Raw genomic sequence first — 72,089 nt, 5'->3', positions numbered from 1 at the left:
TGTCCTTGTAGAAGTGCGCATATATTAGCCAGGAAAGGGCTTCAACAGGCAGAGGAGTGCCGGACTTCCAGCAGATCCCACCAATGGAGAGTGAGTGATGGCGATAGCCAGGATTATGGACAAAGAAGTAAACCCTGGTGGAATGGAAACTGATGGAGTGATAGTGATTACAGAAGGCACCCTGACCGGCGGGGGATCAGGGAATCCCGCCCCTGATGTCTTGCAATGTGCAGAGCCTCTCAATTACTTGCATTTGCAAATGCATAGAAAATGCATTTAAGGATGGAATCAGTGACTGTAATCTGGTTTGTCAAGGGCGAGCCATTAGTTAATTAATTTAAATGGATGGGCTGCGAACCAGTGCCTCAATTAATTACATTGCATTTCTTAATCCAACCTGCAACCTGCTCTGTGTCGTGTATTGTGTAAGTAGTTATCGATCCAGTGATAGCTAGACTTCTACATAGATTAATTTGGTAATTGATTTTTTCAGAGTGCCACAAGAAGCAAAGCAAGCAGCTGATGTTACTAGTCGCATCCAGTACATCTGGTCTTTGTAATTATTAAACTAAAACTGTACCTACCGAATAACCTCAGTAATAATTCCAAAAGGATATTTGCTCAATGATTTGTTTAGCAAATTGATATATTTTGAAGAAAAATGTTGTTCCTGATCTTTATTGGTATTAAAACCATGCATTTTCAACAACATAATACTTGATTTCTTTCAATATAATTGAATTCAAATGACTTAGTTTAGTATATGGTGATATCTTCTGTTGCTCGTTATGCTCTCTCCTTAATTGCTCTGTTATAATTACGTTTGCTCAAGAGTCGCCAGGTATCCTTTCGATACCGCCACAAGGTTCAAACCGAATACTGATCAAAGACTCGATACACCAGTTAGTAAGTTTGAAATCAATGCACATTTATTCACACACAGTCAATTATACTCATGCACAAACTCTACTCACTAAACTATCACTACTACTAAAAGCCTATACTTAGCTTTGGGTGCCCACTCAGTCAGAGGAACAATGGCCGTTGTCGATTCTGAGGCTGCTGGCATCGAACTGGTATAGAATAGTAGCTAGGAGCGTCTATCTCATAGCGTTGCGTTGACCTTAGACTTACTTGGCTGGTGCTTGGCGGGTTTCTCGTCGCTGAGAGCCAAGGCCAAGATGAAGGTGAAGAAGAAAAGAGCGATCTGTTTTGGGGACTCCTCTTTATACCCCAAAGGGGCTTCGCACCCTTTTGGGCGGTTCTTGAACTTGGCCCCAATTAATTGGACCATGTCCTAATCATCTATATTGATTTCTCCAATAAAGGGTTGTTGCTTGATCACTGGGCAGGTCCTAGGTGACCGTTGGCCTGTCTTTGTTTTAGTCTCCACTGGCGCCGAGGAGTCTGCTCTGGTACCGATTGCTTAAATGTTTCTCTTTTGTCCCCGGAGATAGCTCATTACTATGCTAATGACTTGTCGTATCGGTCTTGTCTGGGAGCTGCAAACTCCAATCCACAGGCAACCTTGTACCTGCTTGTTTCTTAGCACTGTCCAATTTTCCCTTTACTCTTTTGCAAGTGTCCATTTTGAAATCGGGCGTGGCCACCCCAGGTGGCTACACATCCCTGGACTGGGTGTTTGGGAATGAAATAACAGGCTTTTATTGTGTGGGGGGTCCGGGTCGGGCGAGTGGCCGATCGGGGGCACTATTTCCGCGGTCCAGGTCCACGGGCTGAGTCCGCCATAAAGCACGGTGTGGCTGCTGGAGTCTGCCGCCGTGAGCATGCGCGACCTCTGAGCCGGAAGTGTGGGGGACGGTATCAGCAGCTGGAGCTGCGAGGTCCACAACAGTTTGCCTGCTAGCCCCCTACAAGACCGTGAATCGGTGGCCTTTTGACGCCAGTTTTCCTGGTGTAAAAGACCAAAGTTTTTCACGACGGCGTGGGGACATAGTCTCAAAACAGAGAATCCAGCCCTTGTCTAATCTTGTCTAACCTCCAGTACTGGATGGACAGAAATTTTTCCCAACTAAGTATTGGAAAGATCAAAGACATCGAGCCTGAACTTGCGGAGTGACAATCAGAATTTGATTGCCACACAGCTACTAGTTTCTTACATAGAAATCTTCTTGTAACATCTGCACGATATTCTGACTCAAGCCGGCCAAGAACTGTGTGTTGCAGTGTGCTCCTGAGGACTTTAGTTGTGCTGCTGAATCAGATGTAATGCGGCCAATGCCAACCCTCCCCCCCCCGTCCTCTTTTATTAACAGCACTGGCTTCCATAAATCAGGTAAGTTTAATGGTCCTGCCACTTGCAAGCCAAGGAGAAAAGGAGAAGATAGGTTTGTCAGGTAAGTGGCTAGAATTTGGTGGAGGTGTTGTGAGGTCTAGGTAATCGGGGCGAGTTAAGGACTTTTATGTTTATGGTGAGGGGGTGGGGAAGAAAGAGTTCTATGGGGGAACGAGTCCTGTGAGGGGGTGATACACGGGGTTTGGGGGTAATTTGTCTTGGGGAATGCAGTCCAGCTGTGTGGGGCTCTAAAATAGTTAGCCTCCGCCTGTTGGAATTATACCTGGCACAAAGGAAGAGGGTTGTGGCAGGTGGTGGTTAAAAAACACAGCTCCAGGACATCACTGCAGGAGTTCCTCAGGATAGTGCCCGAGACCCAACCATCTTCAGCTGCTTCATCAATGACCTCCCTTCCATTGTAAAGCCAGAAGTGGGGATATTCGTTGATGACTGCATAAGGTTGAGCACCATTTGCCACGCCTCAGATACTGAAGCAGTTTGTGCCCAAATCTAGCAAGACCTGGACAATATCCATTCCTGGGCTGACAAGTGGCAAGTAATATTTGTGCCGGGCAAGTGCCAGGCAATGACCATCTCCAATAAGTGAGAATCTAACTATTACCCCTTGACATTCATGACCAGAAGCTTAACTGGACTGGCCATATAAATACTGTGGCTACAAGTGCAGGTCAAAGGCTAGGAATCCTGTGTTGAGTAACTCACCTCCTGACTCCCCAAAGCCTGTCCATCATCTACAAGGCACAAGTCAGGAGTGTGATGGAATGCTCTCCACTTGCCTGGGTGAGTGCAGCTCCAACATTCCTCAAGAAACTTGACACCACTGAGAACAAAACAGCCCATTTGATTGGTACCCCTTTCACAAACATTCCCTCCCTGCACTACGGAGCCACAGTAGCAGCAAGTGTACCATCTGCAAGATGCACTGCAGGAACTCACCAAGCCTCCTGAAACAGCATCTTCCAAATCCACGACCACTACCATCCGGAAAGATAAGAGCAGCAGATAACCAAGAGCATCAGCACTGGGACGTTCCCCTCCAAGTCATTCATCATCCTGACTTGGAAAGATATTGGACTGGATTCTCCGGTCCACCAGCCATGTGTTCCTCGGTGGTGCTGCCTTTCGGCAGCAGGGTTCTCCATTCCCGCCACCAGCCAATGGGATTCCCATTGTGGCCACCCCATGCAGCTGGGAAACCTGCGAGCGTGGGTGTGCTGTCAGTACAACGAGAATCCTACCGATGGAGTATCCTGCCCATTGCCTTTCATTCACTGTCGTTGGGCCCAAATCCTGGAATTTCCTCCCAAACAGCACTGTGGGTACCTATACCTCAGGGACAAGTTCAAGAAGGCAACTCACCACTACCTTCTCAAGGGTAATTAGGGATGGGCAATTTATGCTTGCCTAGCCAGCAATGCCCACATCCTGTAAATTAATTAAAAAAATACAGAAGCTAGAATTGGTTTTAATTTTTTCTAATTTTTTTCTGGCTAATTGTTGACAAACCCGGAACTTTGCGGGATTGGTGATTTAAATCACATTTTCAGATGGTTCCCAATGCAGGGCAATTTCCCATTGGACGTTTCCACTTCCTGGACAATTGTTGTGCAATCCTTACCTGGGAATTTCTGTGGAGGAGGGAGATCTCCTCTCACACATCTCTTTGTGGTCACCCCCCTGTTACAGAACCCTGGAGCTCAGAAGTTACGTCTTCAGTACGCAGCACAAACTCCATTCCCTTGCTACTAAGTCAATCTCTCTCCCTGGCAACCACCTGAGGATAAAGCAGACCTTTTGCAATCTTAATGTTACATTTGACGGGAGAGAGCTTCTGGCCATATATCCGCACCATTGCAAAGGCTGCCTGCTTCCATCTCCATAATATTGCCCACCACTGGCTCGCCTCAGCTCATTTGCTGCTGAAAACCCTCATCAAAGCCTTTTTTTCTCTCAAAGACTACAACCTTCTGACATACCTGTGCTCTTCCAATTCTGACTTGTTTCACATCCCCAGTTTTAATCACTCCACCATTGATCTTCATGCCTTCAGTGGTCTTGGCCCAAGCTTTGGAATTTTGTCCCTAAACGTCTCTGCCTGTATACCTCTCTTTCCTCCTTGGAACTACCTTTTTAACCAAGCTTTTGGTCACCCGTACATCTATCATCTTCTGCAGCACAGTGTCAAAATGTATTTGATAATACTCCAGTGAAGCACCTTTAGACCTCTTTTAAAACATCAATGACACTATATATTTAACTGCAAGTTGGTATTGTAAATATTTAGATATGACCCTTTAGAATGTTTCTTCAGGGATTCCTTTGGTTTTCAATCGTCAGTTACACTGGAAGATTGGGACAACTTTCCAGAAATTCTTGCCTACCTCTGAAGAAAAAACAAAGTCTAGCTTGCTTATCAGATGACATAGAAGCATCGAAAACAGGGTGAGGCCATTCAGCCCTTCCAGCCTGCTCCGCCATTCATTATAATCATGGCTGATCATCCAACTATAATAATAGCTTACTGTCACAAGTAGGCTTCAATGAAGTTACTGTGAAAAGCCCCTAGTCGCTGCATTCCGGTGCCTGTTCGGGGAGGCTGGTACGGGAATTGAACCGCGCTGCTGGCATTGTTCTGCATTGCAAGCCAGCTATTTAGCCCACTGTGCTGGTACACATGGCTGCCACTGTTCGTTGGTGGTGGAGGATTTGAATGTTTGTGGAAGGGGAAGAAATCAAGTGGGCTGCTTTGTCCTGGATGGTGCCGAGCTTCTTGAGTGTTGTTGGGTTGGAGCTGCACTCATCCAGGCAAGTGGAGAGTATTCCATTATACTCCTGACTTGTGCTTTGTAGATGGTGGACAGGCTTTGGGGGGGTCAGGAAGTGAGTTACTCACCGTAGGTTCCAAACTTTAACCTGCCCTGGTAGCCACAGTATTAATATGGCTAGTCCAGTTCAGTTTCTGATCAATGTTAACCCCCAGAATGTTGATTGTGGGGGAGATTCAGTGATGGTAATGCCATTGATGCCAAGGGCCGATGGTTAGATCCTCTCTTGGAGGAGATGGTCATTGCCTGGCATTTGTGTGGCAGGAATGTAACTTGCCACTTGTCAGCCCAAGCTGACAATTCCTTTACAGGATATGGGCATCACTGGTAAGTCTAGCATTTATTGCCCTAGAGAAGGCAGTGATCAACCAACATTTTGAAAACATCCAAGTGGCTGCTGTACCATTTCAGAGGGCAGCTCAGTGCCAACCATATGTGGGTCTGAAGTCACATATAGGCCTGAGCAACTAAGTATGGCAATTTTCTTTCCCTGAATGTTATTAGTGAATCAGATGGATTTTTACAACAATATGGTAGTTTCATGATGATGGTTATCAATAACATTTTCCCCATCTGCGCTGTAATGTTCTATGTTCTATACACCATATTTTATTTAACTAATTGAATTTCAGTTCCTCACTGCAGTGGTGGGATTTAAACTCATGTTTCTGGATCATTAGTCTAGGCCTGCAGATTACTAGTCCAAGAGCATACAGCTGTGCCATCATACATACCATTAAATTATGTAGTAAAGCTCACTGCCTCCTACTCAAGGGCAATTAGGGATGAGCCATAAATGCTGATTTAGCCAGCGATGCCCACATCCCATGATTAAATTTTTAAAGATTGTAACGGAACAAAATTTGGACAGGTTCCACAATGAGCGGGCAATCCTATCAGCCAGATTCGTTCTCAGGGGTGAAGGTTAAAATGTATCTGCTGCTTGGGAGCGAGTGGAGATGGCATCTTGCAAGTGCACGAGCCTGGAGGCTTTGTTAACGGCACCTCTGCCGTTCCCGCCGGCTCGATACTCCACAAGCCCAGTGGTAGTGGCAGCCCTGAGAGTGTGGGGGCAATGGAGGCAGCACATGAGACTGGAGGGGGCGTTGGTGTGGTCACCGATCTGTGACAATCACTGGTTCGCTCCGGGGGGGCTGGACAGGGGCTTTAGGAGGTGGCAGAGGGCAGGGATTGAGAGGTTTGTGGATCTCTTCATTGAGGGAGGTTTCCCGAGCCTGGAGGAGTTAGAGGTGGAGTTTGAGTTGCCGGGTGGGATTGGATTTCGTTACCTGCAGGTACGGGACTTTGTCCGGAGGCAGGCCCCGAGCTTCCCTTGCCTCCCTCTAAGGGGACTACAGGATAAGGTGATGTTTAAAACAGGGGCTGGGGAGGGGAGGGTCTCGGAAATATATAAGGAACTGATGGAGTGGGAAGGGGCCCCAATCGGGAAGGTGAAGGGGAGTGGGAGGAAAAGTTGGGAGGGAAGTTGGAAGTTGGGCTATGGGAGAAGGCCCTGAGGAGAGTCAATGCTTCCTCGTTGTGTGCCAGACTCAGCCTGAACCGGTTCAAAGTGGTCCCGGATGAGTAGGTGGAGGACAGGTGTGGGTGATGTGGGGGAAGTTTGGCGTATCATGTACACATGTTTTGGGCGCGTCCAAAGCTGAGGGGATTCTGGCAGGGATTTGCAGATGTCATGTCAGAGATCCTGGAAGGGAGGGTGACTCCGAGTCCCGAGATGGCAATATTTGGAAGATCCAGGAGCCCATGGGGGGGAGAGAGGCCGACGTTTTGGCCTTTGCCTCGCTGGTGGTCCGGAGACAGAGTTTGCTGGGATGGAGGGACTCGGAGCCTTCAAAGTCAGGGGTGTGGGTCAGTGACATAGCAGGGTTTCTCAGGCTAGAGAAGATTAAGTTTGCCTTAAGGGGTTCAGTACAGGGATCCGCTCGGAGGTGGCAGCTGTTCATCGACTTCTTAAGGCAAACTGACTGTCAGCAGGGGGGGGGGGGGGGGGGGGGTGGGGGGGGGGGGGGAGGCTTGCCAGTGTAGAACAAGGGCAGGGAATCTAATATATGGGTAGTTAGGGCGGGGACAAGTTGGGTATGTTATTATGGGGGTTTTACGTGCGTCGGACCGCTCTGTTGTTCAGAATGTTAAAATTAAAAATGCCTCAATAAAACGTTTTCTTTAACAAAAAATGTATCTGCTGCTTATTCTTGTCTTGGGTAGATAAAATAAGCTTGTGCAAGGAAATGAAAGCACCGGTGTGTTTTTGATTTACTGTCCCCTTTACTTCTGTTAGTACGGTTTATCAGAAGTGAATTGGCCAGAAAGAATGTTCTGGTTTTGCAACCGATCTCCTCCCAGATTCATTCTGGAAAAATAGCAAAAATGAGGCTTGTTTGGTCGACATCCTCCTGCTGATGTGCAGAGTTGGCTGGCCTTCCTCCTGAGCTGGCTGATTGACCTGACACAAGTGTTTCGTACAGTGTTTCATCCAACTTAATTTGGTCCATCAAGTCAGTTATCATTAAATTGGTGGCGCACTCACTCTGATTAATCATGATTACCTTCAGCGTTGTTGTTCCTTCATGGGCAACATGGCACATGTTTCACAGTATTAATTGGAAAACAGCCCTGATTCAGCCAAGTGGAAAGTGTTGTTTTTTGTTTACCATCGCCTTTTTATTGATTTTTAAGAAAGAAAATCATAATTGCTGCAACCTCAGTGGCAACAGGACAAAACAAAATTGAGCTGAAAACAGGAAGAAAAAAGGGGCCAAAATAATAATCTAGACTATACATCATTGTATATGGAATGCACTTAATATAAGGTTGACAGACATTATAAAAGTACTTCATGGAAAATCATTAATTTTCCTTTAGAAATATTGTACTTCAGTACGAGAAAATGCAGTGAGGAAATCTCATGATGTCTAAACAAAGTGATTTTGTGTTTATATATGCATACATAGAAAGAGAAGACTGTAATGCTTTTGCCAGGGGCTGGTTTAGCACAGTGGGCTAAACAGCTGGCTTGTAATGTAGAACAAGGCCAACAGCGCGGGTTCAATTCCCATACCAGCCTCCCCGAACAGGCGCCGGAATGTGGCGACTAGGATCTTTTCACAGTAACTTCATTGAAGTCTACGTGTAACACTAAGCTATTATTATTAAGAGGCATTGCATCATAGAATCCCTCCAGTGCAGAAGGAGGCCATTTGGCCCATCGGGTCAGCACCGACCCTCTGAAAGAGTACTTCATCCAAGCTCACTCCCCGCCCTATCCATTAACCCCTAAATCTAACTGAGACATCTTTTTGGACACAAAGGGGCAATTTATCATGGCCAAACCACCTAATCTGCACATCTTTGGACTGTGGGAGGAAACTGGAACACCTGGAGGAACCCCACTCAGATACGGGGAGAACATGCAGATTACACACAAACAGTGACCCAAGGTTAGAATTGAACCGGGTCCCTGGTGCCATGAGGCAGCAGTGCTAATCACTGTGCCACGGTGCTGCCCATTGTTGTGTTCGAGACTATTTGGAACCGAGGAACTTCATGGACTTTACTACAGTGAACCAGGGTGAACCATTCTGCATTTAGATCAAGAGCACAGTGGCTGGTAATGACACTCCGAGGAAGGGCAGAATTAAAACAAAAGTGACGGGAACACACTAAGTACATAGACATCAGACAATGACAAAATATAGCACAAAGCGGTTAGGAAAAAAATACTACAGCGAAGAGAAACTACAAAATTAAAATGTCAAGAAATATGATTCATATTCATACAGACACATAAAATGAAATAAAAATCAGAATAAAGTTAGGCCCACTAAAGGATACACAGGATAATCGGACCAGGTATTGGTGGAAAAATAGCAATATATTAAATAATTACATCACAGGGATATTGACCGTGGGGATTACTAAGGTATGAAGACATTTACGGTGAAAAGATGAAAAGATCACTGATAAATTAATCAAACTTAGAGAGGATATGATCCTTGATCCAGATGGAATTCACCATGCATATTTAAAGAAAAGAAGGGGGCGGTGGCATAGTGGTATTATCGTCTCTGGATCCCATGAAGTCTCATGGTTTCAGGTTAAACATGGGCACATGTTTAACTGCTGCTGATTACCTGCTGCTGATTACCACGTACCAGCCACCATCAGCTGATGAATCAGTACTCCTCCATGCCGAACACCACTTGGAGGAAGCTCTGAGGGTGGCGAGGGTGCAGAATATGCTCTGGTTGGGGGACTTCAATGTCCATCATCCAGAGTGGCTTGGTAGTACCACCACAGGCTGAGCTGGTTGGGTTCTAAAGGACTTGGCTGCTAGACTGGGACTGAAGCAGGTGGTGAGGGAACCAATGAGGGAAAAACATACTTGGCCTCATCCTTACCAATCTGCCTAGCTATGAAGAAAGGTTGAGTAGATTAGGATTGTTTTCGTTGGAAAGACGGAGGTTGAGGGGGGACCTGATTGAGGTCTACAAAATTATGAGAGGTATGGACAGGGTGGATAGCAACAAGCTTTTCCCAAGAGTGGGGGTGTCAGTTACAAGGGGTCACGATTTCAAGGTGAGAGGGGGAAAGTTTAAGGGAGATGTGCGTGGAAAGTTTTTTACGCAGAGGGTGATGGGTGCCTGGAATGCTTTACCAGCAGAGGTGGTAGAGGCGGGCACAATAGCATCATTTAAGATGCATCTGGACAGGTATATGAACGGGCGGGAACAGAGGGAAGTAGACCTTGGAAAATAGGAGACAGGTTTAGATAAAGGATCTGGATCGGCGTAGGCTGGGAGGGCCGAAGGGCCTGTTCCTGTGCTGTAATTTTCTTTGTTCTTTGTTCATAAGAGTATTGGTAGAAGTGACCACTGCATAGTCCTTGTGAAGACAAAGTTCCGTCTTCACATTGAGGATACCCTCCATCATGTTGTGTGGCACTACCACTGTGCTAAATGGGATAGATTTTGAACAGATCTAGCAACTCAAGACTGAGCATCCATGAGATGCTGTGGGCCATCAGCAGCAGCAGAATTGTATTCAACCACAAGGTGCAAACTCATGGCCTGACATATCGCCCATTCTACCATTGCCACCAAGCCAGTGGATTAACTGGGTCAATGAAGAGTGCAGGAGAGCATGCCAGGAGCAACATCAGGCATATTTAAAAGTGAGTTGCCAACCTGGTGAAGCTACAAAGCAGGGCTACTTGTGTGCCAAACAGCATAAACAGCAAGTAATCGACAGAGTTAAGCGATTCCACAACAAACGCATCAGATCTAAGCTCTGCAGTCCCGCCACATCCAGCTGTGAATGGTGGTGGACAATTAAACAACTCACTGGAGGATAAGGCTCCACAAATATGCCCATCCTCAATGATGGAGTAGCTCAACATATAAGTACAAAAAACAAGGCTGAAGCATTCGCAACACTCTTCAGCCAGATGTGTTGAGTGAATGATCCATCTCAGAGTCCTCCTGAGGTCCCCAGCATCACAGATGTCAGCCTTCAGCCAATAAGATTTACTCCACGTGGTATCAAGAAACGGCTGAAGGCACTAAATACTGTAAAGACTGTGGGCCCTGACAATATTCCAGCAATAGCACTGAAGAAGTACTTGCAGCACTTGCTACACCCTCTCCCTCTCAACTCTTTCCAGACCCCTCACAATTTTGAATTCATCTATCAATTCTCCTCTCTCAAAAGAAAACATCCCATCTTCTCCAATCTTACTTCATAACTGAAGTTCCTCATCCCTGAAACCATTCTTGTGAATCTTTTCCGCACTTTCTCCAATGCTTTCATATACGATCATACAAATGAGAAGATGGAGGAGGGCATTTAGGCCTTGAGCCTGGCCCACCATTTGATAAGATCAGGGCTGATCTCATTGTAGCCTCAAATCCACTTTCCTCCTCATCCCGATACCTGTTGACTTCCTTGTTAGTCAATAATTTAACTACCTCAAAATATTCAATGACTGAAAATGTGAAAAAAAGGTGGAGAAAATATTCAATGACTCTGCCTCCACCACTTTCTGGGAAGGAGAGAGTTTCACAGACCCACAACCTTACCAATCAAAATATTTCTCTTCATTTTCGCCTTAAATGGAAGACCTCTTATTTTTAAACTGTGTCTCCTCGTTCTAATCTCGCCCAAAAGATTTCAGCATTCACCCTGTCAAGTCCTCTCTAGACCTTTGAATCTCTTCTCGTTCTTCTAAACTCCAAAGGATACAGACTCAACCTTTCCTAATGAGATGCACACCCTCCGCCCCATCCCAGGGCAATGAATCAGTTTATTGAATCTATCTGAACTGCTTCTAATGCAATTATGTCATTTGTTGGAATACCGGACAAAACCCAATTATTGGCAATTCGCAAAACTGTGAGGAAATGTTACTGTGCCACAAGAGTGATAACGCTGACCCATAGATATATTTTATGTTAAAACAAACGTTAATTTAAACACAGAATGAACTACATTGGCAACAAAGAAATAGCTTTCCAGTTAACAGTTACAGCAGTTCTTATTTAAAGAGAAACCCATAACTTACTTGCAAATCTGCGACTACATTCTAATTAAGCAAACAACTACCATTCATGAACAAAGTTAACAACTAGATTTCTTCTTGCTTTTCTTTCCATGGAATCTTTGAGCAGAGAACCTTTTAGGACGAACCTGAAACACCTCAGATGAGAGTTCGAGGAATAACTGACTTTTCAGAGAGACACAGTTCCTCCCCTTAACTACATCATCTGTACCCAAAGCATAAGGCATTCTTTTGTCTCTTCTTACAAGATGCCCCTTGACTTGTTTAGCAAGGACCAAACACAATACCCCACATAAATTATCTATAGCCCAGGGATCCTTCAAATGTAACAATATTCCATTACCTAGCTATCTGTAAACAATTAAATGGTTCTCAAGATCTATTAGCAGACAATTCACTTACAAATCAATGATTATGTCACTGTTATGACACCTTAATCATCGCTCCAGCAGTCCTACTGTCTGTAGGCATCTTAACCTAGATTTTAATAACATGATGGCAAACAAAATAAAATATGAATTTCTTACATTCATCACACATTTCTTAAAAAAGGAGATGCGATGGCTCAATACAACATCCTGGAGACTTCCAGTAGTAATAAAGGGGTTTAATTAACAAAAGGCACAGAACACTCAAGGATGGGTCATTGCTCTCTGACTCCAGGGTCTACATTGCCCAGGCCCCTGCTCCCTTACTTACTGGGTATTGGCCAGGGTTTGCGCGCTCCTGCTGATTGACCCTGAGTTGGTCACATGGGCTGCCAGGCTGTGGTGAATGTATTGCTGCAACATGTGCTTATCTGTATTACGCTGTTGCCCATGTGGGCTCCACCTATGGACCATTGTATGGTATTACCTGTAATGTAGCATGCTGGGGCCTGTGTGGGCTCTGTCCCGGCTCCTCCCCTTGAGGGGAGGTATAAAGAGCAGTCGCCCCGTAGGCGGCTCCCACTAACTGACCAGTCGCAGGCAGACACTGTTCTAGTTGATTAAAGCCACAGTTTACTTCTACTCCTGGTTTCGTGTTTGATGGTCACATCAATAATCAACTACAACGGCACTATGGAATCGGCCCTCAAACCTGACCGACTGGAACTCGATCCACAGGCGACGGAGGCGAAAGAGATTTTTTCGCACTGGCTCCCCTGTTTCAAGGCCTACCTCGCCGCCTCCTCCTCGCCTTCCATCTCCGAAGAACAGAAGCTGAGTCTCCTTCACGCACGGGTGAGCCATCGAACCTCTGTTCAACTCGAGGAAGCCTCCACCTACCAGACGCCCTCACGATGCTAGAGCGCCTCTACGTAAGGCCCGTGAACGAGGTATACGCGTGGCATCTCCTCACCACTCGCCGCCAGCATCCCGGGAATTGTTTGGAAGAGTACCAACGCGACCTCAAAGTCTTTGCACGAAGCTGCAATTACCAGGCTGTTATAGCCACTCAACATATGGACCTCGCCATCTGGGACCCCTACGTGGCTGGAGTCAGGTCCAACTACGTGAGACAGCACCTACTCGAAAAAGGTGGCCTAGACCTGGAAGAGACGGGAAAATTAGCCTCCTCTCTGGAAGTAGAGTTCCAAAGCCTTAACGTGTTCTTGTCCGATCACGTGACCCCCTCATGGACCTCCGACCAAAGAATACCCCAGGCCTGCACCACGCGGCTGCCCTCCCATCATGGGGGGCTACCCTGTTATTTCTGCGGCCAGCCTCAACACCCCAGGCAACGCTGCCCGGCCCGGAACGCGAACTGCAGTGACTGCGGGAGAAAAGAACATTTTGCTAAAGTTTGCCTGGCCAGGTCCAAAAACTCAAAATCGCAGGCCCAACCCACGGACTCACAGGCCCGCAGATCCCGCAGTGTGGCAGCGTGTCTGCTGGCTCCGCCCCCCCCGGACATGTCATCGGCCTCATGTTGTCCGTGGGGGCAGCCATCTCCAAGCCCGCACAACCCGTGCGACTCACGGGGACCACCATCTTGGCCATCCTCACCCACGCGGCCCGCCACGTGCGATTCATGGTGGCTGCCATCTTGGACGCCATCTTCCTCACCGCCGACATGTGCGACCGACGGGGGCCGCCATCTTGGCCACCATCTGAAACGCCGCCTGACACGTGCGACCAGCGGGGGCAGCCATCTTGGGTCCGCCCCAGCACCTTCGACCATGCCGGCTACCCGCACCTCCGGAGCTCTATGATGACCGTCTGGGTAAATGGACACGAAACGGCCTGCCTCTTCGACTCCGGGAGCACCAAGAGCTTCATTCATCTGGACATGGTAAGACGCTGCTCACTCCCAATCTTCCCGGATCTTTCCTCGCCTCCGGGTCGCACTCGGTGCAGATCCGGGGGTGCACTACCGCAACCCTCGCGATACAGGGTGCCGAGTATGCCAATTTTAAATTATATGTACTTCCCGACCTCTGCGCTCCTCTTCTATTGGGACTGGATTTCCAATGTAACCTCAGGAGCCTCACCCTGAAGTTCGGTGGGCCCCTACCCCCACTCAACGTCTGTAGCCTCGCGACCCTATCAGGTCCGAGGTCCAGCGACTCTTGCGGGAGGGAATCATCGAGGCCAGTAATAGCCCCTGGAGAGCTCAGGTGGTGGTCGTCAGGACCGGGGAAAAGAACCGGATGGTTGTAGATTACAGCAAATCATAAACCGGTACACGCACCTTGATGCGTACCCCCTTCCCCGGATCGCAGACATGTTTAATCAAATTGCGCACTACCGGGTGTTCTCCACGGAAGATCTGAAGTCTGCATACTACCAGCTCCCAATCCGCCTGGAGGACCACCACTACACGGCTTTTGAGGCAGATTTCAGATCCTCTTCCACTTCCTCTGGGTCCCCTTTGGCGTCGCGAATGGGGTTTCGGTTGTCCAAAGAACGATGGACCAAATGGTGGACCAGTAAGGGCTGCGGGCCACATTTCCGTACTTGGATAACGACAGCGGCCATGATCAGCTGATCAGCAGGACCACGATGCCAACCTCCAGAGATTTCTCCAAACTGCCTGAACCCTTAACCTCACTTATAACAAGGAGAAATGTGTTTTCCACACAACCAGACTAGCCACCCTCGGCTACATCGTGGAAAACGGGATCCTAGGACCCGACCCCGACCTTATGCGCCCCCTTCTGCAACTCTCCCTTCCCCACTGCACCAAGGCCCTGAAAAGGTGCCTCGGGTTCTTTTCATATTACGTCCATTGGGTCCCCAACTATGCGGACAAAGCCCGCCCTCTAATCAAGACCACCATCTTCCCACTGGCGGCTGAGGCCCGCCAGGCCTTCAGCTGCATCAAGGCAGATATTGCCAAAGCCGTGATGCACGCGGTGGACGAGTCTGTCCCCTTCCAGGTGGAGAGCGACGCATCAGAGGTCGCCCTCGCTGCTACCCTCAATCAGGCAGGCAGGCCCGTAGCGTTTTTTTCACGAACCCTCACCACCTCCGAAATCCGACACTCCTCAGTCAAAAAGGAGGCCCAAGCCATCGTGGAAGCCGTGCGGCACTAGAGGCACTACCTTGCTGGTAGGAGGTTTACCCTCGTCGCCGACCAACGATCGGTAGCCTTCATGTTTGATAATACGCAGCGGGGCAAAATTAAGAATGATAGGATCTTGAGGTGGAGGATCGAACTCTTCCCCTATAATTACGATACAGTATATTGTCCTGGGAAGCTCAACGAGCCCCCAGATGCCCTGTCCTGCGGCACATGCGCCAGCGCGCAAGATGACCGACTCTGGGCTATCCATGATGACCTCTGCCACCCGGGGGTCACCCGGCTTCTCCACTACATCAAGGCCCGCAACCTGCCCGACTCCACTGAGGAGGTCAGGGCCATGACCAGGGACTGCCCGATCTGCGGGGAGTGCAAGCCGCACTTCTATCGACCGGATAAGGCCCACCTGGTAAAGGCATCCTGGCCCTTTGAGCGGCTCAGTATCGATTTCAAAGGGCCCTTCCCCTCCAACAACCGCAACACATATTTCCTCAATATCACCGACGAGTTCTCCTGCTTCCCCTTTGCAATCCCTTGCCCTGACGTGACCGCGGCCACCGTCATTAAAGCCCTACATAGTGTCTTCGCCCTGTTTGGTTTCCCCACATACGTCCACAGTGACCGGGGCTCGTCGTTCATGAGCGACGAACTGCGTCAGTTCCTGCTCAGCAAAGGCATCGCCTCGAGCAGGACTACTAGATAACCCTGGGGAAACGGGCAGATGGAGAGGGAGAACGCTACGGTCTGGAAGACCGTCCTCCTGGCCCTACGGTCTAGGAATCTCCCGGTCTCCCACTGGCAGGAGGTTCTCCGTGACACACTCCACTCTATTAGGTCCCTACCTTGCATGGCCACAAACGAGACCCCTCATGACCACCTATTTGTTTTCCTCAGGAAATCCACCTCAGGGGCCTCGCTTCCGCCCTGGCTGAAGACACCGGAGCCCGCCCTGCTCTGCAAGCACATCAGCAGCCAGAAGTCCGACCCCCTGGTCGAGAGGGTCCAGCTCCTACACTCCAACCCCCAGTACGCATACATCGAACACCTCGACTGCCGACAGGATACAGTCTCCCTCCGGGACCTGGCACCCACAGGTTCCACTACCACCTCCAACCCAACTTAACCTGCCCAACCTATGCTGACCAACGCCCCCACCCATACATGGCACCCGCACCCCCTCCCGCCCCCCATTCCCCCTTCACTGACCCACAGGAATGAAGCTCCAGAAGACACGCTCCCGGAGTCCACGTCTGTACCCACACCGGCGAATTCACTACCGATGCCAGCACGGATGAGTTCGGCGCCCGGGCCAGCGGCGACACCAGAGCTTCGGCATTCACAGCGCACAATCCATGCGCTGGACACGCTGAACTTATGAACCCGTCACCCTCGCTGGACTTCATTTTTTTAACAGGGGGTGAATGTGGTGAATGTATTGCTGTAACAATTCACCATGTGCTTATCTGTATTATGCTGTTGCCCATGTGGGCTCCACCTATGGACCATTGTATAATATTACCTATAATGTAGCATGCTGGAGCCTGTGTGGGCTCTGCCCCGGCTCCTCCCCTTGAGGGAAGGTATAAAGAGCAGCCGCCCCGTAGGCGGCTCCCACTAACTGACCAGTCGCAGGCAGACACTGTTCTAGTTGATTAAAGCCACAGTTTACTTCTACTCCTGGTTTCGTGTGAATTGATGGTTGCATCACAGGCCCACCCCTTTAAAGGGGCCGTGCTACCACAAGAGACCAAAACTGTACACGGTGCTCTAAATGTTTGCTCATCACTGCCCTGTACAATTGTCACAAAACATCTCTACTTTTATATTCCATTTCTCTTGCAATATACAACAATGTTGCATTTGCCCTTAGCTCATTTGATAGGGCAGCTGGTTTCTGATGCAGAGTGAGGCCAACGGCACAGGTTCAATTCCAGTACTGGCTGATGCTATTCATGTAGGCCCGCCTTCTCAACCTTGCCCCTCGACTGAGGTGTCGTGGTCCTCAGGTTAAATCAGCACTAGTCAGCTCTCCCTGTCAAATGGGAAAACACCCTATGGCCACCTGGGACTATGGCAACTTTACTTTACTTTAATCACTTGCTGCACCTGCAGATTAACATTTTGTGATTCTTGTACCAGAATACCCAGATCCCTCTGTCATAGGGTTTTACAGCACAGAAATAGGCCCTTGAGCCCATTCTGTCTGCGCTGGCCATCAAGCATTCTAATCCCATTTTCCCGGACCTGGTCCGTAGCTTCAGAGTTCTGCAATCTCACTCTATTTAAATAATAAATGCTTGTCCATGCAAACAAAGTGGACAAATTCACAAAGTTGCCAAATTGTTGCCCACTAACTGAACCAATCTGCGCCCTTTGCAGACTCCATGGGCGCGATTGAAGGGCCTTGTCGTGCTTGACTTGGTGTCAGGTCGAGGCCGTTGACTCCAGCAAGAGGCTTCTCCCTAGATTCATGATGCTCGCAACATCTTGCGGGATTCAAACGAACCTTGCGAGACGTCTCAATCTGGATCTTGCCCCCGCTGGGAAACGGACTCAGGCTGGAAGGATTTTTTAAAACACTTTTTCTGAAATGTTCTCAAAAGACAAGGGTGGCATAAACTTTCTCTTCAGCTGTGTCTTGTTAGTGTTACTCTGAAAACTGCCCCAGCTTTGAGATAAAAAGATTTCAATGTAGAGAATCAGTTTTAGTGACATGGTCAATAGCCTTTGATACACAATGGAAGGCAGATGGTGGCCTTTCACACTCAACTTATGCATAATTCATCTTGTCAGCTTTCCTTTACTACATTGGAAATCTTGAGACATAGAGCCTCGAAGTCCATTGACTCTGTCATTTGGGAGGAAACCTTGAACAATGGCAGTTGTGAATTCCAGAAAAAAGTGCTGTCTAGACATGCCCATTCAAGGGGGTTTCCCCACCCAGCATGATTCAATTCAGAATTTTCCACAAACTTGATAGTCTGGGTTAAAGTTGCAGTGGTCACCTGCTCCCCTTGGCTACCATCTTAACAGTTCCATTAACAATGTCCATTTTTAAATTGAATACGGGCACTGTCCATGTTTAAATTTATGAATATGACATGCCTTTCAGTAGGCATGCCACAATGATACCAAAACTGATGGATTATACCCATTGGGAATTGTTGAACAGGTTGGGATTCATTTCCTTGGAATAAAAGATTGAGGGGCGATCTGATAGAAGTCTTTAAGATTATGAAAGGCTATGACATGGTAGATGTAGAGTCATTTCCACTTGCAGGTGAGAACAGACTAGGGGCCATAAATATAAGATAGTCACTAAAAAATCCATTAGGGAGTTCAAGAGAAATCTCAGTCCCCGATTGAGTAATTAGAATATGGAGCTTTCTACCACAAGGCTGAGGCAGCGGGTATGAATGAACTTGGAAGATAGCTAGCACGTGAGAGGGAAATTAATAGAAGGATATGTTGACAGGATTAGAGGAAGGGTGGCAGGATAGAAAAAAAGGACATTATGGATCTATGGTGTTGCTAGCGGACATCAATGGCACCCATGTCACATTGAAGCTACCCTCAGGGGTAACCTCAGATCATGTCCTCAGCTATGCGAACAGGAAGGGATTTCACATTATTAATGTGTTTATAGTTTGTGGCATCTCTTAGAGAATCCTTTACATCCCTGTCTGGTAAATAGGGGCTGCCATGAATCCTTCAACTTGAGCCATTTAACCCTCTCTGATGTCTTCAAGAGAGAAAAGCAGATCAATGGCTGGTTACTGTAACTGTTGCCATTGCTGGTGATCCCAATCCAACGAGCCACTACTGAAGTTAAGGAATGGTCTGCTCTTTCTGGGAGTTGGGTATGCATAACTTGTCTCCCACTTTTCCTACGTTTCAACAGTGATGACACTTCAAAAGTACTTTTCTGAAAAAATATTTTTATTCAGGACATTTTCCATTTTACAATATGCACAACATTCATTCAACATTATACAATTTCCATAGCAAACAAATAACCCACTATTTAACCCTGTGTGCCCCATTTTATTTTTGCAAACCACCCTCCCCACACCTACCCCCCTCCTATTTGCTGATGACTGCCAATTCTTGAAGGAGATAAACTGCCTCCACCTCAAATAGAACCCCTCCTCCAACCCCCTAACGGTGTACTTAATTTTCTCCAGATGCAGAAACTCCGACAGATCTTCCACCCATGCTGTTGTGCTTGGTGGTTCTACAGCCCGTTGCCCTCGCAAAATCCTCTTCCGGACTATCAGGGAGGTAAAGGCCAATACAGCAGCCTTTCTCCCCTCTTGTACTTCCGGCACATACGATACCCCAAATATCGTCACCCACGGGCTCAGAGCCGCCCTCACCCATAGAATCTCTGACATTATCTCAAAAAATGACTCCAAGAATTTCCCCGACCTCAAACAGAGCCAGAACATGTGTGTGTGTGTGTGTTTGTGTGCACTTACCCCCCTGAACACCACTCATACCTATCCTCCACCTCTGGAAAAAAACCCACGCGTGCATGTTTTGGTCATATATGGGGTCAAGCACTACTTTAAACTGAGCCAGGCTCAGTCTCGCACATGAGAAGTTTTATCTTCTGTAAGGCCTCACTCCTTACCACCCCCCACCCCCCCCCCCCTTCAAATGCACTGCCCAGCTCTTCCTCCCACTTCCTCTTTATCTCCTCCAGCAAGGTCCTCTCCCTCTCCATTAATTGCCCATAGAGATCGGAAATGCTCCCCACCCCTATCTCATCCTTAGACACAACCTTGTCCATCAATGAGTGGGGTGGTAACTGAGGAAATGGAGCCAGCTCCCTCTGCACAATGTTCCTAACTTGTAAATACCTAAACCCACTTCCCCCTGGGAGCTAAAACTTTTCCATCAGTTCTCCAACCCCGCAAATCTACCTTCCACAAACAAATTCCTAAACCTCTCTACCCAATCCTGTTCCCAAACGCCGTACCTCAAGTCCAACCCTGCTGGGATAAAGCCGGGGTTCCCAAATATCACCACCCACAATGACATCGCCTCTAACTTGAAATGTTGTCTAAACTGGTTCCAGACTCCTAATGAGGCTATCACCACCGGGGTCCTAGAGTACCTGGTCGGTGAGAATGGAAGAGGAGACTTTGCCAAGGCCCTCAAACATGACTCTGTACAGGAAGCTGCCTCCACCTGCCCCCAAACCGACCCTTCCTCCATGACCCATACCCGAATCTTCTCGATATTCACCGCCCAGTAGTAGTTCATCAAATTCAGCAATGCCAAGCCCCCTGACCACCTATCCCTCTGCAAAAATACTCTCTATACCCGAGGTACCTTGCCTACCCAAACAAAGGCCGAAATCAGCTTAGCAATCTGCCCAAAGAAGGATTTAGGTAAAAAGATCAGGAGACTCTGGAAAATAAATAAGACTTTTGGGAGGACGTTTGAACCCACCCTGCCAACAATAGCGGTAGAGAATCCCCCCTCTCAAAATCTCCCTTCACCTCTTCTACCAAACTGGCCAAATTCAACTTACGCAACATTGAACAGTCGTGAGCCACCTGTACTTCCAAATACCTAAAACTCGACCTCACCATCCATGTGGCAATATCTCCAGGCCTCCCCCGCGCATTCCGGAGGGCTCACCGGGAGCACCTAACTTTTCCCCACATTGAGCCTATACCCAGAAAAGGAGCCAAACTTACTCAACAATCCATAATCCTTCCCACGCTGTAGAGGGGATCTGTTACATTCAGCAGCAAGTCGTATGCATACAGGGACACTCGGTGCTTCGTACCTCCTCTCTCTATACCTCTCCACTCCGTTGACAACCTCAATGCAATAGCCAGTGGTTCAATTGTCAATGCAAAAAATAAAGGGGAAAGTGGACACCCGTGCCTTGCTCCCCTGTATAATTGAAAGTACTCTAGGTTTAATGTGTTGGTATGAATGCTCGCAGTGGGGGCCTTATACAACAATCTAATCCAAGAAATGAACTTGGCTCCAAATCTGAACTGTCCCAGTATCTCAGAGATACTCCCATTCTACCCAGTCAAATGTTTTCTCCGCATCCATGGAGATGATTATATCTGATTCCGAACCCAACGGGGGCGACATCATCACATTCAATAGTCTCCTTTTATTGGCTGACAATTGTCGGCCCTTCACCACCCAGTCTGATCCTCAGCCACAAACCCCAGCAAACATTCCTCCAAGTGGGTTGCCGGGACCGTGACCAAAAACATTGTGTCAGCATTCAATAGAGATATGGGCTGATAAGACTCACACTCCTCTGGATCCTTATCCTTTTTCAGGTTTAGAGAGATAGGAGCCTGTGCCAATATGGTCGGCATCGCTCCCTGGGGTAACAAATCATCAGATGAGGCCCCTGCTCCATTGCAAATTTTTAATAAAATTCCACGGGAATCCATCCAGGCCCGGGGCCTTCCCAGACTGCTTAGTGCAGACGCACTTCATAATTTTCTCCAGCCCAAGCGGAGCCTCCAGCCCTTGCACTTTCTCCTCCTCCACCATCGGGGAGTCTAACCCATCCAAGAATTGATTCATGTCCGAGTAAAAGGTCTCAAACACCCCACTTACCTTTCCTGAAGCAGAAACCACTCCATCCCGGGTCCCTTATTTGCACTCTCTCCCATGAGGCCACTTGCCGTCTCAACTTCTTCTATTCATTCTTGGGATGTGGGCATCGCTGGCTGGGCCAGCATTTGTTGTCCATCCCTAATTGCCCTTGAACTGAATGGGTTGCTAGGCTATTTCAGTGGGGGGCAGTTATGAGTCAACCACATCGCTGTGTGGGTCTGGAGTCACATGTAGGCCGGACCAGGTAAGGACGGCAGATTTCCTACCCTGAAGAACATTGGTGAACCAGATGGATTTTTATGACGATTGGATTGGATTTTGTTTATTGTCACGTGTACCGAGGTACAGTGAAAAGTATTTTTCTGCAAACAGCTCAACAGATCATTAAGTACATGAAAAGAAAAGGAAATAAAAGAAAATACATAATAGGGCAACACAAGGTGCACAATGTAACTACATAAGCACTGGCATCGAATGAAGCACACAGAGTGTAGTGTTAATGAGGTCAGTCCATAAGAGGGTCATTTAGGAGTCTGGTGACAGTGGGGAAGAAGCTGTTTTTGAGTCTGTTTGTGCATGTTCTCAGACTTCTGTACCTCCTGCCCGATGGAACAAGTTGGAAGAGTGAGTAAGCCGGGTGGGAGGGGTCTTTGATTATGCAAAGGTTGCAAATGCAACCTTTATGCAAATTCAATCGGCAATGGTTTCCTGGTCATCATTAGTCCTTTAATTCCAGATTTTTATTGAATTCAAATTTCATCATCTGCCATTGCGTGATTCGAACCTGGGACCCTAGATCATTACCCTGAGTCTCTTAATTACTAATCTAGTGACAGTACCACTACACCACCACCTTCCCATCAACTGGTGTGCCAGTAACTTACTGATCTGCTCGGGCTGGTTTAGCACAGTGGGCTAAACAACTGGCTTGTAATGCCAGCAGCGCTGGTTCAATTCCCGTACTGGCCTCCCCGAACAGGCGCCAGAATGTGGCGACTAGGGGCTTTTCACTGTAACTTAATTGAAGCCTACTTGTGACAATAAGTGATTATTATTCTTATTATGTTCATAGAACGCCCCTCGTACAAAGCGCAACTGACCAACGCTTTTCCTGTCGATACCAAGGCGAACTTCATCTGGAGATTCTTCCTCTCCTTCAACAACTCCTCCTTTGGGGTAGCCGAGTACTGCCAGTCCACCGCAAGAATAGCCTCCACCAACCTCTGTCCCTCCATCCTTCCCACCTTCTCCCTCTGTGCCTTAATCGAGATCAACTCCTCTCTAACCACTGCTTTTAACACCCCCCAGAACATGGAAGGTAAGACCTCCCCGCTTTTATTAAACTCCAAGTACGTTCCTATAGTCATGGCTATCCTCTCACATCTGCCTTATCCACCAACAATTCCACATCCAACCTCCACAGAGGTCGCTGGGCGCAACCCCTATCCAAACACAAATCCACATAGTGTGGAACATGGTGAGATAGGACAATTGCCGAGTATTCTGACCCTACCACTCCAGGGAGCAGTGCCTTCCCTACAATAAAAAAATAAATGCGAGAGCAAACCCAATGCACATGTGAGAAAAAGGAGGACTCCTTCCCTCTTGGATGCCAAAATCTCCAGGGATCCACACTCCCCATCTGTTCCCTGAACCCAACCAACACCTTCACCACCCCCGTTATCTTCAGGGTTTGGGGCACGATCTGTCCTGGCTGGGATCAAGTACATAATTAAAATCTCCCCCCCCCATAATCAGCCAATGAGAATCCAAATCCGGGACCGCTGCCAGCACGCTCTTAATAAACTCTGTATTCTCCCAATTAGGTATGTACACATTTACTAAATCCACAGGGGCCATCTCCAACCTTCCTCTCACCATCACTAATGTTCCCCCCGGAAACTTCAAAAGTTCTTCATTTGCTTTAAAGTGATTCAGGACATTCTGAAGTTGTGAAAGGTGCTCAATAAAAAGAAAGATCTGCATTTATACAGTGCCTTTCATAACCACCAGATGCCCCAAAGCAGTGGGGGTGGGGGGGCACATTGGAGCAGCGTTCCCCAACAAATCCTTGCCACCAGACTCTTGCTGAATGGGGGTGGGCAGCCAATTTAAATAATTAAGGCTTGAATTATTGTCAAGCTGACATTTAGTCTGCCTGGGGGAGGATGAGTCATTGGTGGTAGAGGCTCTGTCCACCAGAGGTCACACTTCCAACCCAAATGCTACTGCTACAGGGTTCCCTTTTGTGCCAAGGAGCCTGCTTGCTTGGCCAATAAAAAGGCCACTTCTGGAAAAATAGATTCCCCCAGTCTGAATCCCAGCAAGTGCAGGCTTGGGACCTCCATTTAGTCCTGACATCAGGGTCCTGAAACCTACACAAACATTTGCTGCATGAGTAAAAATCAGTTATCACAGACTGACCTGTGCCAAACCTAGAGATCATGCAACGGCAGGGAGATTGAGATTCCTACAGGGCACATTGTTCTAAACTCAATTCAGCACCAACAATTTCAAACTATTTTTTAACCCAGGAGTGTTTATGCAGAATGATATACAAACATGCAAAATGGGAGCAGAAGGAGGGCAATCAGTCCCTCAAGCCTGCTCCACCATTCAATAAGATCATGGCTAATATGTTTGTTTAGAGTTTCACATTCCCATCTACCCCCGATAGCCTTTGACTAACTTGCCTAACAGGAATCTGTCTAACACTGCCTTAAAAATATTTAGTGACCTCACCTTTACTGGGCATATTGTCTCAAAAGGGAACAAAGTCCCCGAGCGAGCGCGTTTAGCCGCATGTTCCCCGGCGCTCGCATACATGGCTCACATGGCCATTCGATGCGACTCACATTGAATAAGAGGCCTGAATGGGGAATGCATGTCCGAGGCCGCACATAGCCCCATTGTAGCGAGAGATCGGAATGTCCGAGGCCGCACATAGCCCCATTGTAGCGAGAGATCGGAATGTCCGAGGCCGCACATAACCCCATTGTGGCGAGAGATCCTGATCTCCGAGGCCCCTGGGACAATCCCCAAATTCCCCCCCACCAGCCTGAACATGTTATGGGAGGGTCCCCAGCACCCCCTCAACACCCATACTGGGTAACCCCGCTACAATCGCACGCATGCAAATAAAGCCAGATTGGCACCTTGTGCACCTTGGCAGTGCCAGGCTGTTACTGTCAGGGTACACAAGTGACACCAGCAGTGCCAGGGCACCACCCTGCCCAAAGGGCATGCAGCTTGGGGGACTCCAATTCTTTGGGAGACCCCCACAAGTGCTGTTCCATCTGATCCCCGTTTTTGGGGACCAGTGCTGAACGGCATTCACCCAAAGTCTTGATACGAAGGGGTTGAATCCCAAAGCCTCAGGCACCTTGGGAATCTGCATATTAGAGTGAGGCTTACTGCTTCGCTCTAATATGCAGATTTGTCAAAAAGTGATCCCGCCCATTGTGGGTGGGATTCACATCACAACGTCTCGCGGGATCACGTTGGATCTCACGAGATGTGCGCCGGGTGGATCCCGGGAGCGGGGTCTCCCAGCTTTCAATGGCCACGCTGCGCCACGGCGAACTGCTTTTCGGATGCAGTGTGGCTGTTGGATTGCGCCACACCCACTGTCTTCTGAAGCAGTGTTCGAAAGGCGCTCAATCACCAAAGAAAGAAACTCTCATCTCATCTCTATCCTTTAAGGGTGACCCCTAATGTTAATGCCCCCTAGTTCTGGACTCACCCACAAGAGGAAACATCCTTTTCACGTTCACCTTGTCAAGACCATTCAGGATCTTATATACTTCAATCAATTCACCCTCACTCTTGTAAACTCCAGTGGAAGTAAGCCCAGTCTGTCCAACCTTTCCTCGTATAACAACCCGCTCATTCCAGATATCAATCTAGTAAACCTCCACTGAACTGTATTTGCCATTGTCATGACACCTTATTAAATGGCTCTGGATATCAGAATACAGCACATCAACAGGCTTCCTTTTATCTACAGCAGGCTGACTCTTCCCAATTACCATGGGTTTTTCAAAGTGTCCAGCTATACCCTCCTTAATGATCGATTCTAACACCTTCTCCTACACAGCCATCAAGCTATAGGCCGATAGTGTCCTGTTTTCTGCCTCCCTCCCTTCTTGAACAGAGGGGTTATATTTGCTACTTTCCAGTTTGATGGAAATTTTCCAGAATCTGAGGAATTTGGGAAAACTAATACCAAAGCATTTACTATCTCATTAGCCACCCCACGGTGAAGTCCATCAGGCCCCTGAGACCTGCCAGCCCTAAGCTTTATCAGTTTATCACTTCATCACTTCACTAGAAATAGTAATTCACCGAGTTCCTCTCTCCCTTCTATCTCCTGATTTACAGCTATTACTAGAATGTTTTTTGTATCCTCTACAGTGAAGACAGAAGCAAAATATTTGTTCATTTCATCTGCCATTTCCTTGCCATCTACTATTAACTCCCCATTGTCACTCTCTAGAGAACTAACACTCACTTTACCGATGTTTTCATGTCAGATACCTGGAGATCAAAGTTACCCGTGATTATTTCTGCCCCTTTATCACACACACCCAATATGTTTTGTTGTACACTTGTTCTATACTGTGCTTATTGTTATGGGGCCTGTAGGCCATTCCCACTAGTAATTTATTTCCCCTCCTATTCCTCATCCCCACCCATTCTACATCCTGATCTCCTGAACCAACATAACCTCTAACTATTGCACAAATACCACCCTGGTTAATAGTGCTACACCTCCACCTTTACCTAGCTTCCTTCTCTTCTTGAATATCATATATCCTTTTATATTCAGGGTCCAATACTCATCATCCTGCAGCCATGGCTCCGTAATGGCTATCAGATCATATTTATTAACTTCAATGTGTGTTATAAATTCATTTAAAAAATGAAAATCGCTTATTGTCACGAGTAGGCTTCAATGAAGTTACTGTGAAAAGCCCCTAGTCGCCACATTCCGGCGCCTGTCCGGGGAGGCTGGTACGGGAATCGAACTGTGCTGCTGGCCTGCTTGGTCTGCTTTAAAAGCCAGCGATTTAGCCGAGTGAGCTAAACCAGCCCCTTTGTTATGAATGTAATGTGCATTCAGATACAGAGCCTTCAGTTTCTTCTTTTGTTATCTTTGTAACATCTAGTCTTGATTGTTGGTGTATTCTGAGGATTTTTTCTCTCTGTCCCTTCCTGCCAATCTCTAACCCTTATTTCCCATACTACTATTTTCCTCTCTTGCCTGGTCTCTTTTACTCTTTGAGATATCGCACCTCAGAGAGTTGGTTAGCTCAGTTAGCTGGTTTGTAAAGCAGAGTGATACCAACAGTGTGGGTTCAATTCCTACATCAGCTGAGGTTATTCATACAGTCCCCGCCTTCTCAACCTTGCCCCTTGACTGATATGCGGTGACCCCAGGTTAAATCACCACCAGTTATTTCTTAAAAGTCTATATCATATCCTTCCACATTTGATCACTTGCCACCCATGATTTAGTTTAAAACACCTTTCTATGTCCTTAGTTATACAGTTTGCAAGAACACTTGTCTCAGCACAGTTCAGGCGTAGACTGCCCCAACAATACAATCCTCATTCCCGAAGTGCCGGCCTCCAACCACATGACCCAACCCGAGAGGCCCGCTCAGCGTTCCGACTCACCTGAAGGAGGAAAAGGAGAGGATCGACGAGTAGGCCCGACCAGGCCTAGTTTGAGGCTTAACCTGACCGACCACCAATGTGGACCCTGCCACATGACCCAGCCCAACCTGACCCAGAAAGACCCTGCTTGCAACCCAAACCTAGACTAAACACCCCCAAAATAGCAAAGACGCCATGCGAAGGGCCCAAACACGCCAAAAGGTAGACCTGTTCCGTGGAACCCCAGGGTCTGACCAGATCGGGAACATGCCCCCACCTCGGTGACCCCAAAATCGCAACCACAGCTCAGGACCCCTCCAGACACAACCACTTACCTTCCACAAAGTCAGACTTCCCTCATCAGATCCTAGGACCACGAGAAGCAGCTGCCGGCCTAGGAAACTAGAGGAAAGCGGCGGTCTGCAGGTGAGAATAAAACAACGCGGTTTCAAGTCTCATCTCCCCAGCATACTCCTGGCAAACGTCCAAGCGATCGAAATAAGCTGGCTGAGCTTAACGCTAAATTTACCTCTCAGATAGAACTGAAAGACTGCTGTGGGCTCTGTTTCACAGAGACATGGCTCACTCCTGCCTCACCGGACAGTGACGTTCAACTTGAAGGCTTCTCAATTCACCGGATGGACCGCAAGGTGTCCTTGGACAAAGCGAAGGGTGGAGGGGTCTGCCTCCTCATCAACTTCACCTGGTGCTCGGAGATGGCGACCCTGGTGAACTACTGCTTCCCGAACCTGGAATACCTGGCTGTGTAGTGCCGCCCATCCTACCTTCCACTGGAGTTCACGTCAGCCATCATCACGGCGGTCTACATCCTACCTCAGGCGAAAGTGAAGAAGGCACTGGACGAATTGTACACCGCTATAAATAACAGTGAAACAGAATACCTGGAGACCTTGTTCATCATGGCCAGGGACTTCAACCAGGCCAACCTCAAAAGTGTACTGCCAAAATTCCACCAACACATCACCTGTCCCACCAAAGGCCCCAACATCCTCGACCACGGCTACACAAATATCAAGGGATCATACCGATCCACCCCCCCCCCCCCCCCCCCCCCGCCCCCCCACCCCCCGACTGCACTTGGAAAAATCAGATCACAAGTCGGTGCTCCTTCTCCCTGCATATAAGCAGAGCCTTAAGCGGGAGAATCCAGTTAGGAAGGTCGTGCAATGCTGGTCTGAGGCACCAGAAAAGCATCAACGCGACTGCTTGGAGTCAGTGGACTGGTCCATATTCAAGAACTCAGTGGCCACCCTAAACGGGTATGCCACTACCATCACAGACTTAATGAGTAAGAGTGTCAAAGACTGCATGCCAAAGAAGGTAGCACATACGTTCCCCAACTAGATACTATGGTTTAACCAGGAGAATCACTCCCTACTGAAGACCAGGTCTGAGGCATTCAAGACGGGTGACCCTGACCTAAAAAATAAATCGAGGCATCACCTCTGCAAAGCCAGGCCCAGAATGGAGTAGGAAGATGTCTGCAAGCACACCCATTGCTTTCCGAGGATTCACTTTCAAGAAGGCCTATCTGACTTTGGAAGCTGTGACGGTAGGTATGGGTGTGTCTAAGGCTGTTGGGGCAATTGACAACGGTTCATTGGCTTCCTGCTCGAAATGAGTCTAGAATGCATTGTGTTTATCAGTGAGGGGTACTCTGTTGCCAGAGATTCTACTCGGCTTTGCTTTGTCGCCCGTTGTGTTGTTTAAGCCTTGCCACAATCGACAAGAGTCAAAAGTGGTGCCGCTCCCGATTTCGGCGCAAACGGGGATTCGCCGGACGATCGCCGAACGCGATTTCGGCATTGCCGACTGGAGAATCCTGCCCAAGTACTCTGGCAACAGAGTACCCCTCGCCGATGTGCAGTGGATTGCCCTTAGTGTCCAAAAAAGGTTATGTAGGGTTATGGGGATAGGGTGGAGGTATGCGCTTACATAGGCTGCTCTTTCCAAGGGCCGGTGCAGACTCGATGGGCTGAATGGCCTCCTTCTGCACTGTAAATTCTATAACTGCCACAGCAGCCTCGGACACATCCATACCTACCGTCACAGCTTCCAAAGTCAGATAGGGCTTCTTGAAAGTGAATCCTCGGAAAGCAATGGGTGTGTTCGTAGACATCTTCCTACTCCATTCTGAGTCTGCTTCAAGAAGACCACCATGATACAGGTGCCAAAGACTACCAACCGATTGCCCTGACATCTATCGTTATGAAGTGTTTCAAAAGGTTAGACATGGGACACATCAGCTCCAAACTTCCAGATTGCCTTGATCCACTGCAATTCACATTCCCGCCACAACCAGTCCACAGCAGGCGTTTACACCCTGGCCCTACACTCATCCCTGGAGCATCTCGAAAACAAGGACTCCTTCATCAGATTCCTATTCATTGACTACAGCTCCACCTTCAACCCTGTAATCCCAGCCAAGTTCCTATCCAAACTCCAAAAGTTAGGACTTGGTATCTCCCTCTGCAACTGGATTCTCGACTACCTGACCCAAAGACCACAATCAGTAAGAATAAACAACAACACCTCTTCCACGACAGTCCTCAATATTGGGGCCCCACAAGGCCTTAGCCCCTACTGTACTCCCTATACACACATGACTATGTGGCAAAATTCGGCACCAACTCCATCTACAAGTTTGCTGATGACTCGACTGTAATGGGTCAGATCTCAAACAATGATGAGTCAGAATACAGGAGGGAGCTGGAGAACCTAGTGTACTGGTGTAACGACAACAATCTCTCCCTGAATGTCAGCAAAATTAAAGAGCTGGTTATTGACTTCAGGAAGCGAAGTGTCGTACACGTCCTTGTCAGCATCTACAGTGCTGAGGTGGAGATGGTTGACAACTTCAAATTCCTAGCTGTAAACATCACCAAAAATCTGTCCTGGTTCACTCACAATGACACTACGACCAAGAAAGCACAACAGCACCTATACTTTCTCAGGAAATTAAGGAAATTCGGCATGTCCACATTGACTCTTACCAATTTTTATCGATGCACCATAGAAAGCATCCTATCTGGCTGCATCACAGCCTGGTATGGCAACTGCTCGGCCCAAGACCGTAAGAAACTGCAGAGAGTCGTGAACACAGCCGAGTCCATCACACAAACCCGCCTCCATTGACTCTGTCTACACCTCTCACTGCCTTGGGAAAGTGGGCAGCATAATCAAAGACCCCTCCGACACGGGCTATTCTCTCTTCCAAACTCTTTCATCAGGCAAAAGGTACAAAAGTCTGAGAAAACACACCAACAGTTTCAAAAATGGCTTCTTCCCCGCTGTTAACAGACTCCTGAAAGCCCTCTTATGGACTGAACTGATCTCTCGACGCATCTTCTCTATAGTTGTAGCGCTCTATACCATATGCTTGACCCAATATCTATGTCTATGTACTTACATTGTGCATACATCGTATGTCTGATATTTGTCATTTATGGAGTGATCTGCCTGAACTACTTTTCACTGTACCTCACTACACACAACAATAAATCTAAATCTTTTCCAGCAGGGATGAAGGAGGGGCCAGGGGAAAAGAACGTGTGTGAGAAATCCAAAATTTGAGAAAAACAAAAAAGATTGGGACCAGTCAGATTGTATTTGTGAGTTTTTCAAGGCTGGCAAAGCCTCCATCTAGAAATAAGTTCCCAAAATGTACCAAACCCCCTGTTCTCCAGGACCTGAACAATGGATCCAAGCTCAAAGGCACAAAGGAGGTTATCACATCTCGGGGCAAGTGGGGACAGTGAGAGAAGACTGAGCTGTTACTGGAATTGCTTCCAAATCCTGAGGGCGGATATCACCACAGGGCTCGAGGAAAGACCTACAGGGGTAAAGGCAGCGGTGCAGTAATGATGGTGTGTAGGGAGTGATGCACCATCAATTGGACACGAGGCGAAGATGTGATCCAACAAAAGGCTTTAATGCACGAGATGTGTGCCTGGCAGCAGACGTACAGAAGAATGGCTGACTGCCGGAGAACACGGGTTCTTATATCCCGCCCTGTAGGCGGAGCTACCTACCTCTCAGCCAATCGGCCGAGAGACACATGACTTACCCGGGCCAATGGGCAGTGAGTCCTCTGCACCAATGGCAGCTCACCTCTGAGGTACCGTAATACCCCTAGTCATACTACCACAGGGAGGAGGCTGCAGCTCAAGGCCGGGCCTCCAATCTACTCCAGTCGACTTCAGGTCACTGAGCCTTTGTAGGATTTTCTGCACGTTGGCAGCCCAGTAATCAAACACGAGATTCGGGAAGGGTAAGCCTCCCGATCCGCTGTCTCTCTGAAGCAGAGCGCTGCGGACTCTGGGACTCTTACCTGTCCAGATAAACTCCAATATTAAGTTGTTGACTCGAATTAAAAATGCTTTGGGTCGAAAAATGGGGATACTTTGAAATAAGAATGAAAGCCTTGGTAGCACATTCATTTTGACAGTTTGAATCCAGCCTGCCAGAGTCAGAGGGAGATTATTCCCCCTCTGTAAATCCATTTTAATCTTACCAATGGGGCTTGAAAAGTTCAGCCTGTGGATAAGGCCCAGTTATGGGCTACGCTGATCCCCAGATATCGGAAGTTTGAGGACGAGACGTGAAATAGCAGCGAGCCAAGCTGAGCCCCTCTGGCTGACGGGTTCACTGGAAACACTCACTTTTACTCACATTTAATATATAACCTGAAAATGTGCCAAATCTCGTGAGTACCTTCATGACGTTTTCTGTTGAGGAGGTCGAATCCGTAATATATAAGAGTAGGTCATCTGCTTATAGGTCATGTGCTCCTCTCCCTCCCGGTGTTTTCCCATCCACCCCTCCGATGATGTCAATGCTATCACCAGAGGTTCAATGGCCATCGCAAAGAGCAATGGAGAAAGGGGCCAGCCCTGTGTAGTGCCCCTGCCTTGCAGGAAGTATTCAGAGGAGGTTTTGTGCAGCTGTTGGCTTTTGGAACATTGTACATTAGACAAATCCAGGAGGAGAATTTGGGGCCAAATCTGAATCAATCCAAGATCTCAAAAATGTAGTTCCACTCCACTCTGTCAAATGCTTTTCCTGCATCCAAAGATACTATCACTCCAGGTTCTCGAGCAGATGAGGAGGAAAGGAGAATGTTCAAGTGACATCGGACATTGGCCGATAACTGTACCTTTGACAAAGCCTGTCTGATCCTCAGATATTATAGTTGGGAGATAAGGTTCCATCCGGGTTGCCAGGACTTTAGCCAGTAACTTAACATCAGTGTTAAGGAGTGCAAAGAGTCGATAAGACCCACACTCTACTGGGTCCTTACCCTCTTTAAGGAGCACCGAGATTAAGGGCAAGTGACGGGGGTAGTGACCCGCTAGACAGTGAATCATTGAGCATGTTCAATATTAAGGATATTAGTTGTTCTGAGAACCTCTTATACAATTCAGATGGGAAGCCGTCAGGAAGGGGGCTTTGCTGAATTGCAGCCGACCAATATATTTCTGTATTTCTCCTGGGCTTAAGGGGGATTCCAGTTCTCATTTCCTGCCTTTCTCAATGGTCAGGATGTGTAAACCATCGAGAAACCTCATCGTGTCTTAGGTATCTGAAGGAGGCTCTGACTTGTATAGCTCATGGTAAAACGTACTGACAGCCACATTTACCTGGAGAGGGGCTGATACTAGGTTACCTTCTTTGCTCCGAATCTGAGGGATTTCTTGGGCGCAGCCAGCTTCTTGAGTTGATGTGCAAGAAGACGACCCACCTTCTCGCCACGTTCATAGAAAGTGCTCCTTGAATGTCGTAACTGGTGCATCGCTTTATTCCTGAAGATCGATTCAAATTGAAGTTGCAAGATTTTTCTGTGCATCAGTAATTCTGGTGTCGAGGCAAAAGAATATTGGGCAGTCAACCTCCAAGATGGAGTCCACCAGTCATTCCTCTTTTTCCTTTTTTCACAATGTGAGCTTTATATGAGATAATTTCCCCTCCTTATGATAGCCTTTAGGGTTTCTCAGCGTTGAAGGAGAAATGGACTCTGTTTTGTTGAGTTTGATAAAGTCTGCAGTAGCAGCTGACAATCGCTCACAAAACTTGTCAATTCCAATAAAGTGGTGTCTAGTCTCTATGTGTCTAGGCGCATAGGGGGTCTGAAATCAAAGCAAAATTCAACAAAATGAGGGGCATGATCCAAGATGACAATTGCCGAGTACTTGGATGCTCTCACTGACGGGAGAAAGGATTTGTCAACAAGAAAAAAAATCATTTGGGAGTAGGCTTGGCCAACATACAAAGAAATTAAAATTCTTTATTTTGGGTGCAGAAAACGCCACGGGCCAACCCTTCCAATCCTCTCCACAAAAGAGGTCAATGCCTTGGACATCCCAGTTTGGGGCCAGGATTTTGACGTGGAACGTTCCAGGGTCCAGTTCACAGTTGAAGTCTCCTCCTAGGATCATCCGTGTGAGTCTAAATTGGGGAGCAGGTTCACCAGGGAGCTTATGAAGCTTGGGTCATCCCAAGCTTGGGAGCATAAATATTCACCAAAATAACCGGAGTGTTTTCCAGTGAACCACAGACAATAATGGAGCGCCCATTAGGGTCATCCACAATCCGGTAGGGAGTAAATTGTATTTTTTTGTGGGTTAGTACTGCCGTACCTCTGGCCCTACCATTAAAGCCTGAGTGAAAGTCTTGTCCCACCCAATTTTTGTGAAGCCGTACCTGGTCCTTCACCCAGAAGTGGGTCTCCTGTAGGAACACAACACCTGGGTCCAGACCCTCTAAATATGCAAAGACCCTATTCCACTTCACTGGTCCAATAAACTCCTCACGTTCCAGGTTATGAGGCGGAGAGGAGAACCTCTCCCACCTCTCCCACCAGGGTCAGCCATTATATCTGTAGTTCAGCAAGTAAGGAATCCTGTAACGCCTCGGTGAGGAGATACCACCAGGACAGCGGCCTGTTCCAGCCCAAAGACCAGACAAATACAAATTAGAGGACAGCGTCAAACTACCAACTATAACCCCCTCCCTCCCCTAATCCCACCCTAACCCAACAACCCCCGACAAAAACATCTAATTTGTACAAAACCTGAACTCTTTAACACTATAATCTAAGCTCCCCCTCCCAGGGTGTTTGCGAGTGGGAGCTGCAGTATACCCACATTTGTAACTTCCCTTCTCCAGACCATCTCTAGCTAAAGCTGAGAAACTCTCCAACCGACCCTATATTAAAATTGAGAAAAATCATTAACAATATTTAAAAGTTTCACTTGTAATGATCCAGGGACAACGACAGCACAGTAAGAGCGATATATACAGCACTAGCATAGCACAAAACCTTTTCAATAGTAATAACCTTTCAGTATAGATCCACCATAGAAACAAAAATCATTTAACTTCTGAACGTACAGCAATTTAACTCATAGGCAAAAGTAGAGAAAGGTTTACACAGAATTCAAACCAAGTTTCCTACAAAAATGTTCGCACTTCTGGGGAATCAAAGAAGTGATCTTTTACCTCAACATAGACTCGAAGATGGACCGGGTGTAGTAGCCCAAACAGAGTGCCCTCTTGAATAGGGCAGTTTGCGTCCCGTTGAATGTTGCCCTTTTTTCACCTTCTCTGCGCTAAGGTCCTGGTACAGCTGGATCGAGTGACCGGCCCATTTAACATCCCGGTGCTCCCTGGCCCCCTGCAGGATTTGCTCCTTTTCTTTAAAATTATGCTACCTTATGATCATTGCTCCAGGGGCTTCCGCTGCACCAGGGATCTGGGTTCAAGTGCTAACCTGAAGTATTAATATAATATTCTCTTTAATATTCAAGCCGTTTGGTGAATCAGCATATCTAGCACACTTTATCAGCATTAAAATGCCTCTAAATACTTTCTGTAAAGAAGAATAACACAGTTGATTGGTAAAAGGAAAATGGTGAGTTTGGAGTAAATGAACGGCACAGTCAAAGAGAAGGGTTTTGAAAAAGTTTCTGAACACGGAAAAGAAACGGGGACAAAAAAAGTGAGAATGGGCAGCGGCATCATAGCTAAACAAGTAGTCACTGACATTGAATGGAAGAAGGAAGGGACTTGGAAAAGACAGGTGTTAGAGGAACTACAACATTAGGCACGAGAAAATCACCATAAGGTGGGTGCAAGGCCATGGAGGGATTTGAATACAAGGAAGAAAACTTTGAAGTCAACTTGTTGGGACTTGTAGATCTAGTGAAGCTTCTAAAGGCTAAGTTGGATGGGAGAGCTGGGCTTTGTGCAGGTGGGATTGGAGGCAGCTGCATTTTGGATGCATTTAAGTAGGTAGGTTGGCTAGAATTACATTAGACAAATTAAGCCTGAAGGTGATGAAGGTATAAACAAGAGAAAAGTACTTCATAATGAAGGCAGAGGGGTGGAACAGTGGTTAGCACTGCTGCCTCACAGCTCCAGAGACCTGGGTTCAATACTGACCTTGACTGTGTTGAGTTTGTACGTTCTCCCTGTGTATGTGGGTTTCCTCTGGGTGCTCCAGTTTCCTCACACAGTCCAAAGATGTACGGGGATATGGTGGGGGAATGGGGCCTAGGTAGAAAGTTCTTTCGGAGGATTGGTGCATACATGAGGGGCCGAATGGCCCCCCTTCTGCACTGTAGGGATTCTATGATAACGTTGAACAGTACAATGAGATTCTACATCTTTTTACTCAGACAGGGCTGGCAGCTGGGGAGTTGAAACGAAGAGCAGTCCAAAAATTAGAGCCGCTGTTTTGACAATATTAAGCAATGGAAAATTTTGGCCTATTCGGGATTGCATGCGCATGAGAAGTGTAAGAAGTAGCACCATTTTTGCAATCAGTGAAGGAACCTATCAGCTTCCATGCAATAGTTCAGCTCATACTCCCAAATTGTCAAGGCATAGTGCGTTGATGCTGGGAGGTGACCAGAGGTGGGCCAAGAACTGGCTTTGGGGGGCAGCAAGGCAAACATTTTGAAGTGAATGTAATATCTGCGTGAGACAGACATAAGCAGAACCAGGAGAAAGCACTAACAAGAAGGTGGACTGGAGAAGAGGGTGGAATGGTCACTTTACAGCCTTTTCTGCATTTATTTTAGATTTTCAGTGCTGAAGATATATCAACTAATATTTTACATATTTTCCTCAATATTTGCTCTGATCTACTATGTTTAATATGTGCGATGCATTGAATTCAATCTTTAATTTAGCATATGGGGAGACAGTGGCTCAGTAGTATTGTCACTGACTAGTAATCCAGAGACCCAGGGTGATGCTCTCCGGACCGGTGTTTGAATCCCACTGAGACAGACGGTAACATTTGAGTTCAATTAAAAATTTGGAATTAAAAGTCTCATGATGAACCATTGTGGATTGTCACCCATCTAGTTCACTAATGTCCTTACCTGGTCTGGCTTATGTGTGACTCCATACCTACAGCAATGTGCCCCCTGAAATGGCCCAGCAAATCACTCAGTTCAACGGCAATTAGGGATGGGCAACAAATGCTGGCTCAGCCAGGGAAACCCAAATCCCCCGAGTGGATAGAAAAAAATACAACATTTAGAACTTCTTTGTGTGCAGTATAGCAGAAAAATATCTCCACCTTTTCCTCATTAGAAAACTAAAGACATGCAACTCAATTAAATTGGAAAAACCAAAGCGGAGAAAGGAAATCAACTGTGGAAAACAAAATGATAAAATATTAGAACAGATAAGATTACGCAAATCCTCTTGCATTTCTTAGAGAGGATTATTCCAAAATCTCTGACTTCATCAACCTACCTTTTGTTGCTTTACGTAACTATTTACATTAATCCGGTTAAAAGATGAAGGAAAACTTAATACATTGAAAACAAGAATTCAACCTCTTCATCAGCTTGATTCTAGAAAACCACAACCCTTCACCTTGTGGTCTGGGAGGCAACTGATAGCATCTGCCGAATGAATCATGTCACAAATTCGTGCAGATGAAACCAACTAAAGATGATTAATTTCCTGTGTGTGTGTGAATTGTGAATTAATCTTTGAATTGTTGCCTCCTGCCTCATCACACTCTGACTTCAAGTTCAGCCCCCCTTTCCTCTACCCAAGATTGCGCAACATTGTTCGCTGCATGCGAAGCTTATGTGAAAATCGGCTTAGACAGTCGCTATGGCAACTGCCAATAATAATAGGAAGAGTGAGGGCTTCGCCAGTGAATCATCTTCGCGATGGTAAAACGGAGGCAACAAGTCCTGAGCAAGAGGGATCGATCTCACTGTGCTCTTCCCCGAGCTGGTCCTCCCATTAGGCTCACACCCGGCATCCCAACTCAGCGGGGCCAGCGGGGATCAGGTTCCATGTCCCGGCGTCTCAGCACTTTTTAAACGTGAAGGACTCCTCCACCTGCTCTGAATACAGAGACTCGGCTCTGAGCGAGAGTAAGTGATGCACTTTTGCAATGTTAGTGCTTGTGGATCCAGCTGCTCTGTCTGCAGCGATAGCTGGCAATTGTAAATGATATAGGCTTTTGTTTTGTCTGGTTGAAATTGAGGTCTATCTGTTGGTGTCATGACAAAAGGGAGAGAGAAAACAATTAGTAAAATAAACCGAATCAGACGATTCTTATAAAGCAATATTCATGATCCATAATTGGACAATTTATTTTTGTCTAATAATAACTCTATTGTAGCTAATATCTTCGTAAAGGTAGTGAATTTCTCATATGTTTCAGATAGCTTTTGCAAGTGTGGCCACAGCCATCAAAGGGACAGACCACATTTGATTTAGTTAACAGTAGAGGTGGTAAACATTTATCGAATATTATTTGAAAGAGAAGTGTGAAACAGCTACTGAGATTCTAGATTTAGATAATGCAATGGGATGAAGCAGAGGCTGTTCACAGTGAGAACCTGACAAATCCGTTAATGGGTAAAATGACAGGAATGGTGGGAGTTCAAGAAATAATTTAACCTGGTACAGACCAATTTGAACCCCATGAGGGGTAAGAGGTCTGCAAGGCAGCCATGGATGACTAAAGTGGTATGTGTAAATGTTGCCACAGTACCACAGACTGCATTATTGAGCGAGAGTTGACTGGCGGTGGCTTAACCTGAGGGCCACCACACCTCAGGCGAGGGACAAGGTTGAGGAGGCAGACCTTCATGATTAACCTCAGGCCGGTACAGGAATTGAACCCGCGCTGTTGGCATTGCTCCACACCACCCAGCCAACTGAGCTAACCAACCCCCCAACACTAAAGTGGTAACATTAAATTGAGGGGGCAAAAATGCACAAATGCAAAACGACAACACAGATCCTATCATATGGGATAGAAGGGGAAAAAATGGATAGCAAGAGTTATGGAAAGAAAATTGCAAGGGATAACCAAATCAATGCAACATGTTTTCCAATTTTGTGTCATCTGCAAACATTAAAAAATGTCATGTATACCCAAATCCGGGTCATTAAGTTATATCAAAAGAGCAATGGTCTGAGCAATAAAGCATAGAGAACAGTAAGAGTACTGATTCATCAGTTGACGGAGGGCAGAAGGTGATAATCAGCAGGATATTTCCTTGCCCAGGATTGACCCAGTGGCATGAGACTCCATGGATCTGTTGGGGTGATAGCAGACATTTCATAGAATTTACAGTGCAGAAGGAGACCATTCAGCCCATCGAGTCTGCACCAGCTCTTGGAAAGAGCACCCTACTTAAGCCCACACCTCCACCCCATCCCTGTAATCCAGTAACCCTACTTAACCTAAGGGGCAATTTAGCATGGCCAGTCCACCTAACCGGCACATCTTTTGGACTGTGGGAGGAAACCGGAGCACCCGGAGAAAACCCACACAGAAACGGGGGAAACGTGCAGACTCCACACAGACAGTGACCCAAGCCGGGAATCGAACCTGGGACCCTGGAGCTGTGAAACAACTATGCCAACCACTGTGCTACTGTGCTGCCCAGGTCTCTCGGGGCTTCCAACAGTACACCACTGTGCTGCCACCAGCTCTCGATGTGTGGTGATGAAGGAGTCTGGGATCTTTGTTGTAGGTAAAATTCTGTTATTATGACATTGTCAGGCTGTTGCCTAGTCTTGGGATACTTGTCCTAATATTGGCACAAGTCCCCAGATGTTAGTGAAGATGACTTTGCGGGGTCAACTGGGCAGGGTGTGGCTTTATCAATTCCTTAGTTGATTTTGAGTGGTCCATCTAGTTTAGACTCTTGTTCAACATTTGCGTAGAGGTTTGATACAACTGAGTGGCTAGCTAAACCATTTCAGAGGGGCATTAAGCGTCAGCCATATCATTGTGGCTCTGGTATCATATGTCGGCCAGACTGGGTATAGATGGTAGGTTTTTGCAACAATCTTGCAATCTTCATGATCATCCCTACTGTGATTATCTTTTATTCCAGATTTATTAATTAATTTACTTTAAATTCCTGCCATGATGAATTTGGTACTCATGTCTCTGGAGCATTATTCTGGGTGTCTGGATCACTCATACAGTAACATCACTACTATGCTATCTTCCTATGCATTCACATAAGAGAGTACTGCATGTTGGTTTGGGCGGCAATCTGCGACAACCATCGGTTTGCCCCCGGAAGTATGGATGGGGGGTTTCGAGCATGGCGGCGGTCGGGGGTGGGAAGGGTGGACGATATGTTCCTGGAAGGGAGCTTTGCGAGTTTGAGGAGCTTGGAGGAGAAATTTGGGCTGGTAAGGGGAAATGATTTTAGGTACCTACAGTTGCGGGACTTTGTTCGTAGACAGGTCCCATCTTTCCCACGCCTCCCGCCAGTGGGGATCCAAGACAGAATAGTCTCTAGGGGGGAAGAAGGGGAGGGTAGAGTCTCTGATATTTATAAGGTGCTCATGAGGGAGGAAGGGTCCCAGACGGAGGAACTGAAACTTAAATGGGAGGAGGAGCTAGGCAGGGAAATGGAGGACGGGCTGTGGGCAGAGGCCCTGAGTAGGGTAAATTCGACCGCGACATGTGCCACGCTCGGGCTGATTCAATTTAAGGTCGTTCACCGGGCCCATATGACGGTGGCTCGGATGAGCAAATTCTTTGGGATAGAGGACAAATGCGCTAGGTGCGCGGGAGGACCAGCGAACTACGTTCACATGTTTTGGGCATGCCCTAAGCTTAGGGGGTACTGGGAGGGATTTGCGGGCGTCATGTCCTGGGTGCTAAAAACAAGGGTGGCGATGGGTCCAGGGGTGGCAATTTTTGGGGTTTCGGAAGACCCGGGCGTCCAGGGGGAGAAAGAAGCCGATGTTTTGGCCTTTGCTTCCCTGATAGCCCGGCGACGAATACTATTGGCGTGGAGGGGCTCAAAGCCCCCGAAGACCGAGTTGTGGCTTGCGGACATGTCGAGTTTCCTGGGTATGGAAAAAATTAAGTTCGCCTTGAGGGGATCTGTACAGGGGTTCGCCCGGAGGTGGCAACCATTTATTGACTTCTTTGCAGGAGAATGAGCGTCAGCAGGGTGGGGGGGGGGGGGGGGGGGGGGGGGGGTAGAGTAGAGTACAGTAGGAGGGATAAAATGGCGGGTAGTACCGGTGGGAGAGGAGCGGGCTTGTGCAGTATGTTACGATTGAAGTATTGAATGTACGTGGATGTTTGCACATTTTTGCCTTTTTTGCTTTCTTTCTGTTGATGTCTGTTACTGTTTACAAAGCCAAAAACTACCTCAATAAAATTGTTTATTAAAAAAAAAAGAGAGTACTGCATCCAATTCCTAAACAAGCACTTCAAATTCCATCAAGAACAGTTACTGAACCTTTATTTATCACAGTTGTCAACTTCCGGTGACGGTGATGTGCTGAGTAGTCGCACATCAGGTGGCTCGCCTCCTACGAACCTGAAAATAGGCTCATTTTACCCAAAGTAGCCCGCTAAAATAGGGAAAGAAAGTATCCCCTCACCCTAGCTACTGACACTACAAGAGAGGGTCCCGACAACAGTAACTCCAGATGCTGTAAGGAGACGAGAAACGGGAGAAAGCAGGAGAAACAAGCAGCCGAGATGCCAGATGCTCGAGGCGACGAAGCGCCGGCCACACCAGAGCGTGAAGGACCACCAAAGCATTAGAAAAAGCCTCAACAGACCAGAGTGACAGGATCGCCACCCTGGAGATGGAAATAGCGAGGTCGCTGGCGATGCAGGGGAGCATAAAGGGGAAAATAGAGGACCAGGAAAACCGGTCACAGCACCAAAACATAAGAATAGTGGACCTGCCTGAAGTGAGCGAGGGCAGAGACCTCATGCACTATGTGGTCCAGATGCTGGGAAACCTGGTGGGAAGGGACAGCTTCCCCAACCCACCAGAAATAGACAGAGCTCACAGGTCGCTTCAACCAAAACCCAAGGCTGGAGAGCAGCCGAGGGCAATAACACCAAGAGGGGAACAGTCAGGGGAGTAAATGGGGGTAGGGCAGCAAGCGGGGGAGCAGGAACAGGAAGGGGGAGAGGGCAAGGAGGGGGAAGAATCATAGGGAGATCATAGAAGGACAAGGGCAGTAAGGGCAATAGGCTGGCGACAATAAACCACACGTTTACATGGAACACATAGGCGCTGCAAGCAGCCACTTTGGAGGGTCCCCAAACAAAGGGAAACCCGGAGAGCAGAGGCTCACCCACATGGCGTACACACAGGTTTCGGTCATGTTAGGTGGCCCTTGGACAAAGGAAAATCCCAGAGCGCAGGGGGCCCAGCCTCATGGTGAGAACAGTGACCGTGGCCATTTACGATGGCCCCCTAACAAAGGGAAACCCCGGAGTGCAGGGGCCCAGCCTCATGGTGAGAACAGTGACCGTGGCCATTTGCGATGGCCCCCTAACAAATGGAAACCCCGGAGTGCAGGGGCCCAGCCTCATGGTGAGAACAGTGACCGTGGCCATTTGCGATGGCCCCCTAACAAAGGGAAACCCCGGAGTGCAGGGGCCCAGCCTCATGGTGAGAACAGTGACCGTGGCCATTTGCGATGGCCCCCTAACAAAGGGAAACCCCGGAGTGCAGGGGCCCAGCCTCATGGTGAGAACAGTGACTGTGGCCATTTGCGATGGCCCCCTAACAAAGGGAAACCCCGGAGTGCAGGATCACATCCAAGGTAAGTATGGTTGATCCTGCGGGCGGGTGAGGGGGGGTCAAAAAACCCCTATCAGGATAGGCACGTAGAATGTCAGAGAACTCAACGGCCCAGTGAAAAGATCCAGAATCTTCGCCCACGTGAAAAGTATGAAAGCTGACATAGTCTTCCTCCAAGAGACGCACCTGAGGGAGAAGGACTGATGCGGGTAAGGAAGGGCTGGGTGGGACAGACCTACCATTCCTGTTACGGGATGAGATCCTGGGGGTAGCCATACTGCTAAATAAGAGGAGAATGTTTACTGTGATGAGGATGGTTACAGACCCAGGTTACAGGCGGTTACAGACTCGTGGTCAACGGTGCCCTGGACGGGGCACCAGATATCCTGGTGAACGTGTACATACCCAACTGTGATGACACAAAGTTTGTTAAGAAGACTATGGTGGAAATCCCTGATGTTGACACACACCAACTTATCATTGGGGGGTGTTTAACTGTGTACAGGACCCACGATCCGACAGGTCGAACCCCAAAACAAGGAGGACCTCTAATATGGAATATTCATGGAGCAGATGGGGGCAGTGGATCCATGGCTGTTCACCCGTCCAAGGGAGAAGGAGTTATTCTTCTTCTCCCAGGTACATAACGTATACACCAGGATTGACTTCTTTGTATTGGGGAAATTGGTGCTTCCAGGGATAGTAAGAGCGTAATACTCCGCAATCGTAATCTTCGACCATGCTCCACATTACATGGATATGAGGTTGGAGACGGGCAGTGCCCAACGCTCCCCATGGTGGTTGGACATGGCCCGCCTGGCCGATACAGCTTGCTTCGAGAAAATATCACAGGCCATAGGCGAGTATATTACTAATAACCGTAACGGGGAGGTCTCACCCTCCACACTCTGGGAGGTGCTGAAGGCTGTGATCAGGGGGTAAATTATTGCTTACAAAGCACAAAGAGATAGGGAAGAGAGTGCAGCTCTGCAACAGCTCGTCAACTCTATACTGGAGGTAGACCGGCGATACTCTGCGGCCCTGACTGTAGAGCTCGTGGTGCAGAGGAAGAAGCTACAAATGGACTTTGACCTGCTCTCCACGAGTAAAGCAGCGCACCAACTCTGCCAGACACGGGGCACCCTGTACGAACATGGAGACAAGGCTAGCCATCTGCTGGCTCACCTGCTGAGAAAACAGACATCCGCAAGGGAAATAGCCCAGATTAGAGATAGCAAAGGCAACTTAGAAGTGGAACCGGATAAGGTCAACGAGGCATTCAAGGCCTTCTACCTGGGGCTGTACACCTCCGAGGCCCCAGTAGGGGATTTGAAGATGGAACAGTTCCTCAATAGACGGGACATGCCAGTTGTGGGGGGGGAATAGGAAACAGGCGCTAGAAGCACCACTAGAACTGGGAGAAGTCATGAAGAGTATTAACTCTATACAGGCAGGGAAGGTGCCGGGACCACATGGATTCCCGCGGACATCTACAAAGCATTTGCGGCAGCACTGGTCCCACCCCTGTGGGAGATGTTCACAGACTCGCTGGTGATGGGCACACTGCCACCTACGCTAGCACAAGCTTCAATCTCGCTGATACCCAACAAGGTCAAAGACGCAACAGAATGCGGGTCCTATGAACCCATTCCGCTGCTAAACATAAATGCAAACATTCTGGCCTGAGGCACGAGGCAGGGATGCCCCGCTATCCCCGCTATCCCCCGCTATCCCCGCTATCCCCGCTAGCCCCGCTATCCCCGCTATCCCCGCTATCCCCGCTAGCCCCGCTATCCCCGCTATCCCCGCTATCCCCGCTAGCCCCGCTAGCCCCGCTATCCCCGCTATCCCCGCTATCCCACTATCCCCGCTAGCCCCGCTATCCCCGCTATCCCCGCTATCCCCGCTAGCCCCGCTATCCTCGCTATCCCCGCTATCCCCCGCTATCCCCGCTATCCCCGCTATCCCCGCTATCCCCCGCTAGCCCCCGCTATCCCCGCTATCCCCGCTATCCCCGCTATCCCCGCTATCCCCACTATCCCCGCTATCCCCGCTATCCCCGCTATCCCCGCTATCCCCGCTATCCCCGCTATCCCCGCTATCCCCGCTATCCCCGCTATCCCCGCTATCCCCGCTATCCCCGCTATCCCCGCTATCCCCGCTATCCCCGCTATCCCCGCTATCCCCGCTATCCCCGCTATCCCCGCTATCCCCGCTATCCCCGCTATCCCCGCTATCCCCGCTATCCCCGCTATCCCCGCTATCCCCGCTATCCCCGCTATCCCCGCTATCCCCGCTATCCCCGCTATCCCCGCTATCCCCGCTATCCCCGCTATCCCCGCTATCCCCGCTATCCCCGCTATCCCCGCTATCCCCGCTATCCCCGCTATCCCCGCTATCCCCGCTATCCCCGCTATCCCCGCTATCCCCGCTATCCCCGCTATCCCCGCTATCCCCGCTATCCCCGCTATCCCCGCTATCCCCGCTATCCCGCTATCCCCGCTATCCCCGCTATCCCCGCTATCCCCGCTATCCCCGCTATCCCCGCTATCCCCGCTAGCCCCGCTATCCCCGCTATCCCCGCTATCCCCGCTATCCCCGCTATCCCGCTATCCCCGCTATCCCCGCTATCCCCGCTATCCCCGCTATCCCCGCTATCCCCGCTATCCCCGCTATCCCCGCTATCCCCGCTATCCCCGCTATCCCCGCTATCCCCGCTATCCCCGCTATCCCCGCTATCCCCGCTATCCCCGCTATCCCCGCTATCCCCGCTATCCCCGCTATACCCGCTATCCCCGCTATCCCCGCTATCCCCGCTATCCCCGCTAGCCCCGCTATCCCCGCTATCCCCGCTATCCCCGCTATCCCCGCTATCCCCGCTATCCCCGCTATCCCCGCTATCCCCGCTATCCCCGCTATCCCCGCTATCCCCGCTATCCCCGCTATCCCCGCTATCCCCGCTATCCCCGCTATCCCCGCTATCCCCGCTATCCCCGCTATCCCCGCTATCCCCGCTATCCCCGCTATCCCCCGCTATCCCCGCTATCCCCGCTATCCCCGCTATCCCCGCTATCCCCGCTATCCCCGCTATCCCCGCTATCCCCGCTATCCCCGCTATCCCCGCTATCCCCGCTATCCCCAGCTATCCCCGCTATCCCCGCTATCCCCGCTATCCCCGCTATCCCCGCTATCCCCGCTATCCCCGCTATCCCCGCTATCCCCGCTATCCCCGCTATCCCCGCTATCCCCGCTATCCCCGCTATCCCCGCTATCCCCGCTATCCCCGCTATCCCCGCTATCCCCGCTATCCCCGCTATCCCCGCTATCCCGCTATCCCGCTATCCCCGCTATCCCGCTATCCCCGCTATCCCGCTATCCCCGCTATCCTCGCTATCCCCGCTATCCCCGCTACTCCCACGCTATCCTCCACTATCCCGCTATCCCCGCTATCCCCGCTATCCCCTATCCATCGCTATCCCCGCTATCCCCGCTTATCCCGCTATCCTCAGCTATCCCCGCTATCCCGCTATTCCCCGCTATCCCCGCTATCCCGCGCTATCCCGCTTATTCCCGCTATCCCCAGCTATCCACGCTCTCCCCACTATCCCCGCTATCCCCGCTATCCCCGCTATCAGCATCCCGCTATCCACGCTATATCCTCGCTATTCCCCCGCTATCACGCTATCCAACTCCGCTATCCCGCCATCTCCCCGCTGATCCCCGCCTTTCACCTGCTGAATCCCGACTATCATCGCTATCCCCGCTAATCCTCGCTATCCCCGCCTATCCCCGCCGTATCCCCGCTATCCCCCGCTATCCTACGCTATCCCCGCTATCCCCGCTATCCCCGCATCCCCGCTATCCCCGCTATCCCCGCTATCCCCGCTATCCCCGCTATCCCCGCTATCCCCGCTATCCCCGCTATCCCCGCTATCCCCGCTATCCCCGCTATCCCCGCTAGCCCCGCTATCCCCGCTATCCCCGCTATCCCCGCTATCCCCGCTATCCCCGCTATCCCCGCTATCCCCGCTATCCCCGCTATCCCCGCTATCCCCGCTATCCCCGCTATCCCCGCTATCCCCGCTATCCCCGCTATCCCCGCTATCCCCGCTATCCCCGCTATCCCCGCTATCCCCGCTATCCCCGCTATCCCCGCTATCACCGCTATCCCCGCTATCCCCGCTATCCCCGCTATCCCCGCTATCCCCGCTATCCCCGCTATCCCCGCTATCCCCGCTATCCCCGCTATCCCCGCTATCCCCGCTAGCCCCGCTATACCCGCTATCCCCGCTAGCCCCGCTATCCCCGCTATCCCCGCTATCCCCCGCTATCCCCGCTATCCCCGCTATCCCCGCTATCCCCGCTAGCCCCGCTAGCCCCGCTATCCCCGCTATCCCCGCTATCCCCGCTATACCCGCTAGCCCCGCTATACCCCGCTATCCCCGCTATCCCCGCTATCCCCGCTATCCCCCGCTATCCCCGCTATCCCCGCTATCCCCGCTATACCCGCTAGCCCCGCTATACCCGCTAGCCCCCGCTATCCCCGCTATCCCCGCTATCCCCGCTATCCCCGCTATACCCGCTAGCCCCGCTATACCCGCTATCCCCGCTATCCCCGCTATCCCCCGCTATCCCCGCTATCCCCGCTATACCCGCTATCCCCGCTATCCCCGCTATCCCCGCTATCCCCGCTATCCCCGCTATCCCCCCGCTATCCCCGCTATCCTCGCTATCCCCCGCTATCCCCGCTATCCCCCGCTATCCCCGCTATCCCCGCTATCCCCGCTATCCCCGCTAGCCCCGCTATCCCCGCTATCCCCGCTATCCCCCGCTATCCCCGCTATCCCCGCTATCCCCGCTAGCCCCGCTATCCCCGCTATCCCCCGCTATCCCCGCTAGCCCCGCTATCCCCGCTAGCCCCGCTATCCCCGCTATCCCCGCTATCCCCGCTATCCCCGCTATCCCCGCTATCCCCGCTAGCCCCACTATCCCCGCTATCCCCGCTATCCCCGCTATCCCCGCTATCCCCGCTAGCCCCACTATCCCCGCTAGCCCCACTATCCCCGCTATCCCCGCTATCCCCGCTATCCCCGCTATCCCCGCTATCCCGCTATCCCCGCTATCCCCGCTATCCCCGCTAGCCCCGCTATCCCCGCTATCCCCGCTATCCCCGCTATCCCCGCTATCCCCGCTATCCCCGCTATCCCCGCTATCCCCGCTATCCCCGCTATCCCCCGCTATCCCCGCTATCCCCGCTATCCCCGCTATCCCCGCTATCCCCGCTATCCCCGCTATCCTCGCTAGCCCCGCTATCCCCGCTATCCCCGCTATCCCCGCTATCCTCGCTATCCCCGCTAGCCCCGCTAGCCCCACTATCCCCGCTATCCCCGCTATCCCCGCTATCCCCGCTATCCCCGCTATCCCCGCTATCCCCGCTATCCCCGCTATCCCCGCTATCCCCGCTATCCTCGCTATCCCCGCTATCCCCGCTAGCCCCGCTATCCCCGCTATCCCCGCTATCCCCGCTATCCCCGCTATCCCCGCTATCCCCGCTATCCCCGCTATCCCCGCTATCCCCGCTATCCCCGCTATCCCCGCTATCCCCGCTATCCTCGCTATCCCCGCTATCCCCGCTATCCCCGCTATCCCCGCTATCCCCGCTATCCCCGCTATCCCCGCTATCCCCGCTATCCCCGCTATCCCCGCTATCCCCGCTATCCCCCGCTATCCCCGCTATCCCCGCTATCCCCCGCTATCCCCGCTATCCCCGCTAGCCCCACTATCCCCGCTATCCCCGCTATCCCCGCTATCCCCGCTATCCCCGCTATCCCCGCTATCCCCGCTATCCCCGCTATCCTCGCTATCCCCGCTATCCCCGCTAGCCCCACTAGCCCCGCTATACCCCGCTATCCCCGCTATCCCCGCTATCCCCGCTATCCCCGCTATCCCCGCTATCCCCCGCTATCCCCGCTATCCCCCGCTATCCCCGCTATCCCCGCTATCCCCGCTATCCCCGCTATCCCCGCTATCCCCGCTATCCTCGCTATCCCCCGCTATCCCCGCTATCCCCGCTATACCCGCTATCCCCGCTATCCCCGCTAGCCCCACTATCCCCGCTATACCCGCTATACCCGCTATCCCCGCTATCCCCGCTATCCCCGCTAGCCCCACTAGCCCCACTATCCCCGCTATCCCCGCTATCCCCGCTAGCCCCACTAGCCCCGCTATCCCCGCTATCCCCGCTATCCCCGCTATCCCCGCTATCCCCGCTATCCCCGCTATCCCCGCTATCCCCGCTATCCCCGCTATCCCCGCTATCCCCGCTAGCCCCGCTATACCCGCTATACCCGCTATACCCGCTATACCCGCTATCCCCGCTATACCCGCTATCCCCGCTATCCCCGCTAGCCCCGCTATCCCCGCTATCCCCGCTATCCCCGTTAGCCCCGCTATCCCCGCTATCCCCGCTAGCCCCGCTAGCCCCGCTATCCCCGCTATCCCCGCTAGCCCCGCTATCCCCGCTATCCCCGCTATCCCCGCTAGCCCCGCTATCCCCGCTATCCCCGCTAGCCCCGCTAGCCCCGCTATACCCGCTATCCCCGCTATCCCCGCTAGCCCCGCTATACCCGCTATACCCGCTATACCCGCTATACCCGCTATCCCCGCTAGCCCCGCTATCCCCGCTATCCCCGCTAGCCCCGCTATACCCGCTATCCCCGCTATCCCCGCTATCCCCGCTATACCCGCTATCCCCGCTATACCCGCTATCCCCGCTATCCCCGCTATCCCCGCTATCCCCGCTATCCCCCGCTAGCCCCGCTATCCCCGCTATCCCCGCTAGCCCGCTATACCCGCTATACCCGCTATACCCGCTATACCCGCTATCCCCGCTAGCCCCGCTATCCCCGCTATCCCCGCTATCCCCGCTAGCCCCGCTATCCCCGCTATCCCCGCTATCCCCGCTATCCCCGCTATCCCCGCTATCCCCGCTATCCCCGCTATCCCCGCTATCCCCGCTATCCCCGCTATCCCCGCTATCCCCGCTATCCCCGCTATCCCCGCTATCCCCGCTATACCCGCTATCCCCGCTATCCCCGCTATCCCCGCTATCCCCGCTATCCCCGCTATCCCCGCTATCCCCGCTATCCTCGCTATCCCCGCTATACCCGCTATCCCCGCTATCCCCGCTATCCCCGCTATCCCCGCTATCCCCGCTATCCCCGCTATCCCCGCTAGCCCCGCTATCCCCGCTATCCTCCGCTATCCCCGCTATCCCCGCTATCCCCGCTAGCCCCGCTAGCCCCGCTATCCCCGCTATCCCCGCTAGCCCCGCTATCCCCGCTATCCTCGCTATCCCCGCTATCCCCGCTAGCCCCGCTAGCCCCGCTATCCCCGCTAGCCCCGCTATCCCCGCTATCCCCGCTATCCCCGCTATCCCCGCTAGCCCCGCTATCCCCGCTATCCCCGCTATCCCCGCTATCCCCGCTATCCCCGCTAGCCCCGCTATCCTCGCTATCCCCGCTATCCCCGCTAGCCCCGCTATCCCCGCTATCCCCGCTATCCCCGCTATCCCCGCTATCCCCGCTAGCCCCGCTATCCCCGCTATCCCCGCTATCCCCGCTATCCCCGCTATCCCCGCTATCCCCGCTATCCCCGCTAGCCCCGCTATCCCCGCTAGCCCCGCTATCCCCGCTAGCCCCGCTATCCCCGCTATACCCGCTAGCCCCGCTATCCCCGCTATCCCCGCTATCCCCGCTATCCCCGCTATCCCCGCTATCCTCGCTATCCCCGCTATCCCCGCTATCCCCGCTATCCCCGCTATCCCCGCTATCCCCGCTATCCTCGCTATCCCCGCTATCCCCGCTATCCCCGCTATCCCCGCTATCCCCGCACCCGCTATCCCCGCTATCCCGCTATCCCCGCTATCCCCGCTATCCCCGCTATCCCCGCTATCCCCGCTATCCCCGCTATCCCCGCTATCCCGCTATCCAGCTATCCCCGCTATCCCCCGCTATCCCGCTATCCCCGCTATCCCCGCTATCCCCGCTATCCCCGCTAGCCCCGCTAATCCCCGCTATCCCCGCTATCCCCGCTATCCCCGCTATCCCGCTATCCCCGCTATCCCCGCTATCCCCGCTATCCCCGCTATCCCCGCTATCCCCGCTCTCCCCGCTATCCCCGCTATCCCCGCTAGCCCCGCTATCCCCGCTATCCCCGCTATCCCCGCTATCCCCGCTATCCCCAGCTATCCCCGCTATCCCCGCTATCCCGCTATCCCCGCTATCCCCGCTATCCTCGCTATCCCCGCTATCCCCCGCTATCCCCGCTATCCCCGCTATCCCCCGCTAGCCCCGCTATCCCCGCTATCCCCGCTATCCGCTATCCCCGCTATCCCCGCTATCCCGCTAGCCCCGCTAGCCCCGCTATCCCGCTATCCCCGCTATCCCCGCTATCCCCGCTATCCCCGCTATCCCCGCTATCCCCGCTATCCCCGCTATCCCCGCTATCCCCGCTATCCCCGCTATCCCCGCTATCCCCGCTATCCCCGCTATCCCCGCTATCCCCGCTATCCCGCTATCCCCGCTATCCCCGCTATCCCCGCTATCCCCGCTATCCCCGCTATCCCCGCTATCCCCCGCTATCCCCGCTATCCCCGCTATCCCCGCTATCCCCGCTATCCCCGCTATCCCCGCTATCCCCGCTATCCCCGCTATCCCCGCTATCCCCGCTATCCCCGCTAGCCCCGCTATCCCCGCTATCCCCGCTATCCCGCTATCCCCGCTATCCCCGCTATCCCCGCTAGCCCCGCTATCCCCGCTATCCCCGCTATCCCCGCTATCCCCGCTATCCCCGCTAGCCCCGCTATCCCCGCTATCCCCGCTATCCCCGCTATCCCCGCTATCCCCGCTATCCCCCGCTATCCCCGCTATCCCCGCTATCCCCGCTATCCCCGCTAGCCCCGCTATCCCCGCTATCCCCGCTATCCCCGCTAGCCCCGCTATCCCCGCTATCCCCGCTATCCCCGCTATCCCCGCTATCCCCGCTATCCCCGCTATCCCCGCTATCCCCGCTATCCCCGCTATCCCCGCTATCCCCGCTATCCCCGCTATCCCCGCTATCCCCGCTATCCCGCTATCCCCGCTATCCCCGCTATCCCGCTATCCCGCTATCCCCGCTATCCCCGCTAGCCCCGCTATCCCCGCTATCCCCGCTATCCCCGCTATCCCCGCTATCCCCGCTATCCCCGCTATCCCCGCTATCCCCGCTATCCCCGCTATCCCCGCTATCCCCGCTATCCCCGCTATCCCTCGCTATCCCCGCTATCCCCGCTATCCCCGCTATCCCCGCTATCCCCGCTATCCCCCGCTATCCTCGCTATCCCCGCTATCCCCGCTATCCCCGCTATCCCCGCTATCCCCGCTATCCCCGCTAGCCCCGCTATCCCCGCTATCCCCGCTATCCCCGCTAGCCCCGCTATCCCCGCTATCCCTCGCTATCCCCCGCTATCCCGCTATCCCCGCTATCCCCGCTATCCCCGCTATCCCCGCTATCCCCGCTAGCCCCGCTATCCCCGCTATCCTCGCTATCCCCGCTATCCCCGCTATCCCCGCTATCCCGCTATCCCCGCTAGCCCCGCTATCCCCGCTATCCCCGCTATCCCCGCTATCCCCGCTATCCCGCTATCCCCGCTATCCCCGCTATCCCCGCCTATCCCGCTATCCCCGCTATCCCCGCTATCCCCGCTATCCCCGCTATCCCCGCTATCCCCGCTATCCTCGCTATCCCCGCTATCCCCGCTATCCCCGCTATCCCCGCTATCCCCGCTATCCCCGCTATCCCCGCTATCCCCGCTATCCCCGCTATCCCCCGCTATCCCCGCTATCCCCGCTATCCCCGCTATCCCCGCTATCCCCGCTATCCTCCGCTATCCCCGCTATCCCCGCTATCCCCGCTATCCCCGCTATCCCCGCTATCCCCGCTATCCCGCCATATCCCGCTATCCCCGCTATCCCCGCTATCCCCGCTAGCCCCGCTATCCCCGCTATCCCCGCTATCCCCGCTATCCCCGCTATCCCCGCTATCCCCGCTATCCCCGCTATCCCCGCTATACCCGCTATCCCCGCTATCCTCGCTATCCCCGCTATCCCCGCTATCCCCCGCTATCCCCGCTATACCCGCTATCCCCGCTATCCCCGCTATCCCCGCTATCCCCCGCTATCCCCGCTATCCCCGCTATCCCCGCTAGCCCCACTATCCCCGCTATACCCGCTATCCCCGCTATCCCCGCTATCCCCGCTATCCTCGCTATCCCCGCTATCCCCGCTATCCCCGCTATCCCCGCTATCCCCGCTATCCCCGCTATCCCTCGCTATCCCCGCTATCCCCGCTATCCCGCTATCCCCGCTATCCCCGCTATCCCCCGCTATCCCCGCTATCCCGCTATCCCCGCTCCCCGCTATCCCCGCTATCCCCCGCTATCCCCGCTATCCCGCTATCCCCGCTATCCCCGCTAGCCCCGCTATCCTCGCTATCCCCGCTAGCCCGCTATCCCCGCTATCCTCGCTATCCCGCTATCCCCGCTACCCCGCTATCCCCGCTATCCCCCGCTATCACCGCTATCCCCGCTATCCCCGCTATCCCCGCTATACCCGTATCCCGCTATCCCCGCTATCCCCGCTATACCCGCTATCCCCCGCTATCCCCGCTATCCCCGCTAGCCCCGCTTGCCCCGCTATCCCCGCTAGCCCCAGCTATCCCGCTATCCCCGCTAATCCCCGCTATCCCCGCTATCCCCGCTATCCTCGCTATCCCCGCTATACCCGCTAGCCCGCTATCCCCGCTAGCCCCGCTATCCCCGCTATCCTCGCTATCCCCGCTATCCCCGCTATCCTCGCTATCCCCCGCTATCCCCGCTAGCCCCGCTATCCCCGCTATCACCGCTGCTGTTCACCCTAGCGATCGAACCACTAGCGATTGCGCTCAGAGCGGCAAAGAACTGGAAGGGGATCAGAGGAGGAGACAGAGATTACAGAGTCTTGCTCTATGTGGATGACCTGCTCCTCTATATTGCAGACCCCACAAAGCAGCATGGAGGGAATCGTGGCGCTCTTGAAAGAGTTTGGAACTTTCTCGGGTGTAGGGGAGAAATCCAGGATCCCCTAAAAAGTCCTGCAAAGAACGAGAAGCATGGGGGGCCTAGCCCTCCCAAACCTGCAATATTACTACTGGGCAGCAACAGCAGAAAGAGTAATGAGATAGATAAAGGAGCCAGAAGCTGAATCGGTGAGAATGGAGGCAGGGCTCCTGCAGGAGGACCTCCCTCTGTACCCTGGTCATGGCAGCAATTCCATCCCCACCGACCAGACACTCAACAAGCCCAGTGGTGATAGCAACACTCCGGTCATGGAATCAACTACAACAGCACTTCGGTCTAACTGAGATGTCCATTAAGGCCCCCATCTGCAACTACCTGTTTGTAACCAACAGCCAATAAGCCAGAGTGAGGGGGTGCCACAGAGCAACCACTGACACAAACAAAAATAGAGAGGGGGGGAGGAAAGGGGGGAGCAGGGGGATGGAGGGAGGAGCACAGAACCCAACCATACCTAATTCAAAACAGTATACATCGCAGCATGCCACCCCAACAAGTCCAGGTTGGAAGACTCAATGAGCAAAGAAGGCACTCCAGATAACAGGAAGAGGAGGGGGATCACGAGAGAAGAGGGGGTGTCAGGAGCAGGGGACCTAACCAAAACTAGGCACTGGCTGAGTAATAATTTGTAACTGATGTATGTAGTAAATGGTAACCAATGTATACAGTTTGTGTGTATGTTCATGTTCATCTTTGCTTTGTATAAAAAGACAAAACTCTAATAAAAATATTTTTTAAATTACCATGTTTGTCTTCAGTGGTTGAGCTTGAAAAGGTAAAAATTCTAATACGAAAGAGAAAATGCTGGAAAATCTCAGCAGGTCTGGCAGCATCTATAGGGAGAGAAAAGAGTGAACATTTTGAATTCAATGACTCTTTGTCAAAGCTAACAGACAGAGAAAGTGGGAAATATTTATACTGTGGAGTGAGAATGAAAGATGAGTCAGAGCCACAGAAACTCAGAGGAACGGGGTGCTAATAGCCACAGAAACCAAGGGAAAAGAATGCAGTCCACAGAGAGAACAAAAGATGTGAGAGGCCAAACAGCAAAGAAACTAACATCAGAGGGTAAACTGTGACAGCACGGTAGCACAAGTAGATATCACCGTGGCTTCACAGCGCCAGGGTCCCAGGTTCGATTCTCTGCTGGATCACTGTCTGTGCAGAGTCTGAACATTCTCCCTGTGTGTGCGAGGGTTTCCTACGGGTGCTCAGGTTTCCTCCCACAGTCCAAAGACGTGCAGGTTAGGTGGATTGGCCATGATAAATTACCCTTAGTGACCAAAAAGGTTAGGAGGGGTTATTGGCTTAAGGGGATCGTGTGGAACTGAGGGCTTAAGTGGGTTGGACAAATGGGTCGAGGTGGGGTAGCGCTAATCATCTGAAGTTGATGAATTCGATGTTGAGACCGGAAGGCTGTCGCGTGCCTAACCGGAAGATGAGATGTTGTTCCTCCAGTTCCAATGACCTCTTCCATGCTTAACATCCCAGGCCCAAAACACTCATTCCAGGTCAAGCAGCGTTTCATTTGCACCTCTTTCAATCTGGTCTATTGCATTCGCTGCTCCCAATGTGGTCTCCTCTATATCGGAGAGACCAAACGCAGACTGGGTGATCGCTTTGCTGAGAACCTTCGGTCTGTGCGCATTCAGGACCCTGACCTTCCTGTTGCTTGCCATTTTAACAAATGACCCTGCTCCCATGCCCACATGTCTGTCCTTGGCCTGCTGCAATGTTCCAGTGAAGCTCAACGCAAACTGGAGGAACAACATCTTATTTTCCGGTTCGGCACACTACAGCCTTCCGGTCTCAACATTGAATTCAACAACTTCAGATGATTAGCTCTACCCCACCTCGACCCATTTGTTTTCATCCCATTTCATTTTAAATGTCTTTTACCATTTCTTTCTTTCTTGTCTTTCTTATTACATATTAAACGCCACCCCCCATCTTATCCACCTTTCCTTACCCTTTCTCCTCTTTGCTTCCCCCTTCTCCTCCCCCCATATCTCCATCTGCCACAGTTTACCCTCTGATGTTAGTTTCTCTGCTGTTTGGCCTTTCACACCTTTTGTTCTCTCTGGGGACTGCCATTAGCACTTTTTTCCCTTGGTTTCTGTGGCTATTAGCACCCAGTTTCCCTGGGTTTCTGTGGCTATGACTCATCGTTCATTCTCACTCCACAGTATAAATATTTCCCACTTTCTCTGTCTGTTAGCTTTGACAAAGAGTTACTGGACTCGAAACGTTAGCTCTTTTCTCTCGCTACAGATGCTGCCAGACCTGCTGAGATTTTCCAGAATTTTTTCTTTTGTTTCAGATTCCAGCGTCCGCAGTAATTGCTTTTATAAAGAATTCTAATATGTCTTTCAGGGAGAATTGTTCAGATCACTACATTTTCTTTCATGTGCTTTCAGAAAACAGCATCATCGGTGAACAATGTCAATAGCTTCCTGGTTTAAATGGAATGAGTCTTATCAAAGATACTCCCAGAGGAATCCCACAGATGTGATCATTGAGACTCTCATGATGGAACTTAGCTGGCAGCTGAAACAAGCTGGGAAGGTGCAGCGAGAGCGAGAAGACGAGTACAGGAGGATAAAGACAGGCGTAGACTACAACTGGCTCATCAGTCATCCCAAACACAGCTATGAGGTGTCCCCAGGGGAGAGGCTAGAACTTGAGGAAGCGTGTTCCAAAATCCACCCTTCTTACTGTGGACCTGTGGTACTCAGGTAATGTTGCTGCAATCTGATATTTAGTTTGTATATGGCTAACGTGGGTCTTTCTACCTATCAACAAATTTGATTCAGGGGTCTTAAAAAGGAGCTAACATCGGAATAATTGGATTCTATGCAAAGAAGATATGGTCAATCACTCAATATTTCTGTGCATGAAGCTGCATTTGATATTATTGGCTCATAGGATACATGGTGTACTGTAATGCTTTGTAGACTGAAGCTCCAATAGCATCTTTCTGTTCAATACTGAGCTGCAGTTATCTTTATTGTGATGTCTTATCGATTCACTCTCCGAAGTTTCAAAGGCCTTTGTGATGGTGAAACTTGCTACTTGCATGCTGTGAGTATGGTGTTCAGCAGTCAGAATGAACTGTGACAGCTCAGGTGAAAATGGACTGACGCCAGTCACTATTAGCAATATGCAGCATTGGTAGAAAGAGGCAGAATCTTGGAGTATGCGCAAATGAAAGCTGATAGGCTTAAAGAAACAAAGCTCCACAGAGAACCACCATGGCTGGTGGGATCCTACTCCACATATGCATATTGAAACAGTTGGAGAATTAGACTGAGCAGGAAAACTGATACAGCTCTCCCACCAATTTAAAGCCAACCAGAATTATCAGGATGAAAGGGTCAAGAAATATCCAGGGCGGGATTCTCTGCTTGCCGACGGCAAAAGTGTGAAATGCGATTGGGCGGAGAATCGGTTCTGACGCCAAACCCGCGGGCGCCAATTTGACGCCAAATCACGATTCTGTGTCACCTCGACAGCGGCATCAATGCATACCGGATGCATGTACAGTAAACACCGTTTGCATATCATTAGGGGGCCCGAGCTGGGATTGTCCAGGGCCTCTGCGATTCTCCTCCTCCGATGGGCTGAGTTACCGACGGCGCAGTTCACTTGTGCTTTTAAACATCGTGAAACCGGCGAGGTGGCTGCTGAGGGAGAGTGAGGGGGTAGGGCCCAGAGAGGCACGACCATGGGGCGCTGGGCCGGACACTGGCTGGGCTGGCTGGGGTGGGGGTGCCTTGCCAGGGCCTGGGAAGGTGGGGGGAGCAGGCTGAGTGGCCGGGGTGACTCCCCCACGGGACTGGGGCAGTGCCCTGGCACGGACCACCATTACCGCTGCCATCTTGCTGTGCACCCACTGAACACCCACCTTGGCCCCTGGTTACACAGAGTGACACCGGCCATATGTGTGCCCCCACCCCCCGCACACCACCCTCCACCACTCCCCCACCTGGTCTCCACCCACCAGTGGCCCATCCACGGCATCACCCACATTGACCCATATGGGGGCCGCAATGCATACCCATGGTGAGGGCCGTGCCAGCAGACGGTATCCCTGGCATGAGGGGTGGGCTCCAGGGCCAGCGACCCCCAAGGTGCCAGCCACCGATGGGGCAAAGAGTGCAGGGATGGGGGTAGGTTTGGGGAGGGACATGTGGGTGCAGAGCCCGCAGTGCCAACTGGTGCCACCATGTAGCCCAGTGGACCTGGTTGGGCACGGAGGTACGCAGCATGCCAGCATGTTGGCCTTTCAACCCCTGCAGACAATGGATATTGGAATTCATCCAGCAATGGTGGCCTTTCCGCTAGTAGCACTGTACGTGCGAGTGCTGATCGAGGAGGAGGAGGAAGCTGCAGCAGCAGAGCGTGCCACAGATGAACAGGAGGCAGCCACCCAGGTTGGCGAGCTGGCTGCCCAATAGGCTGAGGTGGCAAGGAGGCGCCACATGATGCCTCGTGTGTACCGGAGCCGCCTGTTGAAGCCTCTGGCTGAGCAGAAAGACTGCGACATATCTGCCAGATCATGGCGTGTTGCCAGTTCACACCAGAGATGCCAATAATGCTGCTCTTTTTAACTGGATACTGATATGACAGTTATTAATGATGATACTGCTTTTCAGAGTCGGCAAGTATCAAATGATACCACCACAAGGTTTTACCGGATATCGATCAAAGACAAAAAACCAGTTAGTTAGTTCAAGTTGAATGATAGTTTATTTACACACAAGAATTACTTTGACGTGCAACATAAAACACTACAAGCTAAATTACACCTAACCCTACAACAACCTGTACTTAACTTCAGGCACCCGGCTTTATGCAGAGGAACAAGGCCTTTGTTCGGGTCTTGCGTGGCTGGGTCTGGAGAAGTGACTTCGTTTCTGCTGGGCTCATCCATCTGGTAGCGAGCGTTGGTCTTGAACTTGTCTTCTGGTCGTGATGCTACACTTGGTTTTAGTCGTAGGTCGGGGCCAAGAGAGACCGAGCGCCGGGGCCAAGAGAGACTGAACACATGGCTGTGTTTCTCTTTATCCTTCTGGGGTTTCGCGCTCTTTTGGGTGGTCCTTAGCTTTGGACTCAATAATTCGGCAGGCTTCGATTACTGCCTTCGATTTAGGCCAATAATGGGGCGGGTGCCTTGATGGCGGGGTGTGTCCTGAGTGATCATTGACGTTTGGCTTTTTGGGCTCCCTGAGCAAAGGGAGTGGCGCCGATGAGTCTGTTTCTGTATTTGTTTTTCTTCTCCCCATTTTGTGGCTAGAACAAGCATCTCGGTCCCACAAGGAAAGCCTGAGGCCTCTGCTCTCCTGTATTCTTTTACCCATACCCACTTTAGGAATACAGGACCACCATGAAATGGCCTTTGACTCCAATCCAACCAGTTACCTTGCATCTATAGGTGGCCTTGGGCAGCATTATTTTGTATTGCTTCCCACTGACCTCTCATCTTTTCTGGCCAAGAGGTCAGCCAACAGAATTTAAACATGACCTGACCATTAATATAGTCCAATTTCTGGAAAGGTGGGCGAGTTTTCAATACTACTAATCTACCCAAATCCTGCTCAGGATTAAGATTGTGCCTACATCTTTATGAGGTGACAAATTCAGTCAACTGCCAGTGTAGAAGGACATTCCGTGCCAGTTCATTCATTTTTGTGATGTTTATTCATTATTGTACTGGTTTTTAATTTTCCCATTCATTTGGGGAGTTGAGATAAAATACTGATTTAATATTTTATGTTGGCCTTACTAATCATAATTTTACCACAAAATGTTTATTGCTGTTCAGCACCTGAAGATCTGGCAGCCTTGATCCAGTGGAAATGCTGGAATATATTCACCAATAACTCTGCCACTGTATTTATTATGTATACCTACACACCTTCATTACTTCACCTACCACATCCGGCCATGGTTCTGCATGCAACCACAGGCCCTCAGGCTTACTTTCCCATGTCCATGCCAATACTTGGGCCTTGGACCTCTGGCTGTCCATTTATCCTTGACAATATCTAGCCACCCTTGAGATACTATCCAACTGTATCTGACAGTTAATACCATCTTTGTGCCCAACTGATTGCAATCCCTAACCCTCTATTTATAACCTCATCTTCCTTCTTTAGTCACTTCACAGCAATACTTCTGGATCTGGAAGTTTGTTTCTGAATACACTTACAATGCTATCGTCTGTTTATTGTGCATATGGGGTTTTGCAGCTTGTGATGGAAAATGACTGATACCAGTTTTATGGAAGAGAATGGGTGGGGGCTGAGAAGAGGTAGAGAGAATGTCTTTTCAACACCAAATTTGAAAGGATAGAGTCGGTATTATGAATTTGATTTGATTTAAATTTGAATTTAATTTAATTTATTGTCACGTGTACTGAGTACGGTGAAAAGTATTGTTCTGCTTACAGTCCAGACAGATCGTTCCATACATGAAAAACATAGGACATATGATAGATACCCAATGCAAATACATAGACATAGGCATCGAGTGGAGCATATGGAGTGTAGCACTACACAGCAGAGAAGATGTTCAGTCCATAAGAGGGCCATTCAGGAGTCTGGTAACAGTGGGGAAGAAGCTGATTTTGAACCTGTTAATGCCTGTTGTCAGACTTTTGTATCTCCTTCCCAATGGAAGAGGTTGGAAGCGAGAATAACCCGAGTGGGAGAGGTCTTTGATGATGCTGCCCGCTTTCCCAACAGCGGGAGGTGTAGACCGAGTAAATGGATGGGAGGCTGTTTTGTAGGATGGACTGGGCTGTGTTCACAACTCTCTGTAGTTTCGTACGATCTTGGGCCGAGTAGTTGCCATACCAGGCAGTCAGATAGGATGCTTTCTATGGCGTTTCGATAAAAATTAGTGAGAGCCAATTTGGGCATGCCAAATTTCCTTAGTTTCTTGAGGAAGTGTAGATGCTGTTGTGCTTTCTTAGCCATAGCGTTGACGTGGGTGGACCAGAACAGATTGTTGGTGATGTTTACACCCAGGAATTTGAAGCTTCAACTATCTCCATCTCAGCCCTGTTGATGCTGTCAGGGTGTACGACACTTTGCTTCCTGAAGTCAATGACCTGCTCCTTCGTTTTTGCTGATGTTGAGGGAGGTTGTTGTTGTTACACTACGCTACTAGGTTCTCTATCTCCCTTCTGTACTCTGACTCATCATTGTTCGAGATCCAACCCACTACGGTCATGTCATCAGCAAACTTGTAGATGGAACCAAATTTTGCCACGTAGTCGTGTGTGTATAGGGAAGATAGTAGGGGGCTAAGAACGCAGCCTTGAGGGGCCCCGGTATTGAGAACTATTGTGGAGGACATATTGTTGTTTATCTTTGCTGATTGTGGTCTATGGGTCAGGGAGTTGAAGATCTTGTTGCAGAGGGAGGAGCCAAGTCCTAGGTTTTGGAGTTTTAAGATTTCACAAATTTCTAGACCTGGTACTCTGGATGTAAAGAACTTCCAGGAAATTGGGAATGGTATTAATCCAAAAAACACTGTACCTTATCTTGAAGGGAGCCAGATTTCCAACTGAGCTTTGTATTTCTTATGTCATTTAAAGAAAATTAGCATCTAATGTCTAATTCTGGCTACGATTAACTTTGTTTGGAGTTTTATTACCCTTCGGCCATTGGATGTACTATGATCGAGGCCTCAAAATGCATATCAGTTACGTCAGATTGTAACGTCATACCCTTAATACAGACATTTTCCACACCAAACAAGATTCACCAAGGAAATTACAACTGCAGGACCTCAACAAAATTAAGGAATTACAGTATAATAATGATAATAATAATCACTTATTGTCACAAGTAGGCTTCAATGAAGTTACTGTGAAAAGTCCCGAGTCGCTACATTCCGGTGCCTGTTCGGGGAGGCTGGTTCTGGAATTGAACGCGCGCTGCTAGCCTTATTCAGCTTTACAAACCAGCTGCTTAGCCCACTGTGCTAAACAACCATTCGTGCAGTTTTGTGCACGAACTGCAATTACGTGCAGCTTCTTTCCAGAAAGTGTTCCGTGCAGCCTTCACTAAACAAGTAAAGACGATTAACAAGTTGACAAGGTTTAGCAAGGTTCAACATGGTTTAAGCAAATAACAATCTACACAGACAACAAACTCTGCTAATAGGACCACTGTCAAACTTAGTCAGTGTAAACTTTCATTGACGTAAAAGCAGGTTCCAGTCCTTGGTTTAAACTTTTCAGTGACTCCCGAATAAATGTTCTACTAAAGAGATTATCCAACAGATTAAACCAAGCCTCGGGATACCTAACTGAGAGAGAGCAGATAAAAGACAATTTTAACTTAGTGAGCTCTTTGCATAGCAAAACCACTCATGTTTAACATCGACAAAGCAGAGAATTTAGCACTCCATGACAAAGAATCATTCAGACTCAAAATATTTGCCCTGTTCTCTCTCCACAGATGCTGTCAGACCTGCTGAGATTGTCCAGTATTTTCTGTTTATGTCTTGTGAAATGCTGAACTTAGTTGTCTTTTTGCTGGAGTGGAGAACTATTTTCCTCTGCCTTCCCAACCCACACCATTGTCATGTGGCCTCTTTGTAAGTCAAGAAGGCCTTGGTGCAAAACCCACACACAACACTGGGCCACTATTGTGAGGACCACAGGAAAATTGTATTTTCGCCTGCAAACAATTTTCATGTGTTTATGTGGATTTTGGAAGACCTAGCAAAATGTGCCTCCTTGAAGAGCTTATGACCAACTAGGGTGAGCCTACTGAGGAGTCAAGAACATTCTGAACGTTAAGTGTATAACGTCACTGGTGGATTCTATATTGTAATATAGAAGCATTTTAAATGTAGTAATTCATTGTAGGGATCTTGCAAAGTTAAGTTGACCTATACATTGGCCACCACTGTATACATGTTGATATGCATTACAGTACTTCCTCCATTAGAGAAATGGCCCGCTTCTGCACTCACACATCTCTCAAACTCCATCACGGCTAACAAAATCAACTGCAAACCTGACCACTGTGTGAAATGAGAAAACTCCCAGCCAAAGTCATACATGAGTTTGGTCTTTATTTTGGAAGACATAAAATTGTGCCGGTCAGGTTTTCCAGAGCTCACAGGGAAATCCAGCCCAACATCTCCAATAAAGGTTCTCCAACATACAATACATATGTAGCCAGAGTTCTCCAGCCCCTAATGAGTGAATCTACACGCCATAACTCCAACTCTAAAGATTTCTTTGAGAGGACACAGCAAACCATCAGATACAATGGTTAGTTTTGATGTTGAGTCACTGTTCACCAATGTACTTATTCCAAGGGCTTGTCTTATCGTCAAACTATTTTTGGAAGAAGACAACTCGTTACCCAACAGAAGTGTGATTTCATCAGATCAAAGTTATGTGGCTGAATTCTCCGATTCTGTGCTATGTCCGGAGGATGCGTCTGGTCATACGACAAAAATGTCGGCGACGTCCCCGCACCGATGCTCCATCTGGTGGGGGGCTAGAAGCCGTGCCACGTAACCTGCTGATATGGATGCAGAATGGCCACGAAATACACGGCAGCGGCTTGCATGGCCTTGTCGTGCAACATAGCAACGGCCGTTCACATAAAAGGCCTGCCAAAAACTGCCCCCCTCGCCACCCCCGGACCAACCCCCCAGCCCCCATCGAAACCCCTCTTTCCAGCGCAATCCCCCCCCCCCCCCGACTGTGGCGGCGCTGGATACAGTCCACAGCCGCCACGCCAGTTTTACGACAGTTGAGAGGACACACAACCGATGCCGTCGGGAAGTCGGCCCATCGGGTGCGGAGCATCGGGGGAGGGCCTCAAGTGACGTCCTGAGGCTATCCCAATGGCGTGCGGCGTACTCAGCGATTACGCTGTTTTTGAAGGGGCGGAGCATCTATTGATGTGTCTAAACTCAACATCATGCCAATGCTGTTGTTTGTATTTCAAGCAAACAGATGGTGCTGCGATGGGATCTCCATTATCATCAATTGTCACTAAACCTCTTTTTGGAAGAGTTGGAACAAGTAGCACTTCAATCAGCTGGCCTTCAACCTGAACTCTGGCTTTGATCTGTCAACGACAGATTTATTATATAGTAACATGATAAGAGGGAACTTCACAGTTTCCTATAATCAACATTTGAGTATTAATTTTTCCATGGAATTGGACAACAACTTTCCACACATTTCTTGATGTTCTCATCAAGTCTCACAACGGCCTGTCAGTATGTGAAGTCTGCCCTAAACCCACACACTCTGACAGATTCCTGAACTACTGATTTTTCCATCATCCCGCCACCTGACATACAAGACATACAAGACATACAAGACATGTCAGGCAAGTTATGGAGATCTACCAACACTACACCACGCCCCAAGATATCAATGACATCTGGCTATATGTGCTTGAGCGACATATTGCTATACATTCATCCACTCTACATTTATGTCCATTCATCCATTCTACACAGCTGTCCTATCAACAGCAGCAATGTTAACATGTATCGGCCTATTACAAACATAATAGCTTCACTAATCAGCAGTAAGAAATCACCTTCCTTCACACTCTCCACTGTACAAGACAACCTCTTTCATCAGTTCCAGTCATTCCTGCAGACAATGGGCAGAGTACATTGCCCGAAATGCAAAGCCTGAACTCTTTTCTGGTACCAATTGCTCTTTTCGGAGAAAATGTTTGCATGGGGTAAACATAAAATCCTCCGACTCAAAATGAAGTATATTATAAATCCCTCACTGACTAGTATGCTGATTTACTCTCATGAACAGGTAGCATTTTCAGTGTATAATAAAGTATCGTATTACAATACTATCATGCAGCACAGTTTTACATACTTCTGCAAAACACAATCCTTACCTTGAGTGGTATTGCCCACCCTGACAACTCAAAGCATCTAAAAGACTAACATGAGAAGTAATAAAAGCTTTAATTTACTACGTCATTAGTGAAAAGGGGTTATCTGATAGCTCTGTATTATCAGAACTATTCAATCACACTTTCAAAGGATTATAATAGATTGAAAGTTCAGGAACAAATTTGTTGCTACTTTATTATACATCCAACCATGCTTTATTGTGTATTTGACAGGGTGGAACAGAATGTATGTTGCCATTGAGCAACAGCAATGACAATGACAATAGACATTTGTCTTTGAAAACACAAGCAATTTTTCCCAAAGTATTAATGATTAAGTTTAATTTTTTAAAAATACTGACAGATCTTTCATGGTGTTCCGCACATAAGATTTAGTGTTCAGTGAGGAGTGGTAAACCATATAAAGCACAGTCGACTCAATGGGTCACTGCCCCTTTTTCAGGTACAAAACCGAAGTGTTTGGTGGGAGGTGGGCTATGTGCACTCATTATGTGCCTGTCTGACTATCGTCTTAAACCGGATTCTCTGCAGCTATCCAGGGTGCATGGCAGATAAAGATTACTCTTTAATAAAACGGTTAATGAAAAGTTTTACATTCTAGACATTTTCTTTGTGATGTTGTGCTGACTTGCCTGACTGGTCATGAGTTAAACGTACCCAACAATCATAGCACCATCGGGCATGAAGCGCCATTCAGCAGTGCTATTTCAAGGGCTCAACCACTACGAATAGATTAGTTGGTTTGACAATGGAGGTTGCTGTAAAGCTTCTGGGTGTTTCCTGGACTGCCTTTTGACTGTGGAAACATAATTTTGTCGGCAAACAGAAAAAAATTGTGTGCCTTTAAAGACATTTCACTGGAGTCCTGGCGGTCTGGCAGGACCGACTTTGGAGTTGGGAGGTGAAGGGAAGGAACGAGGAGAGAGAATGAACAATTGGAAAAAGAGGGGAGGAGTTCCTGCAAAGGAGGCAGGTGTTCAGGGAGCACTTCTCCCATTTCAACTTCTCAGGCAAGAAATGCCTTAGACCTCTTTACTCCAGAAATAAGACTATCACTGAGCTATGTTACTCACTGCAGTCACAACTTGAGTCCCAATTCAAGGAAAGGACGTCATTAACTGTGGCATCAAATTTACTGCGATGCATAATTTTTATGTAATAGGCTCCTACAAGACAGCAGCAAGTGATATCAGCAATATCTCACAGTTTATAGTCTATCCTTAAGAACATAAGAACTAAGAACAGGAGTAGGTCATTTGGCCCCTCGAGCCTGCTTCGCCATTCAGTAAGATCATGGCTGACCTTTTTGTGGACTCAGATCCACTTACCTGCCGGCTCACCATAACCCTTAATTCCTTTACTGTTAAAATCTGTCTATCTTTGCCTTAAAAACATTCAATGAGGTAGTCTGAACTGCTTCACTGGGCAGGAATTCCCAGATTCACAACCCTTTGGGTGAAGAGGTTCTTCCTCAACTCAGTCCTAAATCTGCTCCCCCTTATTTTGAGGGTATGCCCTCCTAATTCTAGTTTCACCCGCCAGTGGAAACAACCTCCCTGATTCTATCTTATCTATTACCTTCATAATTTTATGTGTTTTTGTAAGATCTCCCGTCATTCTTCTAAATTCCAATGAGTATATTCCCAGTCTACTTAGTCTCTCCTCATAAGCTAATCTTCTCAACTCCAGAATCAACCTAGTGAATGTCCTCAGCACACCCTCGGTTGTGTTTGGTGTTTGATGTCTAGCAAGGAATGTACCAAATGATTTGTGACTTGTCCAAACCAGGATCTTTATTAAATCACGCGTGGTAAGATAACGATCTGTTACAGAGCAAGTTATCGTGAATTTTCTTTGTACTCCCCTGGAACTGCCCCTAGGCACGACTGCCCTCTTGTACATCGTCTAACCATCTGTCAATCACCGGATGTGCCCCCACTTATATCTGAGTGCCTTGTTACATGGCCACTGTCTCGAGACTGCATGGTGGGTCTGTACCACCAGCCATCTATATTATATAGTGTACAGGCATATCACCACACCGACCAGTGCTAGTCCATCCTTTCTCAAGTAAGGAGACCAAAACTGTACACAGTACTCCAGGTGTGGTCTCACCAGCACCCTATACAGCTGCAACATAACCGTCCTGCTTTTAAACTCCATCCCCCTAGCAATGAAGGACAAAGTTTAATTTGCCTTCTTAATTACCTGCTGCACCTGCAAACCAACTTTTTGCGATTCATATACCAGGACACCCAGGTCCCTCTGCACAGCCGCATGCTGCAATGTTTTACCATTTAAATAATAGTCCATTTTGCTGTTATTTCTACCAAAATGGATAACCTCACATTTACCAACATTGTACTCCAACTGCCAGACCCTTGCCCACTCACTTAAACTATTATAGGGCTGCACGGTAGCACAGTGGTTAGCACTGGCACTTGACAGTGGCAGGGTCACTGTTTGTGCGGAGCCTGCACTTTCTTCTCGTGTCTGCGTGGGTTTCCTCCGGGTGTTCTGGTTTTCTCCTACAAGTCCCTAAAGACATGCTGTTAGGTAATTTGGACATTCTGACTTCTTCCTCCGTGTACCCGAACAGGCGCCGGAATGTGGCGACAAGGGGCTTTTCACAGTAACTTCATTGCTATGGTAATGTAAGCCTACTTGTGACAAATTGGTTTTTAACTGGGTTTATTTGGGCGGGTTGGAGAAGGTGGGAGATTTTTTTTTTAGAGGGTCGGTTCGCCAGCCTGGGAGAACTGGAGGGGAAATATGGGCTTACAGTTGCTGATGGGGTTCAGGTATATCTAGGTGCATAGCTGGGTTAAAAGGTACTTTCCAGCCTTCCCGCTCAGTGTCGGAGGTGGCCAGTACATTGGGTATATACCCGCAGATACTGGGACAGGAGATGTGCTCTGTTGAGGGTGTGAAGGCACAGTGGGCAGAAGAGCTGGGTTTTTCAATGGGGTGGAGGATGGATGTGATCGGTGTTCGAGCGGGTTGGCGCACCATATGCACATGTTCTGATTGTGCTCAAAGCTGGGGGTCCTTTTTTGATACTGTATCGGCATTCTGGGCATTGGGTTGGAGACTTACCCACTGGTGGCGATTTTTGGGGTTTTGGATATGGTGGAGCTCCGGATGGAGACGGGGGCAGAAGCCCTGGCCTTTGCCTTGCTTGTGGAGAGGAGGCTGATCCTCCCGGGCTGGACGTTGACTACACCGTGAGGTACGTTGGCAAACCTGGGTGACCTGATGGAGTTTTTGCACCTCCAGAAGGTCAAGTTTACCATGAGGGTCAGTGGAAGGGTTTCCCCATCGATGGCGGCCATTTCTAATTTACTTTAAAGAGTTGGTCACTGTTAGTTGTTCACGGGGGTGGGGGGTGGGGGGGGGGTGATAGGGTGGGTGGGGAAGGGTTTAGGGGTGAGGTTATGTTGTGGGGAAGTGGGGATGAGGTGGGTTCTTACTATTTAGCTGTTATTCTGTTTATTGTATCTTTTGTAGAAAAACTGTTAATTGTAATAAAAAATATATTTAAATTTTTTTAATGAAATTGCTATTTCAGTTGTGTCACAAAGGGTAATAAAATAGTGACAACAGTAAATGCATGCAGTTGTAAGAAATTTAAGCACTTTAACATTGTTAGAGGACCATCATTGTTAGAGGATATTGACACTTGACTATCTTGTCAACTGGAGCTGGATGTGGAGCTTGAGGTGTAGTCTGAACACAGCAGTATAGATTGCTATGATGTCCCCTGACTTATATGGAACTGTTTTTGATATGTGGTTCAATATTCAACTGGCTTTGTTGATTGTGCTTTGTATTGGTTTAGTGTCAAGTCCACAGAAGATTTTTTCAACTCCATTTGTTGCATATATTTCCTTTTCCATCTTGTGCGCAGTACTTAGCCTGCCTCAAATTTTAATGATCCGTGATTTGACTGCATACTTCTATCCAACACAAAGCAATTCAGTTCATTTTCATTTTTTTTTTCGTTTTCCTCTGTGTTCTTCCCTATTTTCATGGAGGTTTTAATTTTGTATTGTGCTATGGCTTTCAGGAGTGGTCACCCTCTGGTAATTAGTCCAATTGGTTATTCTTCTTCTGTGAACCGAGATGGTGAATGATGGCGAGCTGTTTGGCTCCAAGGGGCACCACCTCTAGGGCAGAGGAAATCACAGCGGTGCTCCCTTATCCTCCCTGTTACCCACACAAGTTCACTTTCATATGGATCACTTAATAGTCATCAGGAGTGAGAGTTATTGTGCATTCATGTTGGTTCCTAGTTGAAACAAGGTCACTTTAAGAGTTTGATCACATGATGTATGGATGACATCATCGGCAGTTTGTGCAGGCTAACAGTCAGTTTCTTCCAGCAGCATGTGGGAAGACGCCTTTCCAATAAGTTTGTACCTTTGTGATCTGCAAGCCTATCCCTTAAAAAAACCACAAGAATCCTGGCTGATTTTTTTAATCTTTCCAATTCAATGGAGCAAGGCTGATTCAAGACTGATAGGAGTATTAACTCTCCGACCTGCACTGCCATTGAGCATGGTTCCTGCTGAATGTACAGGATCAATTAATTCTATATTTTAATTCAGATTTCCAATTGTTATCCAGGTTTCGCCAGGCTATCGCTGAATATGAGCCAGAGGTGCAGGAAGTGTCTCAATTATTCCGATCCGTTCTTCAGGATGCTTTTGAGCGAATGAAGGAAGATCACGAGACAAAGAAGTTGACCAAGCAATGGAGCAAGAAACGGACATTGAGTCTTTCCATGATGATATTTAAATCACGAGTAAGGATCTATCCTTTCAGCAGTAACATCAAGACAGTGTCAGAGAATGTGGAGCAAGGTTTTGTGTCAGCCAGAAGAGTATGGAGTATGCCAGAGTTCAAAACTGATAAAGAGTTCTAATGGAATGCACAATTTATCATTTTCTAATAGAAATGATTGTTTAGAGGTAATTAGATATCTGGCTGTAACTTCCAAGCTCTCCAGTGTTGCATTGGCGGGGGGGGGGGGGGGGGGGGGGAGAGATTCCAAAGAAGCTTTGGGGAACCCCTCTTGGAACTTCACAGCTCAGGGTTTCCATGGCAACTGCCCAGAACCACAAACTTACCCTGGGCAATGGCACTGCACTGGGAACTGTCTGAAAATATGATTTAAATCAGAAACTTCATGTGGATCCACCAGGGTTACACAAATAGTTAGTCAGGAAGAGTTAGAAGAATTAAAATATCTTTTAACCTCTGGATAGCTATTGTAAAGGCCCCCCTCCCATCCTCTGAGGTTCAACGACCTGACACCCCACAGCCCCTTCAATGGGCTGGATGTGAATACTGGGGCTCAAGGACAGCTGTGCTGCCTGGATCTCACCCGGCCTGAGTCGAAAAGTTGGGTGCGAAAGGCATGGAAGAAATTTAGTGCAAGCAATTAGGCATGGAGTGGCAATATTTGCTGATTGCCACTCTGAGGAAGTTACAGCCCATCATATTTAATTATTGAAATTTAGATTGATGTTTACTTTGCAGCAATATGACTGTTGTGAATGTGCATGGCCTGCCCATGTATGTCATTAACATTTGCAATTGCGAACTCTCAGATGAGAATTTGAGTGGCCTATTTGTGATAACAGTGCGAGTGAAATTTGTTTCTCGCCAAGTGTGAAATGGAAAATAGTGAATTAGCTGCCCTGTTTTACACTATTAAATGCCAGCTGCACCTCTATTGAACTCCATTGCGGAATAACTGTGATTTATTAAAATATGGTATTGATGTACTACGGGAGATTTCTTTTTGAGGATTATAAAAATCCATTAACACTGCAAGCATTCTCACAGCATAGATAAATGCTGCACAATTGAGTGAAAATGCAGACTCAAATACTGTTCATTTTCAAATGTATTTTGCATTGCATCCCACACTGCAGTTTAAGTAATTTAAAGAGTTTAGAAATCAGTTTGATTTTCACTGCCGTCAGATATGATGAAATAATAATATTCCAGAGTCAGCAGTGATGTGACTAATACACAGAAGGTACTTCTACCCGTCCCAGACCATCAAAAAGAATTGAAAGAGAAGCAATAAAACCAGCACTTCTCCAAGTGTTAACATTTCATTAGTGTTGCTAACTACTTAATAAGCAGTAAATGTGAGTTCATTTTATCTTTAATTTTCCCAATCTTGGCTGCACTGTTGAAAAGTCAGGTGCCAAGCGTGTGTCAGACGCCCCCCTCCCCTCCCCCTCCCCCCCCTCCCCTATCTACAAAGGAGAAAGATTATCCAGGAAAGCTACCCTGGACTGCACTCGTGGCTCGTAATTTAATGGTATCGATGATGATGGTACAACACATCACAAAGAATTTGATACAGCAATGAGGGAATGTAGGTGTAAAGCTGTACAAACCTGACACTTGTTGCCAATCATGTTGTTTTCTGAGCTCATGATATAATACAGAATCATAATACAAATCTTGAGACATTGTTCACAGTGAATTGGAACATGTGCTATTTTATTTTTTGTTGGATTTGGATTTTGTTTTGTTTATTGTCACGTGTACCGAGGTACAGTGAAAAATATTTTTCTTCGAACAGCTCAACAGATCATTAAGTACATGAAAATAAAAGAAAATAAAAGAAAATACATAATAGGGCAACACAAGGTACACAATGTAACTACATAAACACCGGCATCGGGTGAAGCATACAGGGGTGTAGTGTTAATGAGGTCAGTCCATAAGAGGGTTGTTTAGGAGTCTGGTAACAGCAGTGAAGAAGCTGTTTTTGAGTCTGTTCCTGCGCATTCTCAGACTTTTGTATCTCTGATGGAAGAAGTTGGAAGAGTGAGTAAGCCGGGTAGGAGGGGTCTTTGATTATGCTGCCCACTTTCCCCAGGCAGTGGGAGGTGCAGATGGATCAATGGACGGGAGGCAGGTTTGTGTGATGGACTGGGCTGTGTTCACGACTCTCTGAAGTTCCTTGCGGTCTTGGGCCGAGCAGTTGCCATACCAGGCTGTGATGCAGCCAGATAGGATGCTTTCTGGGGTGCATCTGTAAAAGTTGGTAAGTGTTAATGTGGACATTCCAAAATCCCTGCGTTTCCTGAGGAAGTACAGGCGCTGTTGTGCTTTCTTGGTGGTAGCGTCGACGTGGGTGGACCAGGACAGATTTATAACAGCAGAAGTGTTAACAAAAGGTATGATAGGCAAATTGTCAGAGAGAATGAGTATGATAATTACAGGAAGCATACTATATGTTTTATATATACGTGTAAAATTTAGATAAAAAACCAATAAAATTCTTAACTTTCCCTTCAATCTCCTAAATAAAACTTAATGGGGGAAAGCCTACATTCCTATTGCTTGCTTTTCTTTCAAATCAAAAGCAGGTTTCCTAGCTTTTTTGGCATTTCAACTTTACTTTTACTGGG

At 49.3% G+C, this 72,089-nt stretch overlaps 1 protein-coding gene across 1 annotated transcript; it reads left to right on the top strand.

Moving 5' to 3' along the window:
• Window positions 1–37,656: 37,656 nt before the first annotated feature.
• Window positions 37,657–70,439, top strand: rd3 (retinal degeneration 3, GUCY2D regulator). Its single transcript, XM_038810846.1, has 3 exons — window positions 37,657–37,905; window positions 56,140–56,457; window positions 69,277–70,439. The coding sequence occupies exons 2-3, from the start codon at window positions 56,162–56,164 to the stop codon at window positions 69,572–69,574; spliced, it is 594 nt and encodes a 197-aa protein (XP_038666774.1). The 5' UTR covers window positions 37,657–37,905; window positions 56,140–56,161; the 3' UTR covers window positions 69,575–70,439.
• Window positions 70,440–72,089: the final 1,650 nt, after the last annotated feature.

Source organism: Scyliorhinus canicula, chromosome 1 (genome assembly GCF_902713615.1).
Source record: "Scyliorhinus canicula chromosome 1, sScyCan1.1, whole genome shotgun sequence".
NCBI lineage: Eukaryota > Metazoa > Chordata > Chondrichthyes > Carcharhiniformes > Scyliorhinidae > Scyliorhinus > Scyliorhinus canicula.
Note: the sequence above shows the minus strand (reverse complement) of the source record. Positions and strands in the feature narration are given on the sequence as shown.

Excerpts from the sequence above, each read along its gene's own strand:
- rd3 (XM_038810846.1), top strand. The coding sequence starts at position 56,162 with ATGTCAATAGCTTCCTGGTTTAAATGGAATGAGTCTTATCAAAGATAC. Across the intron at positions 56,458-69,276 it reads TGTGGACCTGTGGTACTCAG|GTTTCGCCAGGCTATCGCTG; the intron begins GTAATGTTGCTG and ends ATTGTTATCCAG.